This window comes from Hordeum vulgare, chromosome 4H (genome assembly GCF_904849725.1).
Source record: "Hordeum vulgare subsp. vulgare chromosome 4H, MorexV3_pseudomolecules_assembly, whole genome shotgun sequence".
Taxonomy (NCBI): domain Eukaryota; kingdom Viridiplantae; phylum Streptophyta; class Magnoliopsida; order Poales; family Poaceae; genus Hordeum; species Hordeum vulgare.
Genome location: NC_058521.1, coordinates 179,254,007 through 179,326,095, shown reverse-complemented (window position 1 = coordinate 179,326,095; position 72,089 = coordinate 179,254,007).

The window sequence follows — 72,089 nt, the reverse complement described above, 5'->3', positions numbered from 1 at the left end:
ACTCATGACTATGCTGATGACTTCGCTCCAACCTATTGCTTCATGGGAAAAGGTTCAAAGATACCGAATGATGCTTCCTCCTCTGATTCAAGTGACTGTGAACCTGATGATTATAAAAAACCCAGTTATAGTAAACTTGCTATCATTGCCACTAAACAACAAACTGCCCTGGAAAAGCTTCAAAAACTGCTAGATAGAAGTGATGATCTGTTGAATGATGAAATGAATCTTACCCAAATCCTCACTGAAGATGTGAAAAGTCTTCAGTCTAGATTTGATAATCTTCAAGATCGTTATGATACACTCCTCGCTGATCATGAGAAACTTTCCTATGAATTTCTTCAAAGGAAGCTTGATCTAGAGAAGGTGAGGATTTCTCATGATGATCTTCGTATGGAAAATGATTCATTACTAGCTCAACAGATCATCACTGCTCAAGCTGAATTCATTCCTCCATGTCTTAAATGCATTGAACGCGAAACTTCTAATTCTTCACCAGAATCATCAAATGCTTCTATTGCTACAAATTCTTCAACTGCACCTGTAGTGTCTATTTCCTCAATTTAGGAAAACACAAATGTTACTGATGAAAATGCAGGGTTGAAGGAATTGTATGTGACAGGCATATACAAAAGCCTCAAAGGACATCAAACCATTTGTGATGTGCTCAAAAAGAAGATCTTCAACAGGAACCCGAGGAAAGAAGGAATTGCCTATGAGAGGAAATTAAATGCTGATGGATCTTATTGGAAACCTGAGCAGTATCCCAAAACCTCATGGGTTGCTGCTACTGGGCCTCCTTTTGATCCATCCAATCTAACTGGCTTTTCATGTGAATTAACCTATTCCTCAGATGAGTCATTTGACTCCAACTATAAACTGTTCAAAAATCAATCTGGTGAAGTATTTGCTCGATATGTTGGAACTAACTGTAGGAATGGTCATTCCTTGAGGAAAATCTGGGTTCCCAAAAGCTGTCTTGAAAATCTTCAGGTGAATGTCCTCATGACACCATCGATGAAGAATCTGAACCCCACATCATATTCCTCAGGAGGACCAAAGTCTTCAAGAGGATCAAAATCCTCAACTGGTCAAAATTATGCTCGTACCCGTGCTAATGCGTCTAACATGCAGGGAAACTACACGGAATATGAATATGAGCGTTACTCTTCAAGTCATTATGTTCATAAATCCTCAAACCAGTTCTTTGCATATTCATATGAGTACTTTAACCCCCCTACTGTTAAGAGAAGTGCATTAGCTTCAATGCCACCTTTCTCATATGGTGCTCGCAGGATGATGAATGCTTTACCACCCCTTCAGATGTGGGTGGTGAAGAAATCGAACTAATCACTTCTGCAGGTCAGGTCTCCAGATGAAAATCATGATCTGAAGAATTTGCTAGAGACCTGAGGAAATCCTTGATAGGACGCAAGCTAATATTGATGAAATAGAAATATTTCACGCGTCCTTTTAGTTCTGTTATGATGAAATTCTTATCTGATGAAATTGATATAATATTCTTCAAATGTGAAGCATATGAGATGGTAAGTTGTACTAATTCATCTGCAGGATGACAAACCCAAGAATACTGAGTGGGTTCTTCATAGTGGCTGCACACATCACATGACTGGTGATAAAAGCTTGATGATGAATATGACACTAACTCCATCACCTCTGAAGCAAATCACATATGCTGACAAAGGTAAAAGCAAGGTATTGGGACTTGCCAAAGTGGCTATTTCCAAGGATAGGCATATGGACAAAGTGATGCTTGTTGAATCCCTTGGTTTTAACCTCATGTCAGTCTCGATGCTTTGCGATCTTCATATGATTGTTATCTTTGGTAGATATAGATGTGTAGTCATCATGGAATCTGATAGATCCAAAGTCTTCGAAGGTGTAAGAAGAGGGGATTTGTACATTGTTGATTTCTCTACAGGTCCTCAACCAGCCACTTGCTTACCAGCAAAAACCTCAGAAGGATGGTTGTGGCACCGAAGACTAGGTCATGCAGGTATGAGGAATTTGCACACGCTCGCGAAGAAGAAGCATCTCATCGGCATCGAATCAGTCAAATTCATCAAGGATCATCTCTGCGGTGCATGTGAATGTGGGAAAATAACCAGATCCAAGCATCCCTCGAAGACTATCATGACCACTACACGCCCCTTCGAATGGCTTCATATGGATCTATTTGGACCTACTCACTATGCCACACTAACCAATGCAGCATCTTTATATGGCTTCGTCATAGTGGATGATTATTCCAGATATACATGGGTGCATATCATCGTATATAAAACTGAAGTGCAGGAAATCTTCAAACAATTTTCTTCAAGGGCCTCGACGAACTTTGGCATCAAGATCAAACATATCAGGAGTGATAATGGAACAGAGTTCAAAAACACTGGTCTTGATGATTATCTTGATGAACTTGGTATTACTCACGAATTATCTGCTCCTTACACTCCTCAGCAGAACGGTGTCGTCGAAAGGAAGAACAAGACTCTGGTTGAGATGGCAAGAACTATGCTTGAAGAATATCAGAATCCTCGTCGCTTTTGGCCTGAAGCAATCAACACTGCATGCCATATCATCAACACGGTATATCTTCACAAATTCCTCACTGATAAGAAACCCAATGTAAGTTATTTCAAAGTCTTCGGTGCAAAATGTTGGATTAGAGATCCTCACCATAGCTCAAAATTTGCACCTAAGGCACATGAGGGTTTTATGCTCAGTTATGGAAAGGACTCGCACACCTACAGAGTCTTCAACAACTATCACAACAAAGTTGTTGAGACTATAGATGTACGGTTCGATGAAACTAATGGCTCGCAAAGAGAGCAATTGCCTTATGATCCAGATAAGTTGTCTCCTAAGGAAGCAATAAAGCTCAAACCTACTGAAGACATTGTTCCCACTGAGGAAATTGATGAAGAAACCATCCCCATCACTAATGAAAATCAAGAAGAAGCTCCTGGGGAAATTGCTCCAGAACCACTTCCTCAGCCCAGAGGAAATCCTAAACCAGCTCATCCGAGGATTGCAAATGAAGTAGAACTTGACAAAATCCTCAACGACATCAACGCGCCAGGTCCTCTCACTTGCTCAAAAGCTTCACACTTAGTTAACTTTTGTGGGCATTTTTTCCTTTGTATCTATCACAGAACCCTCAAAAGTTGCTGAGGCTATCTTGCAACCGGAGTGGATCCAAGCTATGCAAGACGAACTTCTTCAATTCAAGCTGAATGACGTATGGGAGCTAGTCAAGCGACCAGATTCTCGCAAGCACAACATCATCGGAACCAAGTGGATTTTCCAAAACAAGCAAGATGAGGATGGTCAAGTGGTGAGGAATAAGGCACGACTCGTAGCCCAAGGCTACACCCAGGTTGAAGGAATAGATTTCGATGAAACTTTTGCACCTGTTGCTAGACATGAAGCTATTCGAATACTACTTGCTTATGCTAATCATCATACCATGACCTTATATCAAATGGATGTGAAAAATGCATTCCTCAATGGTAATCTTGAGGAAGAAGTATATGTTGCGCAGCCCCCTGGTTTTGAGGATCCAAAGAATCCAGACAAAGTCTTCAGACTCAAAAAGGCACTCTATGGTCTCAAGCAAGCCCCTCGGGCATGGTATGACACATTGAAGGAATTCCTCATGAAGAAAGGCTTCAAACCTGGTTCACTCGATCCAACTCTTTGCACTAAATCCTATGATAATGAGCTATTTGTGTGCCAAATATATGTCGATGATATCATATTTTGCTGTACTGACAAACGATACAGTGATGAATTTGCTTATATGATGAGTGAAGAATATTAGATGTCTATGATGGGGGAGCTGAAATTCTTCTTAGGTCTTCAAATTCGTCAACAACGCAATGAAATCTTCATATCACAGGAGAAATACCTCAAGGATGTTTTGAGGAAGTTCGACATGCATGAATGCAAAGGTGCCAAGACTCCAATGCCTACCAACGGCCATCTCGGCACTGATGAAGGTGGTAAAGAATTTGATCAGCAGGTATATCGCTCTATGATTGGCTCTTTATTGTATCTATGTGCATCTAGGCGAGATATAATTCTTAGTGTTTGCATGTGTGCACGGTTTCAAGCAAAACCGAAGGTATCACACCATAAGGCTGTGAAGCATATTCTTCGATACTTAGCTCACACACCAACACTAGGATTATGGTATCCCAAGGGCTCAAATCTTTATCTTGTAGGGTATTCTGATTCTGACTATGATGGTGATCGTGTGGATCGCAAGTCAACTTCTGGTACATGTCATTTCCTTGGAAGATCACTAGTTTGCTGGTCCTCAAAGAAGCAGAACTGCGTATCACTCTCCACTGCCGAAGCTGAGTACATTGCTGCTGATTCATGCTGTGCTCAATTACTATGGATGAAGCAAACCCTCAAGGACTACGGCATCAACATGAAGAATGTGCCTCTCTACTTCGACAATGAGAGTGCAATCAAGATTGCATACAACCCAATAAAGCACTCGAAGACTAAGCACATCCAGATTCGTCATCATTTTCTTCGGGACCATGTCCTCAAGGGCAATATCCTCATCGACCATGTGAAGACTGATGATCAACTGGCAGATATCTTCACTAAAAACATGGATGAGAAGAGGTTTTGCAAGTTGCGGTGTGAGCTAAATATCTTAGAATCTTCAAATGTTTTGTAAAAACATGCACACATCCTAACACTTATGCAAAATTGATGACTTAGATGTGCAACACATGATGAATCGATTTTCTTCAACTGATGAAGAATATCACTCTCAATGTGAAGAAATCAAGGAAGAAATTGATTCTCAGGGCCCTACAACAATTGTATGCGACGTCTGTAATCAACATTCTTATATGGTGGGTCACGCCACCGCCCAACGCGAAATTCCTCAAGTTGATTTTCTTCAAAGTTCCATTTCCTCAAAACTTGTTTTTCTTCAAACTAGTTTTTCTTCATTGTGACGATTTATCACAAAATCCTCAAGTTAGTCAAATCTTAAAAAACACTTCATGACTTTTTTTTAACTAGATAGACTGTGATTTCAAGTCCTCAACAACATTCACTTATAGCTATTTCTTCAGGTTGATATTTCATCTAAGTGAATGTGATCGGACCCTACTTTCCCTCTATGCTATTCTCATCCAGTCTATTCAATTCTTCATATGCGTTCTACTTCAAACTTTGTTCAAAATACTCACTGCGTCCTTGTCAGCTGATGATTTTGTAACCAAATCCTCAACTCTTCAAAAATGTTTCTTTAATGCACAGTAACTGAACCCCACTACCCACGTTCAGATAACCACGATCTCCACCGCCTTTCTCGGGAGATACACGTGTCCTGCGGAGACGTTGAGACAGGGGCTGTTTGTTCCAAATTCTTCGCGCCAACTGTAACTGCCTGGCTATAAATACGTCCTTATCCCCCTCGGCAAACACTTCTTCGCTCCATCGTTCTCCTGCTACAGCAAAAGCACCGAACCCTAGCGCCACCACTGGAAGTATCATCGTCGGCGAAGAAGAGATTCACTGCCTCGACTTCTCCGTCGCCGAAATCACGCCGGAGTCGGACCATCTTCCTCCGCCGCCGCCGTAGACGTCCTCTGCTGGTGGGTTAGGGAGCATTGGACACGCACCGAAGAGCTTCTCCTGACAAGTTTCCTCTGTTCTTCGTGCGCGCCATATAGGGTAAATAAAAACCCTATTTTTACAGCAAGTTAGATCTACTATTTTACATCTGTGATGTGAAATCTATTTTCCTCAAGAATCCATATGCACCTGATACCTCAAACACTGTCTATCACCACACCATTGATGAACTTCACTAAGCATCTAAGATTTTCACGAGATTCCTCAATGGTGCGAATTTTTGGATCTGTACAACTCTGGAACCCAAGAACAGTATGCCTAGGAAAATTCCTCGACCACTGGTGAAATTCGTCAACTGTCAAACTTTTTCATTTTCTTCAAATCTGAGAACGCATATGACCTCTCCAAATTCCTCGCAACTATACTCTGTTCACACGTACACACATGTCAGCTGATGAATCTCTCGGTTCTCATCACATTAACTCATTTGCAGCGTTTCTTGAAGAAAATCTTCAAGTCTCATCAGAATCCTCAAGAGTTCAATCTCATCAGCAAAATCCTCAGGATATTTACTTGGACTATTGCACACCTGATGAAAATGAAACAATGGCCAAGTGAAAGATTAGGCTTCAGAAGATAGAACGCAGATGGGCTAAGGAATGGAAGGAATACAGATTTGTCACTGCCAAGTATGCGAAGAAATTCGCTCTGAAGCCTCCTAGCAAACGGGCTCCACTTGAGGCTCATAAAGTAGCACATCCCTCAAGCCTCAAGACCCTTGATGATTATCTTGATGAAAAGGATAAGCACTTGTCTAAGCTTAAGAAGCAGGCAGATGCTGCGGTGAGGAAATTCAACGAATCCTCAGCTGCTGCTTCAACTGCAGCTACTTCCTCTGCCGCTGAGACCTCTGGTTCAGCAATTCCTCTACCAAAGTCTGTTCCGTCAAAACCAAAGGCTCCAAAGCCTCAAGAGAAACTAGCTCAGGCATCAGTTACAAAACCCTCAGCACCAAAATCCTCAGCACCACCACAGGTTTCAAAACCAGAACCGAAGCCAGTCATGAAGCCACTGCCCGCTACCTCCAGCTCCTCACTCCCAGCTGCAACCAGCTCAGAGACAAAGTCATCACCACCTCCTATGAAGACTCAGGTGTCTGCTGAAAGAGGAACACAACCAAGCCCCAGCAAAATCATCACAGTCCCGTCTGCATCAGAGGGTAGTGATGAATATGATGATCAAACCCTACAAGCTATAATCAGAAACAAGCAGGAGAGGTTAGCTCAAGCTTCTGGTAGCACCATTCCTCTGGCCATGGACCCCAAGGTCCTCCTAGACTACATAAACATCTGGTATGAGGACCCCAACACTCCGCTTGATGATTTGAAACTTCCCCCTGGCATCAGCCACATGGTGGCCACATTCATCAACGAGGCCAAGTGGAAGGAGCACCAAGCCAAACATGCCAAAGTTGCTAAGCTCAAGAAGGAGAAACTCCTCAAGCAGAATCTCCTCAACTTGACGCCTGATGCACTGGTGTCAACACAGGCTGAGTTGAAGACTTTGACAGATAAGTACTCCAAGCTATCTGATCGTCAGAGTCTCAAAAGCAGTTTCATCAAATTTGCCACTAAAGGTGTTGACGACAACAACAAGAAGGCCGCCCCTCCAGTACCAACTCCTCAGCCTCTGATTGAAGAGCCAGCCGATGAATCTCCTCAAGCTGATGAAACTCCTCAAGCTGAGGAAATGACCCAAGAAAGCCGTGTGGATGTACCGACTATTGAAGAAATCACCACAGAGAATCCAGCTCATGAATCTGCTACAGCTGGTGAGACTGCCCCTGATCCAGCTGCTGCACCAAAGCAAGCTGATGACTCTGCTCCCGCTGGTTCCTCAAAGCTAGCTGATGAATCTGTCGAGAGAACACCTTCAGCAAAAGCTTCAAAGGTGAAGAAGCTGACTCCGTCTGCATCAGACGTGAAGAAGACCAGGGCTGCTGAGAAGGAAGCCAAAAAGAGAAAGGCCTCCTCAGCATAAGAAAACACTGAGGCCAAGCGCCTCAAAGCGCTTGAAGATAATGCTCCACTCGACCCTGTGCCCCTCAACGTCGCTCCATCTTATGAAAAGGTCACCTTTGAAGACCAGGAGAAAGGGCCAGATGAGGAAATGAAGGATGCTGCATCTGAGGAACCTACTGACGAAGAAATTCGTATTGACGACAGTCCTCAGCCCTCCATTCCTCAGGAAGACACTGCACTAGGATCAGCTGCATCAGCTGATGAAACTGCCTCTGTCACCAAGCAAGCTGAGGAAGAGCAAAGTGAAATTCCTCAAGCTGATGAAATTCGAAGTCCTAAGAAAAATCCTCAAGATGAGGAACAGGCTAACCCAACTCCTCCACCTGCGCAAGATCTTCACACTGAGGCTCAAAATGAACCTATTCCTTCTCCGGAGCAGAACCCTCAACAGGATGCTCCAATTGATGAAATTCCTCAGCCTGATGCCCAGCCAGATCCCATTCCTCAACATGAAGCACAACATGAGCAAGCTCCTCAGCCACATGCCCAAGCTGATGAAATTCCTCACCCTGAGGACAATGCTGAGGAAAATGCACCTGACCAAGATAATGCTTTCGTCGTGCTCAACCCCGAGACTGCAATTAATGTCTCCCCTCGAGTTCCTCAGCAAAATCTTCAGCCAATGCAGCGTCAACCATTCTCCAAGCGTCCAAAGTTTCAAAAGGAGAACTTCTTTGAAGAACGCATATACTTCAGAAAATCCCTATGACAATCCTCAAATCAGACATCTGAAGTTTTGGACGAGGACACATCTGAATTACTATGCCTCTGTGCTATGTGGAAGAAATAAGATATTCCAGCACAAGCATATTCCTCAAGTTGAACTTGAAGCAATTCCATCCCTGGTTCCAGTCCTCAATGTTCTTCATGAAGCTGGACTACTACCAATGTGCTCAGGCATCTCTGATTGGAACAGTGAGCTCATTCTTCAGCTTTATGCCACTCTTCACATATCTGGCGATCCTGAAGACATTAACACCTGGGTGTTTGACTGGATGATGCAAAACACTCACTACAAGGCTCCTGCTACTGAGCTACTGCGTGAATTGCCAGTATCAATTCCCTCAGAGGAGGCTGTGAAGCTTTATGGCGAGCGTGAGCTGCCCAACGAGATGATGGAAGTCCTCATGAAGCCTTTGGCTAAAGGGCAACCACCGAGAAAAACCTTCCTCGTCCACGAGCTCAAGTACGAACCAAGATCTGTTTACAGAATCCTATGCAGTGTCCTTGCACCAATCAAGGGACACGATGATGAAGAAGATGTTGTAGGCCTCATGAAGAATATACTCTTCAACATCATTCATGGTATTCCTATCAACATCCATGATTTCTTATTGAGGACTTTGGCCGACAATGCCATGTGTCCATCTGATCACAACATATATGCCCCATGGATCATGAGATTCATTAGGACAAGGATAGGCATCAACTTCCACGCTGATTTCAACAACCATGTTGGTTATATGCCTCCTATCAGGGTCAACAAGAAGACTTTCGAGCCAGTTGAAGGAAAAGGCAAGTCAGTTATTGATGAAGGTCGTAGGCCCCATGATGGCCAGTTCAGAGAGCTGGAAGCATATTCTTCATGGGATGATACTGAGACTCACCCTCAAAGCCATGTTCCTCCTCGTGTGCTGAATACAAGAGAGCTTCTCCTCAGTCTTCACCAGAAGGTGGATCGCAATCACAAGTGGGTCAAACGTCAGTTCGGCACCATTGTGAAAACCCTCACTAAAACACAGAACTCAGTGAAGCTTAACCATCACTATCTGCATGAGGTTTTTGATCGCACCTGGGCCACACTTGCTCATCTGAAGACTCAGACAGAACTTGAAGAATTGGACTTTCAGCGAGACTTTGACTGGTCGTGGCCTCCCAAAAAGAAGTTCATGCCAATTCCAGTTCCAGACCTTGAAGACAGTTCCTTCTCTTCATTCCGCACTGCTGAATCTGATGAAGAACCGCACGACACTGCCACTGGTCCAAGGAAGAAGACTACTCCCAAGAAGCACCACGCATCTTCATCAACCACCAAGAAGTGAAGTCTTCACGGGCGTTAGTCCTCAGTTTGTCCCTTTTTTGTCACTTGATGACAAAGGGGGAGAAACTTGAGATTTAGTCTTCAAGCGGGATATTTTGGGGCTTATGAACTATATTTAAGTTACAAACTCTTGGCTCTTCTGAAGTTTTTATGTAATGAGTTGTAACTTAAGCCCAATGGTACTCTGACGCTTTTTGAACGTTTTTCTTCGCATGCTGATTCCTCAAGTTTTTAATGCACGCATGCTGGAATTCGTCAGATACCATTTGTCATCATGCATCTTCATTTTCTTCATACTATATGTTACATGTATGCATGATTTACAAGACTCAGGGGGAGATCTCCATGATATAAATCATCAATGTGCATTTCTGTGAAAAGCAAAATTCTCAAGATATGCACATCTTCAGGGGGAGTGTCTCTGAATCTTGATTTCAAATTCCTCAAATAAGTATTTACACTTCATATTTTTATCCCTGTTGAAGACTTAACATAATTGTCATCAACCACCAAAAAGGGGGAGATTGTAAGTGCATCTAGTGCCCCTTAGTGATTTTGGTCGTTTGAAGACTTATAGGTTAAGTATCTAATGTGTTTGTGAGTATACACATGATCTTTAAGTCACTGAGGAGTTTAAAATATTTGATGATTATCGACCCCTAAAAATGTATATCTTCGGTTGAAGAAATTGGTCTGGAGCTTAAGAATTGAACCGCGAAGAACCTGCGATGAAATTGATATTCCTCATGAAGATACTGAAATTGAGCAATTCGGTGTGTCTTGAAGAAAATCATTTTGAAGACTTTGAAGCATGAAGATTTACTCTTTCTGTTTTATTTTCTTCACACTTTAGTAATAGGAACACCGTACTGTTAAAGGGAGTCGAAGTTACACTTTGGAATGAATTTCCTCATGATGCTCAACCCAAGCCTAATCCTACCAAAAGCGTCAAGTGAGGAATACGAGTGTCATGAGGACTCTCACAGTTGAGGGTTCCGACCGTTTCGATAGCCACGCCACATCATTGGTCTTATCCACACCAACGGTCATATTATTTAAGGGCATTAGTGTCAAATCATGTTGGGATGCTCCCAGGCTATAAATAGCCGCCCCACAACCATTAGCTGGTTGGCTGCTCCATTAGTAACTGACACTTGTCATAAGAGCAACCCAATTCATCAGAGTCTTCGAGAGTAATTCCTCAGTGAGGAAATACCCCAAACACCAAACCTCAAACCTAGAACCAAGTGATTGAGCATCACTAAAGAAGTTGTTCCTGTGTGGGACTGAAGCCTTTTACCTTTGAGGACTGTGCATCCTCCAGACGGTTAGGCGTCATGGTCTAGAGCAATCCAGCAGTCAATTGTGGATCGCCGAGTGATCAAATTTGTGAGTGTTTGGAAGTCTGCCCTGAAGACTTACCACGAGTGTTGGGTGAGGACTGTGTGTTCTTAGCCCAAGTAGAATACGGTAGGGACTGTGTGTCCCGGGACTGTGTGTCCTTTGGTTTCAATACCAAGCCGCTCCAAGCCAGATGTAGAACTGTCACAGTAGTTGGAACTGGGTCATCAACTACTGTCTTCGCTGTGAAACGGGTTCTAATTCCTCAACTCCTTACTTTCCTCAGATTATGTGTTGACGACTTTCACTGTTACTATTTGAAGAATTTGCTGAAGACATTCTCTGAAAATCCTCAACCCCAAATTCTACACGCTAGTTAATCCTCATCTGTTTTCTGGATGCCTGCTCACTTGCAATCTGTTTTCACATTCCTCACACTGAAAAGCTGCTGTTGTGAAACTTTGCACTTCTGATCCTTTACTGTTTTCGCTGTAAGTTAGTCGTCAGTGAGGAATTTCCTCAAAAGGAATTTCCTCAGTGGTGAAATTCTAAAAATCTCCTATTCACCCCCTTCTAGTCGATATAACACACTTTCAAGTAATCAAAGAGGCATGTTTACTCAGAAGCTTTAGAGCATTGACATTTTTGTCTACACAAGCACTTAAATGGCTAAGCATACGAGTACTTTGTTCCAAATGTCTGCTAACATAATCATTGAAACTCTGTTGTTTGGCAACAAAGTTGTCAAATTTGTCAAAGCATAGGCTCGCGGTTTTATCAAAAGGAATATCACTCTCAATAAATCTACGCATAGAATTCACTTCTACTACCTGTATCGGGTTATCGAGACCGTGGATCTCTTCGATAGGTGTTACATTTTTGACATCTTCAGATCTAATGCCTTTCTCTTGCATAGATTTCTTGGCTTCTTGCATATCTTCGGGACTGAGGAATATAATACCTCTTTTCTTAGGAGTTGGCTTAGGAGGTGGTTCGGGAATAGTCCAAGCATTATCATTGATCAAGATGTGATTCAGTAGGGTCTCAACTTGTTCTACAGTTTGTTCCCTAAAAACACAACCGGCACAACTATCTAGGTAGTCTCTAGAGGCATCGGTAAGTCCGTTATAGAGGATATCAAGTATCTCGTTCTTCTTAAGAGGGTGATCAGGCAAAGCATTTTGTAGCTGGATGAGCCTCCCCCAAGCTTGTGGAAGACTCTCTTCTTAGAGGTGAGCAAAGTTGTATATTTCCTGCAAGGCAGCTTGCTTCTTATGGGCAGGGAAATATTTCTCACAGAAGTAATAGACCATCTCCTGGGGACTACACACACATCCAGGAGCAAGAGAGGTGAACCAGGCTTTAGCGTCATCCTTTGGAGAGAAAGGAAACAACTTAAGGATATAGTAGTGGCAGATCTTCTCCTCATTAGTGAAAAGGTTGGCTATTTCGGATAGTTTGGCAAGATGGGCTATGACCGTCTCAGACTCATAACTGTGAAAAGGATCAGATTAGACTAGAGAGATTATCTCAGGGTCGACAGAGAATTCTTAATCGTTATAGGTGACAAAGATGGGAGAAGTGGCAAACTTCGGATCATTTTTCATCCTAACTTCCCGAGATTTTTCCTTCCAGTTGATAATTAATTTCTCAGCGTCATAGGCATCCTTACATGCAAGAAAATCCTCAGCTATCTCTCCCTCCATAACATAACCCTCAGGTATATCAGGCAATTCATATCTAGGAGAGCTAGATCTAGCAGGAGCAAAAGCAGGTTCTATCTCAATAGCATCGGCAAAATCAGAAGCATCACGAGCATTGGCAAAAACTCTAGCAATATGAGCATCAAGGAACACTCCTAGTGGAACATCAGGCAAACGAGCATCTCTAGCAGTATCAGGCATATCATCATCAGGCAAAATAGCATCTCTAGCATCATCAGGCAAAGCAGTATCAGGCATAGCATCTCTAGCAGTATCAAGCATAGCATCTCTAGCAGTATCAGGCATAGCATCTCTAGCAGTATCAAGCATAGTATCATCAGGCATAGTATCATGCATAGCATCAACCACAGAATATCTAGGAGTAGTATCACAAGCATCATCAAGCACAGGAGACATATCAAGATTTCTAGCAGGAGGTGAAGTCGCAAACTTACTCATAACTGAAGGTGAATCAAGTGCAGAGCTAGATGGAAATTCCTTACCTCCCCTCGTAGTTGAGGGCAAGACTTTGGTCTTCGGATCCTTCAGATTCTTCATAGTGATCAGCAGATATAAATCCCAAGTGACTCAGAGAATATAACAATACCTTTGCGGCAACGGCACCAGAAAAATGCTGACGTCAGCTGTGGTTCCCTGGCAATCGCTCCAGAAAAGGGCTGATCCTGCAAGCTCTGGCGTTAGCTAGACGAATGCTTATGACAATGAACCTTCTCATGCAACGGCACCAGAAGAATGCTGCTAGAACTCCCCGGCAGTGAAACTAGAAGAATGTTGTTGATGGCCCACCAGCGCGTGGGTTCGCAGCAGTTTTCGAGGGTAGAGTATTCGACCCAAATTTGTAGGTAAGTCAGTCCGGAGGTGAGAGTATACTCTCAAGTATTAGCAGCTGAATTTGTCGTATTCAACCACACCTGAAAGATTAGTTTCTGCAAGCACAGTAGTAACAACAAAGTAGTATGATAACAACGGTGTCAGAAACAATCTATTGACGGCAGACTATTCCTAACAATTGTATCAATGGCGCCTCCGTTGACGCGTCGACGGAAGTTGTCAATTCCCGTCAACGGTGTGGCGAATCAACAGTGTAGCAGGTAGTAGCAGTGTAACGAGCAATAGCAGTGGCAAGGAACACCAGTAGTGATAGCAATAGCAAGTAGCAACAGTAGCAAGTGACAGTAGTAGTAACAGTAGCAGCAGCAGCAGAGCAAAACAACTTACAGCAGTAGCAACAGTAGTAGCAGCAGCAGAGCAAGACAAGTAACAATAGTAGCAACAGTAGTAGCTGCAGCAGAGCAAGACAAGTAACAGAAGTAGCAACAGTAGTAGCAGCAGTAGAGCAAGACAAGTAACAGCAGTAGGACAAACTCGTAGGCAATGGGTCGGTGATTTGTTTGGATGATATTCATCACGCAACAGCTATAACACGGAGATATATGTGGCTAGCTCCCGTTCTTCAATGTGATGTAGGCATGCATTTCGTGTGTCGTCATACGAGCTTAGGGAAAAGAACTTGCATGACATCTATTGTCCATCCCTCCCGTGGCAGCGGGGTCCAAAAGGAAACTACGTGATATTAAGGTTCTCCCTTTAATAAAGAACCAGACCAACGAATTAGCACTTGGTGAACATATGAACTCCTCAAACTATGGTCATCACCGGGAGTGGTTCCGGTTATTGTCACTCCGGGGTTGCCGGATCATAACACATAGTAGATAACTACAACTTGCAAGATCGGATCTAAAACACACATATATTGGTGGCAATATAATAATTTCAGATCTGAAATCATGGCACTCGGGCCCTAGTGACAAGCATTAAGCATGGCAAAGTAGTAGCAACATCATATCGCAGAACATAGTGGATACTAGGGATCAATCCCCATCAAAACTAACTCGATTACATGATAGATCTCATCCTACTCATCACCGCCCAGCGAGCCTACGAATAGATTACTCACGAACGACGAAGAGCTTCATGTAATTGGAGAGGGAAGAAGGTTGATGATAACGATGGCGACGGTTTTCCCTCTCCGGAGCCCAAGACGGACTCCAGATCTGCCCTCCAGATGAAGAACAGGTGGTGGCGGCGCCTCCGTATCGAAAACGCGACAAAAACTTCTCTTTTTATTTTTTTTCTAGGACGAAAGACAACTTATAGAGCTGGAGTTGGGGGCGGCAGGTGCCTGTGGGCCCCACAAGCCTGCCCACCACCACCAGGGGAGTGGTGCCGGAGCAGGGGCTTGTGGCCTACTGGCCCACCCCCTGAGGTGGAACTTGGCGCAGATATTTTTGATATTTTCCAAAATTGCTCCCCGTAAATTTTCAGGACATTTGGAGAACTTTGAATTTTGCACAAAAATAATACCAAGGCAATTCTGCAGAAAACAGAGTTAGTCCAGGTTAGTTCCATTCAAATCATGCAACTTATAGTCCAAAACAAGGGCAAAAGATTTTGGAAAAGTAGATACGTTGGAGATGTATCAGTCCATCATATCATTCTCGTAATAATGTAATCCCGTTATCAAGGACATCCAATGTCCATGATCACGAAACCATGAGCATCTATTGATCAACGAGCTAGCGAACTAGAGGCTCACTAGGAACATGTTGTGGTCTATATATTCACACATGTATTATGGTTTCCGGCTAATACAATTATAGCATGAATAAAAGACAATTATCATGAACTAGGAAATATAATAATAACCACTTTATTATTGCCTCTAGGGCATATTTCCAACAGTCTACCACTTGCACTAGAGTAAATAATGTAGTCACATTGTGATGAATCGAATACCCATAGAGTTCTAGTGTTGATCATGTTTTGCTCGGGGAAAAGGTTTAGTCAACAGATCTTCTACATTTAGATCTGTATGTACTTTACAAATATCTATATCTCGATCCTAGATGTATCCACGAATGGAGTTGAAGAGGCGCTTGATCTGCTTAGTCTTCTTGTGAAACCTGGGTTCCTTGGCAATGGCAATAGCTCCAATGTTATCACAGAAGAGAGTCATCGGGCCCGACGCACTAGTAATCACTACTAGGTAGGTGATGAACTCTTTCATCCAGACTCCTTCCTGTGCTACTTCTGAAGCAGCTATGTACTCCACTTCACATGCAGATGCCACCACGACGCTTTGCTTGCAACTGCACCATCTGACAGCCCCATCATTCAATATACACACGTTTCCGGTTTGTGACCTGGAGTCATCTGGATCTGTGTCCAAGCTAGCATCGATGTAACCCTTTACGACAAGCTCTTCGGCACCTACATAAAGGAGAAACATATCTTTAGTCCTTTTCAGGTAATTAAGAATATTCTTGACCGTTGTCCACTGATCCACTCCTGGATCACTTTGGTACCTCCCTACCAAACTTATGGCAAGGTTCACATCAAGTCTGGTACATAGCATGCCATACATAATAGAGCCTATGGCTGAAGCATAGGGGACGGTACTCATCTTTTCTCTATCTTCTGCCGTGGTCGGGCGTTGAACTATGCTCAACCTCACACCTTGTAATACAGGCAAGAACCCCTTCTTGGCCTTATCCATATTGAACTTCTTCAATATCTTGTCAATGTATGTGCTTTGTGAAAGACCAATGAGGCGTCTTGTTCTATCTCTAAGATCTTGATGCCTAATATTTAGGCAGCTTCTCCAAGGTCCTTCATTGAAAAACACTTATTCACATACGCCTTTATTCTTTCCAAAAGTTCTATATCATTTCCCATCAACAATATGTCATACACATATAACATGAGAAATGCTACAGTGCTCCCACTCACTTTCTTGTAAATACAAGCTTCTCCATAAGTCTGTACAAACCCAAACGCTTTGATCACCTCATCAAAGCAAATATTCCAACTCTGAGATGCTTGCACCAGCCCATAGATGGAGCGCTGGTGCTTTTATACCTTGTAAGCATTATTAGGATCGACGAAACCTTCCGGATATATGATATATAATTCTTCCTTAACAAAGCCGTTTAGGAATGCCGTTTTGACGTCCATTTGCCAGATTTCGTAATCATAAAATGCGGCAACTGCTAACATTATTCGGACGGACGTCAGCATCGCTACGGGTGAGAAAGTCAAATCGTAGTAAATTCCATGAACTTCTCAATAACCCTTAGCGACAAGTCGAGCCTTATAGATGTTCACATTACCATCCGCATCAGTCTTCTTCTTAAAGATTCATTTATTTTCTATGGCTCGCCGATCATTGGTCAAGTCCACCAAAGTCCACACTTTGTTCTCATACATGGATCCTAACTCGGATTTCATGGCTTCAACCATTTGTTGGAATCCGGGCCCGCAATCACTTCTTCATAGTTCGAAGGTTCACTATTGTCCAACAACATGATTTCCATAACAGTATTGTTGTACCACTTTGGTGCGGAACGTGTCCTTGTGGACCTTCGAGGTTCGGTAGCAACTTGATCCGAAGATTCATGATCATCATCATTAACTTTCCCTCTAGTCGGTGCAGGCACCATGGAAACATTTTCTTGCGGTGTGCTATTCTCCGGTTCGAGAGGAGGTATAATTACCTCATCAAGTTCTACTTTCCTCCCACTTACTTCTTTAGAGAGAAACTCTTTCTCTAGAAAGGATCCGTTCTTGGCAACAAAGATTTTTCCATTGGATCTAAGATAGAAGGTATACCCAATAGTTTCCTTAGGGTATCCTATGAAGACCCATTTTTCCGCTTTGGGTTCGAGCTTCTCAGGTTGAAGTTTCTTCACATGAGCATCGCAGCCCCAATCTTTCAGAAACGACAGCTTAGGTTTCTTTCCAAACCATAATTCATACGGTGTCATCTCAATGTATTTAGACGGTACCCTATTTAAAGTGAATGCGGCAGTTTCCAATGGATATCCCCAAAATGATAGCAGTAAATTAGTAAGAGACATCATAGATCGCATAATGTCCAATAAAGTGCGATTACGATGTTCAGACACACCTTTACGCTGTGGTGTGCCAGGCGGCGTGAGTTGTGAAACAATTCCACATTTTCTTAAGTGCGGGCCAAATTCGTGACTCAAATATTCTCCTCCACGGTCAGATCTCAAGAACTTTATTTTCTTATCCTGTTGATTCTCTACCTCACTCTGAAATTCCTTGAACCTTTCAAAGGTTTCAGACTTATGTTTCATTAAGTACACATACCCATTTTTGCTTAAGTTATCAGTGAGGGTGATAACATAATAATAGCCACCACGAGCCTCAATGGTCATTGGACCGCATACATTGGTATGTATTATTACCAACAACTTGGTTGCTCGCTCCATTGTTCCGGAGAACGGAGCCTTGGTCATCTTGCCCATAAGGCACGGTTCGCATGTGTTAAATGATTCAAAATCAAGAGACTCCAAAAGCCCATCTGTATGGAGTTTCTTCATGCGGTTGACACCAATATGACCAAGGCGGCAGTGCCATGAGTATGTGGGACTATCATCATGAACCTTACATCTTTTGGTACTCACACTATGAATATGTGTAACATCACGTTCGAGATTCATTAAGAATAAACCATTAACTAGAGGGGCATGACCATAAAACATATCACTCATATAAATGGAACAACCATTATTCTTAGATTTAAATTAGTATCCATCTCGCATTAAATGAGATCCAGACACAATGTTCATGCTCAAAGCTGGTACTAAATAACAATTATTGAGGTTTAAAACTAATCCCGAAGATAGATGTAGAGGTAGCGTGCCGACGACGATCACATCGACCTTGGAACCATTCCCGACGCGCATCGTCACCTCGTCCTTTGCTAGTCTTCGCTGATTCCGTAGTTCCTGTTTTGAGTTTCAAATATGAGAAACGGCACTAGTATCAAATACTCAGGAGCTACTACGAGCGCTGGTAAGGTACACATCAATAACATGTATATCATATATACCTTTGACGTTGCCGACCTTCTTATCCGCTAAGTACTTGGGGCAACTCCGCTTCCAGTGACCGATTCCCTTGAAGTAATAGCACTCAGTCTCAGGCTTGGGTCCTTTGTTTGGCTTCTTCCCGGCAATTGGATTACCGGGCATGGCAACTGCTTTGCCATCCTTCATGAAGTTCTTTTTACCCTTGCCTTTCTTGAAACTGGTGGTCTTATTCACCATCAACACTTGATGTTCTTTCTTGATTTACACCTCCCCTAATTTCAGCATTGAATACAACTCGGGAATGGTCTTCTCCATCCTTTGCATGTTGTAGTTCATCACAAAGCTCTTACAGCTAGGTGGAAGCGACTGGAGGATTCTGTCAATAACCGCGTCATCCGAAAGATTAACGTCCAGCTGAGTCAGATGGTTGTGCAACCAAGACATTTTGATTATGTGCTCACTGACAAAACTATTTTCCTCCATCTTACAAATGAAGAACTTGTCGGAGACCTCATATCTCTCGACCTGGGCATGAGCTTGGAAAACCAGTTTCAGCTCTTGGAACATCTCATATGCTCCATGTTGCTCAAAATGCTTTTGAAGCCCCGGTTCTAAACTGTAAAGCTTGTCGCACTGAACCAGGGAGTAGTCTTCACTTCGTGACTGCCAGGTGTTCATAACGTCCTAGCGGTGCATCAAGGACATATGCCTTCTTGGAAGCTGTGAGGATAAGCTTTAAATTACGAGACGTGTCCGCATAGTTGCTACCATCGAATTTTAGCTTGGTTTTCTCTAGGAATGCATTGAAATTGAAGTTGTCATGAGCGATGGACATTGGACTACAATACTTGTAAAGACATTTTTAGACTAAGTTGATCATAAGTAAGTTCATCTATTGAAATTTATATAATGAACTCCCACTTAGATTGACATCCCTCCAGTCATCTAAGTGATACACGATCCATGTCGACTAGACCGTGTCCGATCATCACGTGAGACGGACTAGTCGTCAATGGTGAACATCTCCATGTTGATCGTATCTCCATACGAATCATGTTCGATCTTTTGGTCTCTCATGTTCCAATTCCATGTATGTACATGCTAGGCTCATCAAGTCAACCTTAGTGTTTTGCGTGTGTAAATCTGACTTACACCCATTGTATGCGAACGTTACAATCTATCACACCCAATCATCACGTGGTGCTTCGAGACAATGATCCTTCGCAACGGTGCACACTTTGGGGGAACACTTTTCTTGAAATTTTAGTGAAGGGATCATCTTATTTATTACCGTCGTTCTAAGCAAATAAGATATAGAAACATGATAAACATCACATGCAATCATATAGTGACATGATATGGCCATTATCATATTGCGCCTTTGATCTCCATCTTCGGGCGCGGCATGATCATCATTGTCACCGGCATGACACCATGATCTCCATCATTGTGTCTGCATGAATTCGTCTCGCCAACTATTACTTCTACTACTACGGCTAACGGTTAGCAATAAAGTAAAGTAATCACATGGCATTGCATCTCATACAATAAATTAAGACAACTCCTATGGCTCCTGCCTGTTGTCATACTCATTGACATGCAAGTCGTGAATCCTATTACAAGAACATGATCAATCTCATATATCATATATATATCATCACATCCTTTTGGCCATATCACATCACATAGCTTAACCTGCAAAAACAAGTTAGACGTCCTCTAAATGTTGTTGCAAGTTTTACGTGGATGCTATGGGTTTCTCGCAAGAACGTTTCTTACCTATGTCACATCCACAATGTTGATATGACAATGCTATTTACCCTTCATAAGGACCCTTTTCATTGAATCCAATTCAACTAAAGTGGGAGAGACAGACACCCGGTAGCCAACTTATACAACAAGTGCATGTCAGGCGGTGGAACCAGTCTCACGTAAGTGTACGTGTAAAGTTGGTCCTACCGCTTTGTCCCACAATACTGCCGAAGAAATATTGGACTAGTAACGGCAAGCAATTGACAAAATCATCGCCAACAACTTTTGTGTTATACTCGTGCATAGAATCTTCACATAGACCTGGCTCGGATGCCACTGTTGGGTAACGTAGTAGTAATTCAAAAAAATCGTACGTCATACCAAGATATATTTAGGAGAAACCAAAAACGAGAGAGGTTGTAGAGCATCTTAATACCTTTGAAGATCGCGAAGCGGAATCGTTACTATGGACACGGTTGATCGAGTCGTACTCGTAGCGATTCAGATCACGGAAGATTCCAATCTAAGCGATGAACAGCGGCGCCTCCGCGTTCAACACACGTACAGCCCGATGACGTCTCCTTCACCTTGATTCAGCAAGAAGAGAGGAGAAGTTGAGAGAGAGCTCCGGAAGCACGACGGCGTGGTGACGGTGGAGTTATGCAGTTCTCCGGCAGGGCTTCGCCAAGTATCGCGGAGGAGGAGAAGAGGGAGAGGTAGGGTTGCACCTTGGGGACGTGTGAAAGATGTGTGGAGCCTTCCCAAAACCATCTCTATATATAGGAGGGAGGAAAGGGGGCCAGGCCACCATAGGGTTTCCCTAGGTGGTGCGGCGGGCAGCCCTAGAGGAGGAGAGGTGCCGCCCTAGGGGGTGGCTTGCCACCAAAGGCAGCCACCACGCCCTTGGGTTTGCTGCCCTAGGCACCTTGGGCCTTGGTGGGTTGCGCTCCAGCCCATCTAGGGGCTGGTTCCCATCCAGTTTTGGCCCACGTGGCCCTTCGGGGCTGGTGGACCCCCGGAACCCTTCTGGTGGTCCCGGTACAATACAAACGATCCTCCAAACATTTTCGGCGATCAAATCTCCACTTCCTATATATGAATCTTTACCTCCGGACCAATCTAGATCTCCTCGTGATGTCTGGGATCTCATCCGGGACTCCGAACAACCTTCGGTAACCACATGTACTATTCCAATAACAACTCTAGCGTCATCAAACCTTAAGTGTGTAGACCCTACGGGTTCGGGAAACATGTAGACATGACCGAGACATCTCTCCGGCCAATAACCAACAGTGGGGTCTCGACACCCATGTTGGCTCTCACATGTTCCACGATGATCTCATCGTATGAACCACGATGTTGGGAATTCAATCAATCCTGTATGCAATTCCCTTTGTCTACCGGTATGACACTTGCACGAGATCCGATTGTCGGTATCCCTATACCTTGTTCAATCTCGTTACCGGAAAATCTCTTTACTCGTTCCATAACACATCATTCCGTGGCTAACTCCTTAGTCACATTGAGCTCATTATGATGATGCATTACCGAGTGGGCCCAGAGATACCTCTCCATCACACGGAGCGACAAATCCCAGTCTCGATTCATACCAACCCAACACACACTTTCGGAGATACGTGTACTTGTTGGGTAACGTTGCATGGGAAACAAAACTTTTCCTACGCATACGCAATACCTATCCATGGTGATGATCATCTACGAGAGGGGAGAGTGAATCTACGTACCCTTGTATATCGCAAAGCGGAAGCGTATATAACACGGTTGATGTAGTGGAACATCTTCGCGATCTAAATCGCAGCCCGTCCCGCGATCCGTCCCACGATCCCATCACGATCCATCCCGATCTAGTGCCGAATGGACGACACCTCCGCATTTAGCACACGTACAACTCGATGACGATCTCCGCCTTCTTGATCCAGCAAGAGGGGCAAAGAGGTATATGAGTTCTCCAACATGGCGGCATGGTGGTGGTGGTGGTGGATCTATTCCAGCAGGGCTTCGCTTAAGCATCGCTGAAACTAGACTAGAGGAGAAACATATCTAGAGAGAGAGGGAAGCACGTGGGTGTTTTTTTTGTGTCTCAAAAACCCTCAATACCTCTAGTATATATAGGAGGGAGGGAGGGGAGGGTGCAGCCTCAAACCCTCAAGGTTTGCCCGAAATTGGAGGTGGAGGAGTCCTACTCCAATCCTACTAGGAGTAGGATTCCTGCTTTTCAATTGGAAAACCTTTCCACGTTTTCCACCTTTGGGTTTTTTTCCTCCCAAACCTCATGGGCCTTAGTGGGAGCTTATGTAAGCCCACTAGTGGATGGTTTGTATCCTCCCACAGCCCATAAGGCCCCTCGCTGCATGACACCCCTCCCGATTGTCCCTGGTACACTACCGATGAGCCCGAAACTTTTCCGGTGACCAAAACAAGACTTCCTATATATCAATATTTACCTCCGGACCATTCGGGAGATCCTCGTGACGTCTGGGATCTCATCCGGGACTTCGAACAACTTTCGGTTACCAACACCTATAACTCAATTATACCAAAACGTCACCGAACCTTAAGTGTGCAGACCCTACGGGTTCGAGAACTATACAGACATGACCGAGACACCTCTACGGTCAATAACCAATAGCGGGACATGGATGCCCATATTGGCTTCTACATATTCTACGAAGATCATTATCGGTTGAACCTCTATGTCAAGGATTCAGTTAATCTCGTATGTTGTTCCCTTTGTCCTTCGGTATGTTACTTGCCCGAGATTCGATCGTCGGTATCTCTATACCTAGTTCAATCTCCTCATGGGAAAGTCTCTTTACTCATTTCGTAATACAAGATCTCGTGGCTAACTCCTTAGTAACATTGCTTGCAAGGCTTATTGTGATGTTGCATTACCGAGTGGGCCACGAGATACCTCTCCGTCATACGTGGTGACAAATCCCAGTCTCGATTCACGCTAACCCAACACACACCTTTGGAGATACATTTAGAGCACCTTTATAGTCACCCAGTTACATTCCGATGTTTGATAAACCACAAGGTATTCGTCCGGTGTTCGGGAGTTGCATGATCTCATGGTCATGGGAACAGATACATTGACATGCAGAAAACAATAGCAATAAACTGACACGATCATATGCTACGTTCATAGTTTTGGGTCTTGTCCATCACCTCATTCTCCCAATGATGTGATCCCGTTATCAAGTGACAACACTTGTCTTTGGCCAGGAAACCTTGACCATCTTTGATCAATGAGCTAGTCAACAAGAGGCTCACTAGGGATAGTGTGTTGTCTATGTATCCACACATGTATTTGAGTTTCCAATCAATACAATTCTAGCATGGATAATAAGTGATTATCATGAACAAGGAAATATAATGATAACCAATTTATTATTGTCTCTGGGGCATACTTACAACAGTCTCCCACTTGCACTAGAGTCAATAATCTAGTTCAGATCACTATGTGATTGCAATGAACCTAACACCCATGGGGTTTCATCATATCACTACAAGAATACCCTGTATAAAACAACACATATTCTATAACATTTTGGCTATACGTTGTAAAATTCAGAATATATACACATATTAAACGGTGTAGATATGTGTTGCACATTGAAACCTCTTACCTCACCAACACGGAGAGAGGGACGGGCGAGAAACAGTCCTCGATGCCCCTCATCTCTCCCAAATTGCCACCACCAACTGCCTCGTCACTCTCCTCCTCCCACCTCGCCGTCGGCCCTCCCTTCCCCTCCTCCCACCTCCAAGGCAGGGAGGCTACCGGATCTGCCGCATCGGCCACCCTCCCATCCCTCTGACATCCCGTCTCTCTTTCTCTTGACGCAGCTCCTTCTGGCGTCACCTGCGGTGGCTGATTCATGCGTCGTCCATCAAATCACACCATCACGAAGGATAGCTAGAGGGGCCCTCACACCGCAGCGCCTTCTCATCTGGCTTGATCCGGTGCTCGCGGCACCAAATTTTACCCACGACTTCCCCCGATGCCTAGGGTTTGGGGCGTCACCACGCCAGCCCTATGACTTTGTGTTGTCGTCCTCTAGTCCGACGAGTGAATCCCCTCCCTCGCTTTGTCCCCTTTTTCTAGCTCTTCCCCTAACGTACGTTCTTCTCTTCTGCTGTAGACGTCTAGGTATGCAGCCCCGATTATATTGAGCCAATCCCTGTAAAAAAACTTTGACCCTTGTGTAATTCACTGACGAACACTGATAGGCCTGCAGGCTGACTTCTAATTTCTGTTGATTTACATTCATGCACTGATTGCTATTCTATTAAATTAGTAATTATTGGATATCAATGGATCAGAAAAATATTAAAAAAATCTTATACGCTGCTAACTCATCAATCCTTGCTAGATTATTCACTAATCCTTTATTTTTCTTGATGTAGAGAAGCACATCATCAGCAACAACAGAAGCACCAGGTTGCCAATTTGCTCCAACAATATTTTTACCATGTTATTCTTGCTGTGATCGAATTATGTAATGTCGCCAAATTCTTCTTATGCTTCTTCTCTGACTTGTGGATCGTGAGATTGTGCTGGCTATCGCACTGAATCTTGCAGATGTCACAGGCTGCTGGTTGTACAACCTTGGGTGTTTCCTCTGTGTGCTCTAGCATAGGATGGCCGAAACGAGCATTCTGCTGGGCTTGGTGCATGCCGGCAGCTGCAACTGCTGGGTTATCTTGGAGATATAAGCCTACACCTGAAAAAAGGCACCATATTGGAATTTATGGAAAATGTATATACTGCAGACTACTTCATATATGTGGACCCCATATTAAATACTCCATTGCAAGAGATATAATATATAACAAGGGATCCAGTCTTAATATTTCTCTGTATGGCAGTTTTGGTGAGCTACTAATAAATTTTTTTCTGTTGCAATTTCACCCTTTTCATGAGTCTCATGGTCAGGTTATTTAGGTGGAGGGAGTAGCTTGCTAGTGGTAGCTTTTCCGTCCAGCTTAAAAACTAGAGGGCGTAGACTATTGGAGGAAGCAGTTATGCCTTTGTTTTAGTGATCAGGTAAATTAATAATCCACATTATTTCTTCCATGAGGATGTTGCTTTGATGCTGTTGATATGATTCAGAACACAGATAAATTCTTCTCTCCACGCCTGCTAATGTATTGATTGTTGTATGCTCCTACTATTCTACAGTCTTGCTAGCCTCTTCATCTAAAAAACTCACCATGAGATTGTGTACTTTTACTTTATCATTTGGTTATGTGATTGTCCTCTCATAGCATGCAGTTATTATATATGCACTTGGGTCAAGTCAATGTAGAGGATTCATCTATACCAAGTACTTATCTACTAATCTAAAAAAGTACATATCTACTACCGTTCTACATCATAGTGAAAATGGTACTGAATCCCAATACCCCACTTAGATGCGACCTACACCTTAGCTTTATGCGTCTTCATGTGCAAACATTCATATACTAAAGCTTCCAGTAAGCACACACATACATATACATAGGCAGTGGCAAACAAGGACACACTAATGAAAAGGAACGACATCGCCAAAGCACGCGCCCATGCAGCAGCGGCAGCAAGCACGTCAAATGACTTACGCACATCATCAAGAAAGCATCCTGGTAAAACTGCAGTTTTTATATTTCAACATGAGCTCAAGTTAAACAATGTGCACGTGATGAAGTGGGAGATGATGGTTGGATTGCGTTACCTTGTGGTCATTGAGGGATATTACAATTGGAAATAAGTGGAGCTGTGGGTGGGAGGAGGGGAGAAGGAACCATGATCTCGGGGACAAAACAAGAATTGAGGAAGGATATCTGCAGCGTGGTTGTTGCGAGGATTGCGTGATGATTTTATGGGGCTGGACTCGGCCATGTCATGCATGGAGGACGGAGCGAAAGAGGGGAGACGAACGATGACCAGCATACAATCAGCGCCGCAGACTTACCTTTAACTTTAGAGATATCATGTCATTGTTGTTGGGATCTATTGGATTCTTGTGGTTGTTAATTGTTAGGAACCTCTTCTTACTTCGACAGAATAAGTAACCCCTTCTTTCAGATTCAGTTAATCATCATGTTTGTCATTCATTATGTAGATGCTCATTGTTTGCATGTACGCATGTTTTCAAAGAAAGAAATATTTAATGCCATTCACTAGTTTTCAATGTGCCAGTTCTACATTCATAGTACATCACTGAGTTTTACCTTCAACTAAGACTATTTTCGTTGCGGTGATTATTTATTTATTCCTTTATTGCTTAGATTAGCTCTAATCATTTTTCAGCCTTTTTTCTCCACTTATTCAACTATTTATGTACTCCTATCTCCCCAATGTTGTACCCATTGTTGTGTGTAATTTAATGTGAGGCGTTGCACTCATCTATTCTGGCATTGTCCAGATAGAGGCCAACATCATGCACAACTCGAGCTACGAGTAGATTTGTCCAAGATAAGACAGTGTTCATAGTCATGATTCTCGTAACTGTCTACGATCTCCATATCTTAACAGTTTGTGAAGACGGAAATGTGAGTAATGTTCTTCTTAGATGCTCTTCCCCTTTGATTCGTAAATTTCTAAACTGGCCCGTGAGCTCTCGCCACTTTGATTCATAAATTGTTGAATTACCCACATGAACTCTTGCTGTCACGGTTCATAAATTGCTGAATTTCCGATTATGTCGCCTACACTCTTCCAAATGAGCAGTGTCTATTGTTCTTTTAACCTGTCAACTAACTAGGTACTATGTTATTAGTGGCTTGATTTTAGGCCACAACCACATCTATTTTTTTTCTTTGAGTATGTTTATATTCTTTTGGTGATCTGGAGTAGTATATTGAGTTGTAAGGGAATACTTTCAGGTCACAACTTTTCTTTTCTATAGTCGTAATCTAGCTGGGCGACCAATATTTCTAAAGTAATGAACCTTTGTAAGAAGTAACGTTTCTTATTTGCTGGGCAACCTATCATTATTTGCAATCATGTCAATCAATTGTGTATTAACAGTTTATTTTGTTATTTTCTTTGTAGATACAAAATATATATGGACGATTATATGGGTGGGTGGCAATTATACTTCAATGATGATGATGTTGTTCCAGTTAATGATGATGATGATGACCGTTTTTAGTTTTAATTAAGTTGTAGGAATGTTGTTCCTGTTGGATGATATTCGTCGGTTAACTTTAGTTAAGTGGTAGGGATGTTCCTATGTTAAGTTTTAGTTAAGTTGTAGGGATGTTGATGGATGTTTCAGTTTGAATTTTACTATCAAGAAAATATTTAGATTATGCATCACATTTGGATGATATTCCTCTTGTAATATCAACTATTGTAGTCGAACGGTTCTTTCCAATATATGATTTCTTTCTCTCGTGAGTATTTTTTTTGTTGATATACATACTTGTCACCATTGTGTGCAGTATTTATTTAATTGATGTCAATTTATAAAATATCATTCACATTATATATGTAAAACAATTGAAGCGTTGCAATTCTTCGTTGCGAAGAAATAATGTTTGGATTCATGTACATTAACCACCAACATATATGTGTGTCATAAGAGTCGGATTTATGTGTTGTACTCTTGCAACGGTCCCTTTTACTAATGGAAGTATAATAGTTGCATTATGTGATAGCAACACTGGATAAGGCAACGAATCCAAAAACGTTGGTAAAGAACCTAGCAAGGCATATCTGAACTTTTAGATACAGAAAAATGAGTTGCTATAGGTGTGGTTCTGTTGTAGTGTATCTTGCTTGTGAGAGAGGTTTTAGTCAATAGGTCTGAACCTTTTTGATCCGTGTGTTCTTTACAAATCTCAATGTCATCCTATAGATGCTGCTACCAAGCACCATTTGGAACTATTCCAAATGACCGCTCCACTATACGAATCCGGTTTACTACGCATAGTTATTCGGATTACTGTCAAAGCTTGCATTGACGTAACTCTTTACGACGAACTCATTAATCACCTCCATAATCGAGAAAAATTTCTTAGTCCACTAGTTACTAAGGAAAACTTTGGACCGATGTCAAGTAATCCATTCCTGGATCACTTTTGTACCCCTTGACAAATTCATGGCAAGGCACATATAAGGTGCGGTACACAGCATAGCATACTATAGAGCCTACGGCTAATGCATAGGGGATGACCTTCATCCTTTCCCTTTCTTCTGCCATGGTCGAGCTTTGAGTCTTACTCAAATTCACACCTTAAAACACAACCAAGAACTCCTTCTTTTCTGATATATTTTGAACTCCTTCAAAAACTTGTCAGGGCATGCATTTCGTTGAAAGTTCTTATTAAGCGTCTTGATCTATCTCCATAGATCTTGATGCTCAATGTTCAAGTAGCTTAATCCATATTTTCCTTTGAAATACACCTTTCAAACAACCCTTTATGCTTTCGATAAATTCTACATTATTTCCGATCAACAATATGTCAACCACATATACTTATCAAAAATTCTATAGTGCTCCCACTCATTTCTTTGGAAATACAAGTTTTCTCATAAACCTTGTTAAACCCAAAAGCTTTGATCATCTCATCAAAGCGTATATTCTGACTCCGAGATGCTTGCACCAGTCCATAGAAGGATCGCTGGACCTTGCATACTTGTTAGCATCCTTAGTATCAAAAAAACTTTCTGGTTGTATCACATACAACCTTTCCTCAAGGGAACTGTCGAGGAAAACAATGTTTTGACATCCTATGTGCAATATTTCATAAACAATGCAGCAACTGCTAACATAATATCAACAGACTTTTAGCATCGCTACGAGTGAGAAAGTCTCATCATTGTCAACTCTTTGCGATAAGTCGAGCTTTTTAATGGTGACTTTTGACCATCATCGTCTGTCTTCCTTTTAAACATCCATCTATACTTAATAGTCTTACGACCATCAAGTAGTTCTTCCAAAGTCTACACATTGTTTTCATCTATGAATCCTCTCTCACATTTCAAGGCCTCCGGCCATTTGCCGTAATCCGGGCCCACCATTGCTTCTCCATAGCTCGTAGGTTCAATGTTGTCCAACATGACCTCCAAGACAGGGTTACCGTACCACTCTATAGCAGTACGTGACCTTGTCGACCTATGAGGTTTGTATTAACTTGATCCGAAGATTCATAATCACTATCATTAGTTTCCACTTCAATTGTTGTAGGCGTCACAGGAACAACTTCCTGCGCCCTGCTACACACTAGTTGAAGTGACGGTTCAACAACCTCATCAAGTTCCCACCATCCTCCGACTCAATTCCATCGAGAGACACTTTTTCTCGAGAAAGGACCCGTTTCTAGAAACAAACAATTTTCTTTCGGATTTGAGATAGGAGATGTACCCAACTGTTTTGGGTATCCTATGAAGATGCATTTATCCGCTCTAGTTTCGAGCTTATCAGACTAAAACTTTTTCACATAAGCGTCGTAGCCCCAAACTTTTAAGAAACGACAGCTTAGGTTTCTCCAAACCATACTTCATACATTGTCATCACAACGGAATTAAGTGCTGCCCTATTTAAAGTGAATGCGGTTTTCTCTAATGGCTAACCCAAAACGATAGTGGTATTTCGATAAGAGACATCATAGTATGCGCTATATCCAATAGGATGCGGCTGTGACGTTCGGACACACCATCACACTATGGTGCTCCAGGTGGCATGAATTGCGAAATAATTTCCACATTGTCTTAACTCTGTACCAAACTCCCAACTCAGATATTCATCTCTATGGTCACATCATAGACATTTTATCCTCTTGTCACGATGATCTTCACTATGAAATAGCTTTGAACTTTTCAATATTTCAGACTTGTGATTCATCAAGCAAATACTCGTGTATCTACTCAAATCGTAAGTGAAGTAAGAACCTAACGATATCCACTGCGTGCCTTAGCACTCATTGGACTGCACACATCAAAATGTATTACTTCCAACAAGTTACTTTCTTGTTCCATCTCACTGGAAAAACGAGGCCTTTAGTCATCTTGCCCATGTGGTATGACTTGCATGTCTCAAGTGATTCAAAATCAAGTGAGTCCAAACGATCCATCTGCTGGAGTTTCTTCATGTGTTTATACCAATAGGCATGGTTTGCATGTCTCAAACGTTTCAAAAATGAGTGAGTACCAAGATCCATCAGCATGGAGCTTCTTCATGCATTTTATACCAACATGACTCTAGCGGCAGTTCCACGAGTAAGTGGTACTATCATTACTACTTTGTATCTTTTGGCATAAATATTTTGTACATGTGTATCACTACGATCCATATTCAATAAACCACTGGAGGTATTTATTCAAGCGAATAGAATAACAATTATTCTCTTTAAGTGAATAATCATATTGCAATAAACCCGATCTAATCATGTTCATTCTCAACGTAAACACCAAATAACAATTATTTAGTTTTAACACTAATCCCGATGCTAGAGGGAGCATGCGATGTTTGATCACATCAACCTTTGGAAATACTTCCAACACATATCGTGTTGGAAATATGCCCTAGAGGCAATAATAAATTAGTTATTATTATATTTCTTCGTTCATGATAATCGTTTATTACCCATGCTATAATTGTATTGATTGGAAACACAATACTTGTGTGGATACATAGACAAAACACTGTCCCTAGTAAGCCTCTAGTTGACTAGTTCGTTGATCAAAGATGGCCAAGGTTTCCTGGCCATAGGCAAGTGTTGTTACTTGATAACGGGATCACATCATTAGGAGAATCATGTGATGGACTAGACCCAAACTAATAGACGTAGCATGTTGATCGTCTCATTTTGTTGCTACTGTTTTCTGCGTGTCAAGTATTTGTTCCTATGACCATGAGATCATATAACTTACTGACACCAGAGGAATACTTTGTGTGTATCAAACATCACAACGTAACTAGGTGACTATGAAGATGCTCTACAGGTATCTCCGAAGGTGTTTGTTGAGTTAGTATGGATCGAGAGTGGGATTTGTCACTCCGTGTGACGGAGAGGTATCTCGGGGCCCACTCGGTAATACAACATCACACACAAGCCTTGCAAGCAATGTGACTTAGTGTAATTTGCGGGATCTTGTATTACGGAACGAGTAAAGAGATTTGCCGGTAAACGAGATTGAAATAGGTATGCGGATACTGACGATCGAATCTCGGGCAAGTAACATAGCGAAGGACAAAGGGAATGACATACGGGATTATATGAATCCTTGGCGCTCTGGTTCAAACGATAAGATCTTCGTAGAATATGTAGGATCCAATATGGGCATCCAGGTCCCGCTATTGGATATTGACCGAGGAGTCTCTCGGGTCATGTCTACATAGTTCTCGAACCCGCAGGGTCTGCACACTTAAGGTTCAACGTTGTTTTATGCGTATTTGAGTTATGTGGTTGGTTACTGAATGTTGTTCGGAGTCCCGGATGAGATCACGGACGTCACGAGGGTTTCCAGAATGGTCCGGAAACGAATATTGATATATAGGATGACCTCATTTGATTACCGAAAGGTTTTCGGAGTTACCGAGAATGTACCGGGAATGACGAATGGGTTCCGGGTGTTCACCGGGGGGGGCAACCCATCCCGGGGAAGCCCATAGGCCTTGGGGGTGGCGCACCAGCCCTTAGTGGGCTGTTGGGACAGCCCAAGAAGTCCCTATGCGCCATAGGAAGAAAAGCAAAGAGAAAAGGAAAAAAAAGAGGAGGTGGAAAAAGGGGGAAGGACTCCTCCTTCCAAACCTAGTTGGACTCGGTTTGGAAGGGGAGGGTTGCCCCCCTTGGCTCGGCCGACCCCCTTGGGAGTCCTTGGACCCCAAGGCAAGGCTCCCCCTCCTCCCCCCTATATATACGGAGGTTTTAGGGCTGATTTGAGACAACTTTTGCCACGGCAGCCCGACCACATACATCCACGGTTTTACCTCTAGATCGCGTTTCTGCGGAACTCGGGCGGAGCCCTGCTGAGATTAGATCACCACCAACCTCCGGAGCGCCGTCACGCTGCCGGAGAACTCATCTACCTCTCCGTATCTCTTGCTGGATCAAGAAGGCTGAGATCATCGTCGAGCTGTACGTGTGCTAAACGCGGAGGTGCCATCCGTTCGGCACTAGATCGTGGGACTGATCGCGGGACGGTTCACGGGGCGGATCGAGGGACGTGAGGACGTTCCACTACATCAACCGTGTTTCTTAACGCTTCTGCTGTGCGGTCTACAAGAGTACGTATATCGGAAATCCCCTCTCGTAGATGGACATCACCATGATAGGATTTCGTGCGCGTAGGAAAATTTTTGTTTCCCATGCGACGTTCCCCACAGTGGCATCATGAGCTAGGTTCATGGGTAGATGTCTTCTCGAGTAGAACACAAAAGTTTTTGTGGGCGGTGATGTGCGTTTTACTGCCCTCCTTAGTCTTTTCTTGATTCCACAGTATTGTTGGATCGAAGCGGCTCGGACCGAGATTACTCGTATGCTTACGAGAGACTGGTTTCATCGCTACGAGTAACTCCGTTGCTCAAAGATGACTGGCGGGTGTCAGTTTCTCCAACTTTAGTTGAATAGGATTTGAACGAGGAGGTCCTTGGATGAGGTTAAATAGCAACTCCTATATCTCAGTTGTGGTGTTCGCGTAAGTAAGATGCGATCCTACTAGATCCCCATGGTCACCACGTAAAACATGCAACAACAAAATTAGAGGACGTCTAACTTGTTTTTGCAGGGTATGCTTTTGATGTGATATGGCCAACGATGTGATGTGATATATTGGATGTATGAGATGATCATGTTGTAATAGTTAATATCCACTCGCACGTCGATGGTACGGCAACCGGCAGGAGCCATAGGGTTGTCTTTAAACTAACGTTTGTGCTTGCAGATGCGTTTACTATATTGCTAGGACGTAGCTTTAGTAGTAATAGCATGAGTAGCACGACAACCCCGATGGCGACATGTTGACGGAGATCATGGTGTGACGCCGGTGACAAGAAGATCATGCCGGTGCTTTGGTGATGGAGATCAAGAAGCACATGATGATGGCCATGTCATGTCACTTATGAATTGCATGTGATGTTAATCCTTTATGCACCTTATCTTGCTTAGAACGACGGTAGCATTATGAGGTGATCTCTCACTAAAATTTCAAGACGAAATTGTGTTCTCCCCGACTGTGCACCGTCGCGACAGTTCTTCGTTTTGAGACACCACATGATGATCGGGTGTGATAGACTCAACGTTCACATACAACGGGTGCAAAACAGTTGCACACGCGGAACACTCGGGTTAAGCTTGACGAGCCTAGCATGTGCAGACATGGCCTCGGAACACATGAGACCGAAAGGTCGATCATGAATCGTATAGTTGATATGATTAGTATAGAGATGCTTACCACTGAAACTATTCTCGACTCACGTGATGATCGGACTTGAGATAGTGGATTTGGATCATGTACCACTCAAATGACTAGAGAGATGTACTTTTTGAGTGGGAGTTCTTAAGTAATATGATTAATTGAACTAATTGTCATGAACATAGTCTAATGGTCTTTGCGAATTACGATGTAGCTTGCGCTATAGCTCTACTGTTTTTATGTTCCTAGAGAAAATTTAGTTGAAAGTTGATAGTAGCAAACTTTGCAGAGGATTGTCCTCGTTGCTGCGCACAAGGCTTATGTCCTTAATGCACCACTCGGTGTGCTGCACCTCGAGCGTCGTCTGTGGATGCTGCGAACATCCGACATACACGTTTCTGATGACTACACGATAGTTCAGTGCAAAATACTTAATGGCTTAGAAGCAAGGTGCCGAAGACATTTTGAAACGTCGCGGAACATAAGTGATGTTCTAAAGAGATGAAATTGTGATTTCATGTTTGTGCCCTTGTTCAGAGGTACAAGACCTCCGACAAGATTCTTTGTCCACAAAGTAAAGGGGAAAAGCTCAATCGTTGAGCGTGTGCTCAGATTGTCTGAGTACGACAATCGCTTGAATCAAGTGGGAGTTAATCTTCCAGATGAGATAGTGATGGTTCTCCAAAGTCACTGCCACCAAGCTGTGAGAGCTTCGTGATGAACTATAACATATCAATGATAGATACAATGATCCTTGAGTGATTCGCGATGTTTGACACTGCGAAAGTAGAAATCAAGAAGGAGCATCAATAGTTGATGGTTAGTAAAACCACTAAGTTTCAAGAAAGGCAAGGGCTAGAAGGGATACTTCGTGAAACGGCAAAACAGTTGCTGCACTAATGAAGAGACCCAAGATTAAACCCAAACCCGCGATTAAGTGCTTCTGTAATGAGGGGAACAGTCACTAAGGGGAGCAACTCTAGATACTTGGTAGATAAGAAGGCTGGCAAAAGTCGAAAGAAGTATATTTGATATACATGGTATTGGATACCGGTTCGTTTGCTAAGTGATTAGTAACACGAAATGAAAGCTACGACATAAACGGAGACTAGCTAAAGGCGAGGTGACGATACGTGTTGGATGTTTTTGCAAGGTTGATATGATCAAACGTCGCACACTCCCTCTATCATCGGGATTGGTGGTGAAATCCAAATAATTGTTATTTGGTGTTTGCGTTGAGCATGAACATGATTGGATCGTGTTTATTGCAATACAATTATTCATTTCAAGAGAATAATGGTTACTCTATTTGCTTGAATAATCACCTTCAATGGTTTATTGAATCTCGATCGTAGTGTTACACATGTTCACGATATTGGTGCCAAAAGATACGAGGTAATGATGACAGTACCACTTACTTGTGGCACTGCCGCTTGAGTCATGTTGGTATAAATTGCATGAAGAGGCTCCATGCTGATGGATCTTTATACTCACTTGATTTTGAATCACTAGTGACATGCAAATCGTACCACGTGAGCGAGGCCTTGTTTTCATTGAGATGAAACAAGATAGTAACTTATTGGAAGTGATACATTTTGATGTATGTAGTTCAATGGGTACTGAGGCACGCACTGGATATCATAATGTTCTTACTTCAATGACGATTTGAGCTGATACAAGAGTATTTACTTAATGAATCACAAGTCTGAAATATTGAAAAGTTCAATTCTGTTTCGGAGTGAAGTTCGTCATAACAAGAGGATGAACTGTCTACGATATGATCATAGAAATGAATATCTGAGTTACGAGTTTTGGTACGCAGTTAAGACAATGTGGAAATTGTTTCACAGTTCATGCCACCTGGAACATCATAGTGTGATGATGTGTCTGAGCGTCGTAGCCATGCACTATTTGGCATGGTGCATGCTGTGATGTCTCTTATTGAATTACCACTATCGTTTATGAGTTATGCATTAGAGACAACCGCATTCACTTTAAGTAGGGCACCGCGTATTTCCGTTGAGATGACACAGTACAGAGTGAGGTTTAGAGAAATCTAAACTGTCGTTTCTTGAAAGTTCGGGCTTCAACACTTATGTGAAAAAGTTTCAGTCTGATAAGCTCGAACCCAAAGCGGATAAATGCATCTTCATAGGATATCCAAAACAGTTGGGTACATCTCCTATCTCAGATCCGAAAGCAAAGTGTTTGTTTCTAGAAACGGATCCTTTCTCGAGGAAAGGTTTCTCTCGAAAGAATTGAGTGGGAGGGTGGTAGAACTTGATGAGGTTATTGAACCATCACTTCGACCAGTGTGTAGCAGGGCGCAGGAAGTTGTTCCTGTGGCGCCTACACCAATTGAAGTGAAAGCTGATGATGGTGATCATCGAGCATCAGATCAAGCTACTACAAGCCTCGTAGGTTGACAAGGTTGCGTACTACTACAGAGTGGTACGGTAACCCTGTCTTGGAGGTCATGTTGTTGAGCAACAGTGAACCTACGAGTTATGGAGAAAGCAATGGTGGGCCCAGATTTCGACAAATGGCTGGAAGCCATGAAATCCGAGAGAGGATCCATGTATGAAAACAAAGTGTAGACTTTGGAAGAACTACTTGATGGTCATAGGACTATTGAGTAAAGATGGATCTTTAAAAGGAAGACAGACGATGATAGTGATAAGTCACTATTAAGAAAAGCTCGACTTGTCGCAAAGATTTTCCGACAAGATCAAACAGTTGACTATGATGAGACTTTGTCACTCGTAGCGATGCTAAAAGTCTGGTAGAATTATGTTAGTAGTTGCTGCATTATTTATGAAATATTGCATGTAGGATGTCAAAACATTGTTTCCTCGACGGTTTCCTTGAGAAAACATTGTATGAGATACAACCATGAGGTTTTGTCGATCCTAAAGATACTAGCAAGTATGCAAGCTCCAGCGATCCTTAAATGGATTGGTGCAAGCATCTCGGAGTTGGAATATACACTTTGATGAGATGATCAAGGATTTTGGGTTTGTACAAGGTTTATGAGAAACTTGTATTTCCAAAGAAGTGAGTGGGAGCACTATAGAATTTCTGATAAGTATATGTGGTTGACATATTGTGGATCAGAATTAATGTAGAATTTCTGTAAAGCATACAAGGTTGTTTGAAAGGAGTTTTCAAAGGAATACCTGGATTGAGCTACTTGAACGTTGAGCATCAAAGATCAATGGAGATAGATCGAAAGCGCTTAATGGAAGTTTCAACAAGATGCATGCCTTGACAAGTTTTGAAGGAGTTCAAAATAGATCAGCAAAGAAGGAGTTCTTGGTTGCGTTGTAAGGTGTGAATTTGAGTAAGACTCAAAACCCGACCACGGCAGAATAAAGAGAATAGACGAAGGTCGTCTTCTATGCCTTAGTCGTAGACTCTAAAGTATGCCATGCTGAGTACTGCACCTGATGTGTGCCTTGCAGCAAGTCTGTTGAGAGGTAAAGAGAGTGATCCATGATTGATCACTAGCAGCGGTCAAAATTTATCCTTAGTAACTGATGGACTAAGGAATTTTTCTCGATTATGGAGGTGGTTAAAGAGTTCGTCGTAAAGGGTTACGTCGATGTAAGCTTTGACACTAATCCGAATAACTATGAGTAGTGAAGCGGATTCGTATAGTAGAGTAGATATTTGGAGTATTTCCGAATAGCACATAATAGCAGCATCTATAAGATGACATAAATATTTGTAAAGAACACACGGATCTGAAAATTTCAGAAGCGTTGACTAAAACCTCTCTCATGAGAAAGACGTGATCAGACCCCATAACTATATGGGTGTTGGATTCGTTGGAATCACATGGTGATGTGAACTAGATTATTGACTCTAGTGCAAGTGGGAGACTGTTGGAAATATTCCCTAGAGGCAATAATAAATTAGTTAGTATTATATTTCTTTGTTCATGATAATTGTTTATTATCCATGCTATAATTGTATTGATTGGAAACACAATACTTGTGTGGATACATAGACAAAACACTGTCCCTAGTAAGCCTCTAGTTGACTAGCTCGTTGATCAAAGATGGCCAAGGTTTCCTGGCCATAGGCAAGTGTTGTTACTTGATAACGGGATCACATCATTAGGAGAATCATGTGATGGACTAGACCCAAACTAATAGACGTAGCATGTTGATCGTGTCATTTTGTTGCTACTGTTTTCTGCGTGTCAAGTATTTGTTCCTATGACCATGAGATCATATAACTCACTGACACCGGAGGAATACTTTGTGTGTATCAAACATGGCAACGTAACTGGGTGACTATAAAGATGCTCTACAGGTATCTCCGGAGGTGTTCGTTGAGTTAGTATGGATCGAGAGTGGGATTTGTCACTCCGTGTGACGGAGAGGTATCTCGGGGCCCACTCGGTAATACAACATCAGACACAAGCCTTGCAAGCAATGTGACTTAGTGTAAGTTGCGGGATCTTGTATTACGGAACGAGTAAAGAGACTTGCCGGTAAACGAGATTGAAATAGGTATGCGGATTCTGACGATCGAATCTCGGGCAAGTAACATACCGAAGGACAAAGGGAATGACATACGGGATTATATGACTCCTTGGCGCTGAGGTTCAAACGATAAGATCTTCGTAGAATATGTAGGATCCAATATGGGCATCCAGGTCCCGCTATTGGATATTGACCGAGGAGTCTCGCGCGTCATGTCTACATAGTTCTCGAACCCGCAGGGTCTGGACACTAAAGGTTCGACGTTGTTTTATGCGTATTTGAGTTATATGGTTGGTTACCGAATGTTGTTCGGAGTCCGGATGAGATCACGGATGTCACGAGGGTTCCCGGACTGGTCCGGAAATGAAGATTGATATATAGGATGACCTCATTTGATTACCGGAAGGTTTTCGGAGTTACCGGGAATGTACCGGGAATGACGAATGGGTTCCGGGTGTTCACTGGGGGGGGGGCAACCCACCCCGGGGAAGCCCATAGGCCTTGGGGGTGGCGCACCAGCCCTTAGTGGGCTGGTGGGACAGCCCAAGAAGGCCCTATGCACCATAGGAAGAAAATCAAAGAGAAAAGGAAAAAAAAGAGGAGGTGGAAAAGGGGGAAGGACTCCTCCTTCCAAACCTAGTTGGACTCGGTTTGGAAGGGGAGGGTTGCCCGCCTTGGCTCAGCGGACCCCCTTGGGAGTCCTTGGACCCCAAGGCAAGGCTCCCCCTCCTCCCCCTATATATACGGAGGTTTTAGGGTTGATTTGAGACAACTTTTGCCACGGCAGCCCGACCACATACCTCCACTGTTTTACCTCCAGATCGCGTTTCTGCGGAGCTCGGGCGGAGCCCTGCTGAGATTAGATCACCACCAACCTCCGGAACGCCGTCACGCTGCCGGAGAACTCATCTACCTCTCCATCTCTCTTGCTGGATCAAGAAGGCCGAGATCATCGTCGAGCTGTACGTGTGCTGAACGCGGAGGTGCCGTCCGTTCAGCACTAGATCGTGGGACTGATCGCGGGACGGTTCGCGGGGCGGATCGAGGGACGTGAGGACGTTCCACTACATCAACCGCGTTTCTTAACGCTTCTCCTGTGCGGTCTACAAGGGTACGTAGATCGGAAATCCCCTCTCGTAGATGGACATCACCATGATAGGATTTCGTGCGCGTAGGAATTTTTTTGTTTCCCATGCGACGTTCCCCACATATCGTCACCTCACCTTTAGCTAGTCTACATTTATTCCGCAGCTTTCATTTCGAGTTACTAATACTTAGTAACCGAGCCGGTCTCTAATACCCTCGTGCTACTAGGAGTACTAGTAAAGTACACATCAATATCATGTATATCAAACATACTTCTGTCGACTTTGCCAGCCTTCTCATCTATACCAAGTATCTAGAGTAGTTCCACTTCAGTGACCGTTCCCCTCATTACACAAGCACTTAGTCTCGGTTTGGGTTCGACCTTGGGTCTCTTCACCAGAGTAGCAACTGGTTTGCCGTTTCATGAAGTATCCCTTTTCACCCTTGCCCTCCTTGAAACTAGTGGTTTTAGTAACCATCAAGAATTGATGCTCCCTTTTGATTTGTACTTTCGCGGTGTAAAACATCGCGAATAGCTCAAGGATCATCATATTTATCCCTGATATGTTATAGTTCATCACAAAGCTCTAGTAGCTTGGTGGCAGTGACTTTGGAGAACCATCACTATTTCATATGGAAGATTAACTCCCACTCGATTCAAACTATTGTAGCACTCACACAATCTGAGCACATGCTCAACGATTGAGTTTTTCTCCCTTACTTTGTAGACAAAGAATCTTGTCGGAGGTCTCATACCTCTCAACAAGGGAACGAGCATGAAATCCCAATTTCACTTCTTAGAACATCTCATATGTTCCGTGACGTTCAAAACGTCTTCGATGCCTCAATTCTAAGCCATTAAGCATTACACACTAAACTATCACGTAGTCATCCAAAACGTGTATGTCAGATGCTCGCAACATCCACACATGACGCTCGAGGTTCAGCACACCGAGCGGCGCATTAAGGACATAAGACTTCTGCGCAACAATGAGGACAATCCTCACTTTACGGACCGTGTCCGCATAATTGCTACTATCATCTTTCAACTAAATTTTCACTAGGAACATATAAAAATTAGTAGAGCTACAGCGCAAGCTACAACATTATTTGCAAAGACCTTTTGACTATGTTCATGATAATTGAGTTTAGCTAATCAAATTACTAATAACTATAACTAACTCAAGTCCGATCATGACGTGAGTTGACTGTAGTTTCAGTGGTGAACATCTCCATGTTGATCATATCAACTCTATGATTCATGCTCGACCTTTCGGTCTCTTGTGTTCTGAGGCCAGGTCTGTACATGATAGGCTCGTCAAGTTTAACCCAAGTGTTCCGTGTGTGCAGCTGTTTTGCACCCATTATATGTGAACGTTGAGTCTATCACACCCGATCATCACGTGGTGTCTCGAAACGACGAACTGTCGCAACGGTGCACAGTCGGGGAGGACAAAATTTTATCTTGAAATTTTAGTGAGGGATCACCTTATAATGCTACCATCGTTCTAACCAAAATAAGGTGCATAAAAGGATTAACATCACATGCAAATCAGAAGTGACATGATATGGCCATGATCTTGTGCTTATTGATCTCCATCACCAAAGCACCGGCATGATCTTCATCGTCACCGGCGCCACACCATGATCTCCATCATTGTGCCTCCATCAAGGTTGTCATGCTATCTATGCTATTACTAGTAAAGCTACCACCTAGCAATATAGTAAACGCATCTGCAAGAACAAACGTTAGTTTAAATACAACCCTATGGCTCCCGCCGGTTGTCGTAGCATCGACGTGCAAGTCGATATTTAACTACTACAACATGATCATCTCATACATCCAATATATCACATCATGTCTTAGGCCATATCACATCACATGCATACCCTGCAAAAACAAGTTAGACGTCCTCTAATTTGTTGCTGCATGTCTTACGTGGCTACTATGGGTATCTAGTAGGATCGCATCTTACTTACGCAAAGCCACAACATTGATATGAAAATTTCTATTTAACTTTCTCCAAGGACCGCCTCGGTCAAATATGATTCAACTAAAGTTGAAGAAACTGACACCTGCCTGTCATTTTTATGCAACAAGTTGCATGTCAGTCGATGAAATCGGTCTCTTGTAAGCGTACAAGTAAGGTTGCTCCAGGCCGCTTCAATACAACAATACCGCCGAATTGGAAAAAGACTAAGGAAAGTAGAAATTTGAACATCAACGCCCACAAACTCTTTTGTGTTCTACTTGAGATTTGATCTATGCATGAACCTAGCTCATGATGCCACTGTTGGGGAACGTTGCATGGGAAACAAAAAAATTCCTATGCACACGCAATACCTATCAATGGTGATGATTATCTACGAGAGGGCAGAGTGAATCTACATACCCTCGTAGATTTCTAAGCGGAAGCTTATATAACGCGGTTGATGTAGTGGAACATCTTCGCAACCCAAATCGCAGCCCGTCCCGTGATCTCATCACGATCCGTCCCGCGATCCCATCATGATCCATCCCGATCTAATGACGAACGGACGGCAGCTCCGCGGTCAGCACACGTACAGCTCGATGACGATCTCCGCCTTCTTGATCCAGCAAGAGGGGCGAAGAGGTAGATGAGTTCTCCAACACGGCGGCATGTGTGGTAGTGGTGGTGGAGCTATTCCAGCACAGCTTCGCCTAAGCACTATTGAAACTAGACTAGAGGAGAAACAGATCTAGAGAGAGAGGGCAACACGTGGCTGTTTTTCTATGTATCAAAAACCTTCAATACCTCCAGTATATATAGGAGGGAGGGAGGGGAGGAGGCATCCTCAAACCCTCAAGGTTTGGCCGAAATTGGAGGTGGAGGAGTCCTACGCCAATCCTACTAGGAGTAGGATTCCTCCTTTCCACTTGGAAAACCTTTCCACCTATTCCACCTTTGAATTGTTTGCCTGTGAAACCTCATGGGCCTTAGTGGGAGCTTATGTCAGACCACTAGAGCTTTGTATCCTCCCGCAGCCCATAAGGCCCCTCGGGGCGTGACACCCCTCCCGGTGGTCCCCGGTACACTATCGATGAGCTCAAAACTTTTCGGGTGACCAAAACATGACTTCCTATATATCAATCTTTACCTCCGGACCATTCCGAAGCTCCTCGTGACATCCGGGATCTCATCTGGGACTCTGAACAACTTTCTATTACCAACACCTATAAATCAATTATACTGAAACGTCAGTGAACCTTAAGTGTGCCGACCCTGCGGGTTCGAGAGCTATGTAGACATGACCCAGACACCTCTATGGTCAATAACCAATAGCGGGACCTGGATGCCCATATTGGCTCCTACATATTCTACGAAGAACTTTATCGGTTTAACCTTATGTCAAGGATTCAGTTAATCTCGTATGATGTTCCCTTTGTCCTTCGGTATGTTACTTGCCCGATATTCGATCGTCGGTATCTCTATACCTAGTTCAATCTCGTTATGGGCAAGTCTATCTACTCGTTCCGTAATACAAGATCTCGTGGCTAACTCCTTTGTCATATTTCTTGTAAGGCTTATTGTGATGTTGCTTTACCGAGTGGGCCCCGAGATACCTCTCCATCATATGGAGTAACAAATCCCAGTCTTGATTCACGCCAAACCAACAGACACCTTTGGAGATTCCTGTAGAGAACCTTTATAGTCACCCAGTTACGTTGCGACGCTTAATAACCCACAAGGTATTCCTCCGATGTCTGGGAGTTGCATGATCTCATGGTCATAGGAACAGATACATTGTCTTGCAGAAAATAGTAGCAATAAACTGACACGATCATATGCAACATTCATAGATTTGGGTCTTGTCCATCACATCATTCTCCCAATGATGTGATTCGCTTATCAAGTGACAACACTTTTTTATGACCAGGAAACCTTCACCACCTTTGATCAAGGAGCTAGTCAACTAGAGGCTAACAAGGGACAGTGTGTTGGCTATGTATCCACGCATGTATTTGAGTTTCCAATCAATACAATTCTAGCATGGATAATAAACGATTATCATGAACAAGGAAATATAATAATAACCAATTTATTATTGCCTCTACGGCATATTTCCAACAGTAGTGCACCTTTATAAACACCTAGTTACGTTGTGACGTTTGATACACCCAAAGCACTCCTACGGTATCCGGGAGTTGCACAATCTCATGGTCTAAGTAAATGATAGTTGATATTAGAAAAGCTTTAGAAGACGAACAATACGATCTAGTGCTATGCTTAGGATTGGGTCTTGTCCATCAAATCATTCTCCTAATGATGTGATCCTATTATCAATGACATCCAATGTCCATGATCAAGAAACCATGACGATTTATTGATCAACGAGCTAGCCAACTAGAGGCTCACTAGGGACATGTTGTGGTCTGTATATTCACACATGTATTACGGTTTCGGTTTAATACAATTATAGAATGAATAATAGACAATTATCATGAACTAGGAAATATAATAATAACCACTTTATTATTGCTTCTAGGTCATATTTCCAACATTGTCTTGCGATATATTTACATTTTTTTTCCAAATGTAATTCATGCATGTGATTTGTGTTACTATGCTCTAATATTATTGTAAAGTGTAAGAAATAAATTCTTATGTGTTACTCAAATTGGAAGAGAAAAATACCACATCATCTTGGCACCATGTATTTTAGTTTATTTTTCGATTTTCTCAAATTTAAAAATGTAGATTCTCAATGTTAACTTGTGTCCAAACCATGACTGCAGAGATGTGTGAATTTCCTTGCATTTTATTGCATGGGGCATAAACACGAACATAAGGAAACAAATATGATTTCACCTACCAGTTTTAGATTCATTATGAATTTTCGTGTAGATCAAATTAGAATTATGGCCATTATATCGCTACAAACTCATTTAATTTCTTAAAAAGACCTAATGAACCCGGAAAGTTTCAAGTTTTAGCATGGTAGTTGTATTTGTGTGTTGTAATGGTAGAAAAAACAAGGCCAAATGATGCAATGACTGGCGGCTCGTCATCAAACACGCCCCATGTTCCCTCTCAGAACCATGATCCTTCCTGTGATGCTCTGATTTGTGAGAGGTGTGTGCCAAAGCATATCTGAAACAAGCCAAAAAATTACCATGAAATCTTAGTGTCATGTCATGAAACCATGAGAATTTTCATGCACTTGAGAGCATTTTTCAATTTTCTGGAATTTGACATCATAAATTCTCAACGGTTGTTTACAAACCGTGACTCCAAGTGTTGGAAATTCCTACCAATTTGTTGCATGGGGCATAAAGATGCACACAAGGAAATGAATACCAGTTTTAAAACCATTTTTAGCTTCATATTGCTTGTTCATTGTCACACCCTGTGTTTGTACCACTTTGCCACTTCTTGTTTTACAAAATTTGGAACCAATTAATTGTTTTATAGAGATTGAGATGATTGAATTGGTTGCAACTTGCTTGCGTGCTTAATTGTGTTTTAGCTCACCAAAACAACTTTCTATCAAAAGCTTCTACCTTTGACCCCAAACCTTTGCCCAATGATCATGCCATGTGTATTGGACCATAAACTATTGCTATAAAATAATATTTTAATAAAAATCTTTCATTTTTTCAATGCTTCAAAACACCTAAATAGGGATTTGCACTACAAGTCCCTAATTTTGGAGAGATGTTTTGCCCCAAAGATTTTCTTTTTATTCTATTATTGAAATAACTTTCCAAAACCGCAAAATAAATATTTTAAAAGTTATGTTCCTATTTTTATTAAATGCCCTTTTAAAATTTAGGGAAACTGAGAGGACATATATTTTCCATATATGTGAGTTTCAACACATGGTCATGTCCAAAGTAATGGGAGAAACCCCTCAAAACCCTTTGTTCCTATTCAAAGCTTTTGAAATATTTTCAAAGGAAATATTCTCTATAAATCCCAGGAAAATTCTGGCATGTCCCACATTTTATAAGAGATGACTCTGCAAGGTTTCATCCGCATCCAAGTTCATTTGATCCACCAAATAAACCCAAAACTCTTATTGTCGAGAACCAAGTTTGAACAACTCTACATTGCCAAATTTGCCCAATTGCTTCCAAACTTTGCAGGAGTGATCCAACCCCAAATAAGGATGCCACACCAAGATGTGCATTTGCAGGAGGTGGTTTACTCACCTTAGTTCACAGAAACTTGATTCTGCCCATTTCTAGGGGTTTCCATGTCTACATTGCCAACCTTGCTTAAATGACCCCAAACTTGGTGGAGTTTAACCCTGTTAATTCTCACTGCATTTGGTGGAGTTTTACTTACTCAAAACAGCATCAAACACGTTCTCTTGATTTAGTAAATCAACTAGTTTCATCTCTTCCACTCACTTCCTTCACTCCAAACTTTAATCAAAGGTCTGGGGGTTAGCCCATATCTGCAGCCGAAAGCCCCATCTCTAATTCATTATAGAGAAAGACATAATCCCCAATTTCCCTTCACGTTCATCACTGGTAGGGGATGCCCCTCACTTTTTCTTTGACCTCCACGCCTCCCCTCAGCTCCAAAGTACACCAGGAGCATCACTAAAGCACCAAGGCGCTACTAGCAACGTTGCTGACGTGCCATAGTGCAGGCCCGAGCCGCAGGAGGCCTTCCCCGGCCAGGCCTCGCCCACCCGGGCTGTCTTGCTTTTACTGCCTCGATGACCAAATTCAGCGCCACGTCGGGCCCCTCCTTTCTCCCTTTCTCCTGCTCTTGGTGATTCGTGCCCGCGTGCGCCTGAAGCGGTCACGTGGCGCTATCCACCACGACACGCCACAGAGCCAGCCCCGCTCCTCCTCAAACTTCCATCTGGGCGTAGACGTCGCCCACGAAGGCCATAGACTCATTCCCGAGCCATTTCCCCTCCTCTACCCGTTGCCAACACCTCGCAGGCGCACCACCCTTCGGTCGACTGCGCCCCGCCGATATAGAGGCAACCCCGGCCTCTCTCTTCCGCTCTGGAACCCCTCTCCCACCTTCGATCGACGAACCCTTCACTCCGCTCGAGCTCCCACAGCACCAGTTATCGATATTGAACGAGGCGCCGCCGCGTCGGGGCTCCATTAATCTCAGCACACAAGCCTGCTCCAGCCTCAATTCCACTTCCATCGTGACTGTATCAAGCTCTAGTTTCACCACCACCACTTTTCCACTCATTTCCCATCGCTGAGCGTCGGCACCAACCACCTCTTGAAGCCCTCCACCGCAGCATTCTCGTCACCGACAACTCCGGCCACCTCAGCCTCTCCCAAAACGGTGGAAGCACGAGGAGTCCATTCCTGTGCTCATCTCCCCTCGCCATCGACTAAGCTGACGCTGGTGAGATCCTCCACCTTCCGTCGCGAGGTTGAAGACGAACCTCACATGGTGGCCCCACCTAACGGTGTCAGTCTCTCTTGCTCTCTCCCAATAGCAGTCACTAGCCACTTGGCCCCCGCGCGTCACGTTCAAACCTGACGACGCGCGCACCTGGGCTAACTAGCTGGCTGGCTGGGACGGCTCAACTACTGGTCGTGTCTGGCCTAGGGTTTTAGGCCCTTTTCCTTTTTACATTTTTTCGGATTTTGCAAATATTCCATAGGGAGAAACATTCCCCCAAATCTAATTATTATTCCACAATAAATCTTGTTAAAATATGTAAAATTTAGTAAAACTATTTCTGTAATTTTTACAAAAACTTTTATACACAGTTGTACTTTAAAACCTAGTTTTGTGTATATTTATCCTCTATTAAAATATATTTAAAAACCTTTTTCACACAAAGACCAGGATCAAATATTTTTAGATGTAAAGTTAGTAATTTAGAGAATAGGTTAACATTTTAGGAGTGAGTTTTCCGCTCTGTTTTTGTTATGGTTCTTATTATTGTCATTCCTATTGGGACAATAGATCACGTGGTTGACGAAGGAGTTGGCCCAAAGACATCAAAGACCTAGGAGACTTTTCTGACCAAGGCAAGCAGCCCTTTGACCATGCCTAAGAAACTTTTACCTGCATGTCATATGATGCCTTATTTATGCATATATACATGTTGTATCGGAGACCCCTTTTGTTGGGTTGTCCCCTAAGAACACCTCGTTGAAACTTGCATTTGGGCATGACCCTACCATCTATGAGGGTTGTGAATGTGGGGTGTAGATAGTTGTTAGTAGTTGCTACGCAAGAAGGGGACCGGTATATGCATGATAATGATGAAGGGTGTGATACAAAGGCTTTTCAAAAACCCCATTGAGTACCACTAATGCCCGAGGGTGATGGTGTGAGATGGATGACCACTTGAGAAAGAAGTGGTGTACCAGGAAAGATTGTGTGTGCGTGGTTTCGGAAATGGGATTAGATTGAAGATATGTTGTCGATGCTAGCAGAGAGCCTGCATTACTAGTGACGGGAGTGACTTGGTCACTCCCGGGACGGGTTCGTGCCAGGAAGGACAACGATGTTGTTTTTACAGGTTCCGTACACACCATTGGTTCCTGCATGGATGCTACGATCTAGAGTGAGGCTCATAAGATGTACATCATGTTGGCTTTGTACCAAACGAGTGGACTATTTCTGCATTGTCGCCATGGGAAAGGCATTGTTATGGTGCTTACCTCGGGTATGTTATATACCGCGAGTCGTGGATAACATGGAAGTTCCCCGAGTCTTGTTGGTCCAACGCGCAACTTCTGTAGAGTATAAAACTATTCGAATAGCCATGTCCATGGACAAGGACAATTGGGTAATCCTGCTTAAACTACGTCTACTGATATCTGCATAAACCAAGTGTGTGTGTGGGGGGGGGGGGTAAATGAGTAAAAAATGGAGACATGGTAAAGGTGTTGTTGAGCTAAGTCAGGTGACTTGGCATGATGGGTGGACATGGGATGTCCGACCCTCAAACTCCATTCATATCTATAACTTGCTCATCAGGCCATTACTATGGATTCTGGTGCTGGGCCTGGTCAGCCAAGAATTTGATCATGTTGTTGAACTAGGAAAAACCTGCTTTCTGCAAAAAAGCCAGCATGCTAGTATTATGTCATACTTCATTGTTGCCTTGTTCCATATCATGGGTTGCTTGTTGTGGAGACCCCGACTTACGAGTCGAGAATCGCCGTGCTCAGTGATCCCAGAGATCAATGCTCAGCGAACACAGATACCGAATAAAAGAGTCTTACATCCGTACATACCGTTTGATACAATAAATGACCACTTAGGTCGAGTCTTACATATATAGGGCATTAAAGACCTACACTCGAACTGAACCAATAGCGGAATTATTGGTAGAAAGCGTGAACCCATGCCATCAGCCTTAACCTACAGGCATTCTGACTGGGAAGCGTCCTAGCTCGCAAGAACGTCACCGAGTTAATCTTCACCAAATCCTGTTCTGGCATACCTGGTAAATGAAATAACCAGTGGCAAGCCAATGAGTACTTTGAGTGTACTCGAAAACAGCCCATGATATAATCAACGAAAGTGTAGGATAACAATATAATGCATCTCTTGTATAACTCATCTGGGTGGAATGATCATGAATATGCATCAAGTTAAAGAATTACTCTTGAAGAACGGGTTTACAGGTATCATCATATATGTTGAGGGCTGAGCCATCCGGGTTCACCCTATACGCCAAGTCACCAAACTTAGTCATATCCTCAATATATCAGTTGAGGGCTGAACCATCCGGGTTCACCCTATATGCCAAGTCTCCGAACTTGGTCATATGATTACTTTCATAACAACACCTTTTCCAACACCACACACACACACACACACTCACGCACACTTGGTTTATGCGGAAATATCAGGACGTAGTTTAAGCAGGATTACCCAACTGTCCTTGACCGTGGACACGGCTATTCGAATAGTTTACACTCTGCAGAGGTAGTACGCTGGACCCACGAGATCCAGGAAACTTCCGTGTCATCCACGACTCGTGGTATTTCACATACCCGAGGTAAGTACCCGATCAATGCCTTTCACCTGACGATACTAGACAAAGAGGTCCACTCGATTGGTACCCAGCCCACATGTCGTACGTCTTACGAGCACCAACTTTGGACCGTACCGACCATGTGGGGACCAACAGTGTGACTAGAACTCATAAAAATGGCATAGTCGTCCTACCCAGCGCGACCCCATCACGAGAGTGACTACAATCACTCCCGCCAATAGTAATGTGGCTCTTTGCTAGCACCGACCATAGTAATTAACATAGCCCGGTCCCATAAGGGGTGACGTGGTCGTACTGGTAAGGTTGGGACGGTCGACACATCATAAATCTAATCCCATTTCCGAAACCTTACTCACACAAATACCGGGTGCATCACTTCACCAAAAGTGACCACCTAACTCATCATCACCCTCGGGCATTAGTGGAACCCGACGGGGTTTTCATAAACTCTTGCTTTATGACAACAACATGCTCATGATGTTTCCACATCTATCTTTACTTGTCAACATGGTATTAGCATGACCCTAAGGGGTAGAGTGAAGCTCAACGGATGTGCTCCGAAGGAGCCTTCGGTAAAATCACATCAAATGATTACCAGCACTTATGATCGTATGCAACGGGAATACTTGCTATATAACATGCAAAGTAACATATGCTCAGTTATAATCAAAGGGCTGCTTGCCTTGCTCACGTAAGTCATCAGGGTCTTCGAGGTCTTCCGTCTACCATCAACTATCGTCGAAAATAGTCATAGTAAGCCACATAGCAAGTGGAAAATAAAAGTGTTCTATAAATAGAAGTTTTATTTCTCTTGGAACTCTCTGGTCAAGCGAAAAAGTACCTGAATCATTTCATAGGGGATTTGGATGCTCAAGGATTTTTGAATAGGTGAAAAGAGCAATAGGTGATTATTGAAGGAGCTAACATAATTCATTCTGTTAAACATGTGTAGAGGCACCCATTTAACAGAGCATGATTTTAGAAATATTTAGGAAGTGGTTTCACTCGATTTGGAGTTGAAATGAATACTCTTGGGGTTTTCTACTATGGAGTAAATAGCAATAGGAAGCTATTTATTTTAAGGAACAGAATGAAGCTTGATAAAAATGTTGACCAAGGCTCTAAAAATATGGGATGATTTTAGAAGACCCTAGGAATTTGAATCACTCCATTTGGAGTTGATTTGCATCCTATGGGAATTTCCAAAGTGGGGTCAAATATGGACAAATTTGGATTTAAATGAAAAAGCCACAGGAAGTGGGTAGGAAAAAAAATGTGCAAAACACTTATTTGGATAGGCCTCATTTTTACGATCCTGTAGAAATTTGAATCAATGGAATCGGAGTTAGAATGATTTTATAATGGAATTTATAAGTTTAAGAAAAAGAAAAAGAATAAGGGTACTTATCCCTCGAGCTAACCAGCGCCAAGGGCGGCAGATAAGCGAATGGGCCGGCCCGCTCGCTCGGGCTAGTCGGGGAACCGCCACACAGGAGGCATACTTCCCGGAGTACGTCTCCTGCGCAGGGACACGCAAACGAGGGAGGGCGCGACCACTTAAAACTGGGGGGGCCCGGCCGGCGTGTGGCTGATGCGGGGGACCCCGCCTGTCGGGCCCTTCTTCCACCTCACACTCGATCTGGGAGCAGGCAGGGGAGGCAGGGCCGGCCGATGCAGGACCGGCTCCGGCGGCGCTCCAGCCATCCCCAGCAGAGGTGAGCGCACTTGCGGGCTCGGGGACCGCGCCGACTCCTTTCCCCTGCACGGCGCTCGTAGGGAGCTTCGGGGAGAGCTGCCCATGGCCGCGGCAGAGGGTGGCGATGGAGGTCGGGGAGAGGAGCTCTGGCCACCTGCAGGGAAGAGGGAGGAAGGGGACCGGTGCTGCAGTTCAGGAGGTCCTCCTGGAGGCGCTAAGGAGAAGGAGGGAGCTCGAGGAGGCTCCGATTCGAGCATGGACGAAACGGCCATGGTGGCCATGGAAGAAGAGGTGGGGACGAGGGTTTGGGAGAGACGGGGGATGCTCATGAGCTTCACGGGAGAAGGGGAGAGCCGTGTGTGAGCCACAGAGGCTCAGGGAGAGGAGATAAGGGAGGGCGAATGGAGAGAGAACTCGGGAGCTCCCTGGTGCACCCAGGGCATGGCGGCCACGCCTCCCTGAGCCTTCTTGGAGCCTTGCTGGCGTCATGGAGGGGGTCAAGGAGGGATGGGGGATGCTCTGGCGCTCTGGGGCATACTGCAGCTGCGGGACACGAGCTAGGGAACAAGGAAATGGTGCAGAGCACCATTAGTGCAGGCTGACAGCATGGTCACCACGGCCACGCATGTCCAGGGTGTCCATTCAACCTGAAAAAGATGTCTCCCATGCAAGGCATGTTTGCCAGAGGTCACTGGAGGAGTTTGGAGCCAAGTGAAGAAGGTTTGAATGGGTGCTGACTTTGATTTAATTTGCAGCAGCGAACTTAGTGCTAGCAAAACTAGTTTGCACTGGGAGTTAGTTGAGGGGAAACTATGTCCAGCACTCTTGCTAATAGAAGGACTACTAGCCTGCCAAATTTCAGCTCAGGAAAGTGAGCCTAGCTAGTACTTGTTGTCCAATCCTACATTTCGGCCAGAAATCAACTTGAGGAGGTGCTTCTCATTTTCTCCACATGAGTATGCTATATCTTGGTTCCAAATGAAGCTTTTGGCATAGGATAGATGCTCTGGAAAGAGTGGAGGGTGATAGCTTAAGCAGAAGTATGGAAAGAGAGGTAAAACAGTGCTGCCAAGGGTGAAAATGAGAGAAACTTACAAAGGTTCCTTCTCCAATAATTGACCACTGGCCATGGGAAAGTTACTGGAGGTAAAATATGAATATGTGAGGCTGTGGTAGAAAGTTGAGCTCAAGGGTAAAAGTGGAAGGGGAAAAAGAAGCCAACTTAGTTAGTGCACACAAGATGTTTGATCTATGGTTAGGATACCAGCTGAATTCCAATGGCTATGAAACTTGACATGGTCAAATAATAGACGAAAATAGGCTTGCACACCAAATTTGGGATTTGCTGGAGAAGTTTTGCAATGTAGACTTGAAAAACCCTAGAAATGGGCAGAAATGGGTTTCTTCTTAGAACCCTATTCAAATAAATTCCCACAAATCCAATATTTGGTGTAGCGGCATTATTTGAGCATTAAGGAATGCACAAAAAGTTTGAGGTCAATTGGAGAAAATTTATAATGTAAAGTTTACCAAAGTCAGAAATCAACAAAGAGGGTTTGGAGGGTCTTAGGACAAGTTCTTCTACTCTCCTTGGTGTACCACTTGGTGTCGATGCCTTATTGGAGTATTAGAACATGTCCACCAAAATTGTGCACAATTGGAGATACTTCACAATGTAGAGTTGCTCAAATTTGATTCTGGACAGATAGGGGAGCCAAATCAACTTGGATTGAAATGAAACTTAGCAAGATCATCAATAATATCATAGATGACATGCTAGAATTTTACTGGAATTTATTGAGAATATTTCTAATAGAAATATTTCAAAAGCTTGAAATAGGCAGGAATGGTTTTGGAGGGGTTTGCCAATAATTTGAACATGACCATGTGTTGAAACTCATATATATGGAATAAATCTATCCCATTAGTTTCCCTAAATTTTCTTAAATAATTTGAAAGCAATAAAAATAACTTTCCTTCATAGGAGACCATTTATGGCCTCACAGAAGCGCTTTTAAATAAAATAACTTTTAAAATAATAATATGGTGGTTTTTGGAAGACATTTTGATAATAGGTTTTAAATAAAATAATTGGTGCAAAAGAAATTCCCTAATTTGAGGACTTGTAGTACAAACCTCATCTCAGGGGTTTGAAGTTTTAACTCAAAGAAATTCTTTTTGGTGAAAATAGATATTTATCCTAAACACATGGCTTGATCATTAGGCAGGATATCATGGAATGAGGAGATGAGTTGGAGGATAGAGAAAACTATTGGGGAGCAACCACATGCACTCAAGAAAACAAGCAAACAATAGTCACTCCAAGCATCACAACCATTGACAAAAAAATTTAATTGGTCCTGATTTTTGAAATAAGTGAATTATTCAGGAAGGCCAAAAACTGGGTGTTACACTTGCAAGTACATTCAAAGTATTCACTGGCTTGCCACTGGTTATTTAATTGTCCAGGCATGGAGGAACCAGAGTTTGGAGAAGAGTTCATCGGGGATGGAGAAGCGATCTAGGAAGCTTCCCAGTCAAAATGCTTGTACGTTAAGGCAGATGGCATGGGTTCACTTTATCCTCCAAATTATCCACATTCAGTAGTATATTGGGGTGTCGGCCTTCGAGGCCGTATTTATGAAATGACTTGGCCTTAATGGCCCTATTTGTATTCAGACGTTGTTTTATGGATGTAAGAATCTTGTTATTTAGTATTTGTGTGTTCAGTGAGCATTGATCCCTGGGATCACTGTACACGTTCATTCGGCAATCTCAACCTACAAGTCGGATTCCCCACATGCATGTAGTTCAAATTGGAATTATGGTCATTGAATGACTCAAAGCTCACTTAATGTCTTAAAATGGCCAAATGCACCTTAAAAAATTGCAAATTTTTGCATGACGATTGTATTCATGCATTGTAATGGTAGAAAAAAATCAAGGCTAGTTTGGACAGCGACTTGTAGTTCGTCATCAAATATGTCCCTCATTCCCTCTTAGTACCACTAATGCCCGAGGGTGATGCTCTAGTTTGTGAGAGGTATGCGCCAAAGCTTATCTCAAAGAAGCCTATTTCTTACCATGAGATGTTGGTGACATGTGATGAAATCATGCTAATTTTTATGTATTTCATAGCATTTTTCTATTTTTTGGAATTTATACACCTAGAATCTCAATGTTCGTGTCCAAATCATGACTCTAAAATGTTTGAAATTCTCGTCAAGTTTTTTCTGCATGGGGGATAAATACACACGCAAGGATACAAATATGATTTTTCCAACCAGTTTTGGTTTCATATTGTATGTTAATTTAGTTGGAATTTTAATTATGACCATTAAATTACTAGAAACTAATTTAATGTCTTAAAAAGGCCAAATGAACCCTGAAATTTTTCAAAATTTAGCATGAAGGTTGTATTCGTGCAATGTATTGGTAGAAAAAAACCATGGCCAAATGGGGCAATAACTTGCTGCTCGTCATAAAACAATCCACACCTTCCCTCTTGGATCCATGATCCTTCCCGTGATGCTTCGATTTGTGAGAGGTGTGTGTCAAAGCTTATCCCAATCAAGCCAATTTTGTAAGCATGACATATTGGTGCCATGTCAAAACATCATACACATTTTCATGTATTTGAGAGTATTTTCAGATTTTCTTGAATTTGAAAAGCTAGATTATCGATGTTTGTGTCCAAATCATGACCCATAGATGTTTGAAATTCCTACCAATTTATTCCATGGGGCATAAATATGCACACAAGGACATAAATATGATTTTGACAACTAGTTTTTGCTTCATCTTGCTTGTTGATACTTGTGATCTATGTCGGGTTCTTCCACAAAGAGGAGGGGATGATGCAACATAGTTGAGGTAAGTATTTCCCTCATTCATAACGAAGATTATCAAACCAATAGGAGAAACATGCAATTTCCCGTATTCAACGCCAACACATAAAAGACCACACACTTGCACCCAACACGACAAAGAGGGTTGTCAATCCCCTTGAACTTGTTATATGCAAGCAATAAGTACGTAGATGGATAGTTTGATAAGTATAAATAGAAAATAAATAAAAATTATATAAATACAACAATTATTTTGAGTTTTTGTAATTATATTTGTGAATAGAACTAGGGGACATAGTGTTCGCTAGAGGCTTCTCTCTCGAAGAAAACCGGTGGGTAAAGAAATTACTGTTGGACAATTGATAGAAAAGTCCATATTTATGCAATATTTATTCATGGAAATTGTCATTACATATAGGTATCACGTCCGTAAGTAAGTAGACCGACTCCTCCCTGCATCTCCTACTATTACTCCACTCATTGCGTCATATCTAGCATGCATCTAGAGTATTAAGTAAAAACAAAGTAATGCTTGGAGGATGATCACATGATGTAGACAAAGTAAATCCAATTAACATTAATGAACCCCACCATTTTACCCTTAGTGGCAGTACTACAATATGTATCGTTTCCCTTTCTATCATTGGGATTGAGAACTGCATGATTGGACACACTACAATGCACCTCTACGGCTGGAGATAAATAAGTCTAGCTGTCCAAGCTAAATCAGTAGACCGGAGAGAATTATGCATATGTATGAAAGACCAGCAACGAACTCAACATAATCTTAAGAATAATCTAGACATAAACCCACAATTCATAGGATCCCAACAAATGTGCCACACAAGAGGGATTACATAAGATAGATCACTGCGGGAATTGTGGTGATCATGGAAACAAAGAACTTAGAGAGAGAGATAACCATTTAGGTACTAACTACGGACCCGTAGGTCTTTGATGAAGTACTCACACATCACCATGGAAGCAGCAAGGTTAATGTAGACGCCCTCCTTGATTGATCCCCCTCCAGCATGGCACGGGAACAGGGCTCCAGATGGGAACATGGCAAAAAAGAGACTTGGGGTGTGCAAAAATTGTTTTTGGAGACTCTCTAGGGTTTTTGTGAGATTAGAGAATTTTGAAGCCAGTGAATGAGTGCTGGAGGGCTAGGATGTGGCCCCAAGCTATCAGGGCATAGCCACCACCCCTAGGCGCCCTGTTGGCATGGGGACGCCTCGTGTGCGCTCCGGTCTTCCTCCGATGCTCCCACCTCCTAATGTTTTCTAGAAAAAAACATGAATTTTTTTGGGGTATCTGGACTTTGTTTGGTACATTATTCCTGAAAAGCCAAAAACATGCAAAATAGAACAAGTGGCACTTGGCACTTGGTTAATAGGTCGGTGCTCAAAAATAATATAAATCATAAATGAAATGGTTAAAAAGTATCATAGAATGATAACATAATAGCATGGAAAAACGTTGGTGACGTATCACTAGTCCATGTAGTTCAAATTTCAATTATGGCCACTAAATGGCTTGAAAATTCTTAATGTCTTAAGAAGGACAAATGAAACCTGAAAATTGAAATTATAGCATGAACTTTGTGTTTGTGCATTGTAATGGTAGGAGTTGTATTCGTATAACTGAAACACAATCCATTGCTACTGTATCATAAACTAGTTTAACAAATCAATACAAAAATTGAACTGCATCACACAAGGTTCTTACATGAACCATTTGCATGAAAATGGATGGATCTATTAATGGCTCACGCCAGAAGAATCGTCAGCTTCATCTAGGTGAAGTGCCATTCACACTTGATCCCTATTCTCCAACAAACCATTTTTTGAAAGAATGGTGCTATGGAGATGCTTCGTGAGGGCGCATACGACCATGGCCTCTGCCCCAAGTGCTTCAACCTCCGCTGAGAGCGTGACCGCTTCCGCCAATTGGGCATCTCTAGTAGCAAACATGATAGTTGTAGTGGTGGCTACAAAAGCCAGGAGCGCTCGAGCAACATTCCATGTCTCAAAGGTCGCCCTGGCTTTGGGTGCGCACAACCAATCTCAAATCAAGGATGCCCATGCCACGATACTCCATACCTCCTTGCAATCTATCCTTCACCCCACTTTCAAAGAGGGGTTGCAGGTGACGGTCGAGATGCTTGTCGATGATACCGCGATGCAAGCCATGGAGCCCGTTTCCAAGAGATCCTCGAGCAAGGTCTCGAGATGTGGGATCTGATGTAGATCGACAAGTGCCGGGGGGAGGAGTTGTGTGTGTGTCAGCAGGAGGGAAGCGTCTATCCGTCGAGGAATTGACGGTGGAGTGCCTACGCGAGGTCTAGCACTGCCACAACTACATGAATTACAATGAAAAGGGCGATGTTGTGGTCAAATTCAGCCTCGGGGACATGGAGTCCACTAATACGTCCCTAACATATTGTGGTGACCCCGACTCGTGAGTCGTGATCACCGAATGCACATGTATAGTGATCCCAGAGATCAATGCTCACTAAACACACGTGAGCTAAATAACAAGAGTCTTACATCCATACATATCGTCTCACACAAATAAAGTCCATTCCGATCAAGTCTTACATAGATAGGGCCACGAAGGCCAACACACCAAACATAGATACCAACGGATATCATGAACGAAACATGAACCCATGCCATGTGCCTTAACCTTACATGCATTCTGACTGGGAAGCATCCTAGTGCACGCTTTACCCACAAGCCTCTGGAAAAATCTTGTGTGAAGCCACGACTCGTAGTATTGCTAATACCCGAAGTAAGTACCCGAACAATGCTTTCCCCCGATGACAATAACAAAGAGTCCAGTCGTTGGCACGTAGCCCGCATGATGTACATCTAAAGTATCATCCATGAAGGGACCAACTGTGTGCCTGGTGTCTGTAAAAACAGCCCATGGTCTTCCTTTCCGACATGACTCAGTATCGAGAGTGACCACGTCACTGCCTCCACTAGTAATGCGGGTTCTCTACTAGTATCAACCAAAGTAGTGAAAAAGCCCCGCCCCATAACCGATATTGTGGTTGTACATGTAAGGTTGGGCGATCGGCTAATCTTAATTCTCTATGTTTTAGAAAACACCTACAGAACTTGTCTTGGTACACCACTTCTTTCTCAAGTGGTCACCTAACTCAACACCTTCTCCCTCGGGCATTAATAGCACCCCACGGGGTTTTCAAAAAGTCTTTGAAATAATTCCTCTTCTGACACCATGTATTTTCCCATCCCATCCGCGTAGTATCTACATATATTCTTAACTACTTCCCACCGGCATGACCCTCATAGGAAGGTAGGGTCATGCTCAGTGCCAGTATCAACGAGGAGTTATTGGGGACAACCCACCAAGGTGGTCTCCGATTCAACATGATTCAAATGCAACAAAGTAAAGTGCTATAAGACATGCATAAAAATGGTTCGAGTCATGGTCAAGGGCTTCTTGCCTAGATCAACAAAATCTCCGAGATTTTCGTATTCTTTTGGTCCAACTCCTTCGTAAACAACACAATCTATCGTCGTGATAATAACTAGAAAAAGTAAGACCACAGCAAAAATAGGGGGAAAATATATCACTCAGGAAAATGTCAACCCACTTTTGTAAAATACTAGGGTGAATATTAGTTTTGCAAAAACTATTAGGTTTTGGTTATGAAGTGTTCAAAGTAACAAAAGGCATTTTAATAGAGGCTATAAATGCTTAAAACAGTATTTAAATAAATAGTGTATAGAACTTTTTCCAACAATTGCACTAGTGGCACCATTAAATACGTTGCAATGTTACACATTTTTAGAAATTAGAATTACTGGTTTTGGACTAATATTTTAGCCAGAATGAGTTTTTGAAATAATTCCACAAAAGAAAAAGACAAAATGGAACTGTGCCAACCGGGCCAATTCGGCTGGCCAAGACGGCCCAGTCGGCTGAACTGGCCGAGAGGAGCAAGCGCCGCCCGCACGCACCAGGTTTTAAACCTGACGGGCGGGGCCCGAACTCATTGAGAGAGGGGAGGCGGGAGAGAGGTGGGGTGTATGACAGTAGTGTTCTGCCTGTCATCACTAACCCAGGACATGGAGGGCGGCGAGGCTTACCAGAGATGTTACCGGCCACATCGAGGGTAGATAGGGGCGGGAATGGAGTTAGGATGTCGCCACCGTTCGGGAGAGGGTGGAGATTATTGCCAGAGTGTGGGGAGTCGTCAGCGATGGGGTCCCACAACGGAGAAGCTTCAGAGTAGGTCGCCAATGTTTGTTCCACCTGCAAATCCCAGGAAGGAGATGGGGAAAAGGATCGCGGAGGTGTTGTGGATTCAGATTGAGGGAAGACGGTAGCTGGAAGCGGTTATACTAAGCAAATCGATGGCGAGCCCAATCGGCTGAGCTCAAGCTTGATATCGAACTCCAGCGGTGTTGAGGTGGAGAAGGTGGTGCGGGGGCACGATTAGGAGTGGAGGAGTGCGACCATAGTGGATAGGAAGGCCCGAGGGTGGCTTAAATAGCCGAGGATAGATCCACTGCGCGCCCGTGCACCGGCGACGGCGTAGCCATCGGAGAGGGCACAAGGACTCGCAGGGGCATCTCTGGGTGTGGTCTATGACCAGAGTAGGGGAGATAACGAGCTAGGAAGCGCGCGCATGTGAGGATGCGTGTTGGCCGTACCGGGCATCCATGGCGCACGTGCGAAGAGGCTTCGGGATGAAGCAAAAGAATGGGGAAAGGGGCGTTGTGTGCCCCCGACGTCGAGGTAAGTCAGTAGGCAAGAGGGGGGAGCTCCAGGTTGTCGAGAACATCAAGATTGGGGCGGCTATAGTGCAGGAGCGCACTGTAGCGCACTCTACAACATGCAAATGACCAGCTTGATCATGTGCCCGCGAGATCTAGGGTATCCCGCCTTGTCTACTAGCTCTTGGGGATGCAGAGATACCCTTGGATGCTCTAGAGCTAAGGAGAGCGGAGCGGTAAAAGAAAAATGGGAGAGTAGCTCCTGCCAAGGTGAAAACCTAGGGGTAAATGGGGTTATACCCCCACAATCATTAAGATGAGGCCATGCAAATTTTACTGGAGGTAGAAGAGATACATGAGGTGATGTTGTAGCAGGTTGGGGTGAAGGAGAAGAATAGAATGGTCAAAACATGGGCCTTACCATTTCACCAGAAGGTTTTTCAGATTTGACCAACATAGTTTTACCCACTTGCCGTGATAATTAACAGGATTAAATGGTGGGTAAAAATGAGATGGATCACAAGGTTTGAGCTCATTTGAGCAAAGTTGGCAATGTAAACATAGAAAACCCTAGAAATTGATAGAATTAGGTTTTTATAGATCTAACCATGCAAAATCATTCACCCAAATGCACAACTTGGTGTGGAGGCATTATTTGGTGATTAGAGCATGCCCAAAAAGTTTGGGATCAACTGGGAAAACTTAACAATGTAGAGATGCTCAAGTTTGGTTCTGGACACGAAGGGTTTGGGATATATTTTGGTGAACCAAATCATTTTGGATTGAGATGAGCTTGGCGAGATCATGACATGTATCATGTGTGACTTGGTGGAATTTTTGTGTAATTATTTGACATTATTTCTCTCAGAAATATTTCAAATAGGAAGAAATAGGAAGAAAGGGTTTTGGAGGGTTTTGTCCAATATTTTGAACATGACCATGTGTTCAAACTCTTATATATGAAAATATATATCCACTGAGTTTCCCTAGAAAATTCCAAATATTTTGAAAGCATAAAATAGTTTTTCACTATAAAAGACCATTTATGGCCTCAGAAGAAAGTATTTAATTATAATAGGAAGTCTATTTTATAATAGGATCCAAATAAAATCTTTGGGGAAAACAATCTACCATATTTTGATTACTCGTAGTACAAACCTCAATTCAGGGGTTTTCTGCAAACTAAAGTTAAGGAAAAGATTTTTCGTCAAAATAATATGTAACAAAAATAGTTTTAGGTCCTATACACATGGTATGGTCATCGGGGAAATATTTGAACCAAGAAGATGAGTTTTGAGAGAAGGAAAAAAATTTCTGAGTACAAACCCAAATAGGCAAACAAGTATATAGCAATCAATTCCATTATCACAAGCACACAAAAAGTTTAAATGGTTCTAAATTTTTATAAAATCATAATGTGGCAAAGTGGTATAAACACAGGGTGTGATAGACCTACCCCCCCTTACAAGAATCTCGTCTCCAAGATTCCTAGGCTAAGCGCTAAAGAGATAAGGGAACTCATATCTAAGGTAGTCTTCATGCTCCAATGTTGCTTTTGCTTTAGTGTGGTTGCTCCATTCGACATTGAAGTAGTTTATGTTGCGGCTTCGGGTGCAATGCTCAGCTTCAACCAAGATGCGAACCGGTCTATCATGATAAGTGTGGACTGGCTGAAGGTCGATGGCTCCATGATCGATGTAGTTATAGAGATCGGGGCAGTTTGGAACTTGGAGGCACTTCCGAAGGTGTGACACGTGGAAAACGGCGTGCACATCCAAAATCTCCGAAGGTGGCTCTAGCTGGTAGGCAACTTCTCCTCATATTAGGTGATCTTCAAGGGACAATGTATCTTGGGCGAGCTTTCCCTTGACGTGGAAGCGCTTGTTTCCCTTGAGAGGTGTGACCCGCAGATAAACATGGTCTCCAATGCTGAAATTCACTTCTCGGTGGTGTGAATCTGTGTAGCTCTTATGTCTTGACTTGGCGGTCTCCAGATGCTCTCTGACTAGTTGATCTTGCTCTTCGAGTTCACACACAATTTTGGTCGGAGACTAGTCCTTCTCCGATTTTTACAAATTGAGGGGTGTGCGTCACTTGCATCCATATAACACTTCAAATGGTGCCATCTGAAGGCAGGACATGTAGCTGTTGTTGTAGGAGAACTCGGCAAAGGGTAATCAATCTTCCTATTTGGCTCCATATGCAATAACACAAGCACGAGGCAAGTCTTCGAGTATCTGATTTACTCGTTTAGTCTGTCTGCCTGTATGAGGGTGAAAAGCAGTGGTGGAGGATAGCTTCGTTCCCATGGCTTGTTGAAACTTCTTCCAGAACCTCGAGGTGAACTAAGTACCTGGATATTACATGATCTCCTTAGGAACTCCGTGGAGGCTCACAACGTGGTTGATGTAGAGATTGGCTAACTGGCTTCCATCATAGGTGGTATTGATGAGAATGAAGTGGGTACCTTGGTGAGGTGGTTGACGATGACCCAAATGGAATCATGTCCTTTGCTCGACCTGGGGAATCCGGTGATGAAGTCCATCCCAACCTTGTCCCACTTCCATTCAGGCACTTTGAGAGATTGTAATAGTCTAGCAGGTCACTAATGCTCAGCTTTGACTCTATGGAATATATCACACTTAGCGACATAAGAGGCCATCTCTATCTTCATGCCATGCCACCAGAATCTTGCTTTGAGGTCTTTTTACATCTTGGTACCTCGAAGATGGATGGAATATGGAGTGTCATGGGCTTATTGCAAGATCAGGTTCTTGAGCTCAACCTTGTTGGGTATGCAGATGCGATTCCCAATCTTCTCAGCACAACACTCCTCTCCACAGCCGACCATTGGCTAGATAACCCCTCCTCCGTTCTGCATCGTCCGATCACGATCGCATGGTCAGAATTGGCTCCAATACACCTCAAACCCTAACCCCGCCTATTTAAGGATGCTCTTTCCTTTCCAAATATGGGTCTCCCTCTCTCCTCCTCAAATAATGTTCAGCCGAGTCCCTCCATCACCAATTGGCGAACAACCAGCTGCCAGCACCATCGCAAGCCAGCGTTCTCAGCCAACCGGGCTGCACCACATAACCCTGCTCCTTCGCTCGCCACTGCTAGGCCCATTCTGGCCCAGATCCGACCGCTCCTTGCTGGAGAACTTTCAGCCAGCCACTGGAGGACCGTCGGAGCACGCGCCCCCATCGGAGTCGCATTTCCTAGCAACCGCGCTGATAGCAGCTACCTCACACCTCGCTTGGTGGTGCCCCATGCTGCCCCCGCCTCAAGCCACCTCCACCCGACCTACACTATCGTGACCTTAGAGGCTCGCCGCCGCACGCCTCCGTCCATGGATCTGGCGGGATCCGGCCTCCCGGTGGTGTATCCAGCTTCCCCGCCACCGGATCCGCCACATGCCTCGGCGTCCTGCTGCCATTGCGACGCTCGAGATCCCCTGCCTGGATCGCTCTAGTGAGAGATATGATCGCGTGGGCCACGACCTTGCCCATGTGGGCCGGCGTGCTTCTCAAGGCCCAGCACCGCACCTTAGGATTACATCACGCCAAACCTCGCCTCCCCTCTCTATCTGCTGCGCCAACTAGGGCGAAGCCCATGGTGAGCACCTCGCTATCCCTCGCCCTATGAACCTAATTGCTATCCACTGCATTTATGCTATTTAATTACATTGTGCCCAACTCACCTATTGACCATATCTAGATTCGGCCCATATATCTTTTTTAGTACGATTTTAACAATTATCCATGATTTCGCAATTACATAAAATTGCCGTATTTTGGATTGCTCATAATTAAATAACCTTGCATTGTATTAAAATGTTTTATATATGTAAAATGTGTAGAATTTTGTGTCGGTTATTAATACCCCACTTTCATGCATGATAAAAAAGTTTAACTTGTTGTTTTCACATAATTTTCATAGATGCCATAATCTTGCATAATATTTCCGTCATTTTTTTCAAATTAATAACTACAAGTTGTATATGATGTTGGGGAAGAAATATCCATAGAATCCATTTGTGCTATTAGTTTTGTCATTTGAGCAAGTTTGTGTGCATGATATTTTGTTGTGATGCCCTTTTGAAGTTTTATGTGATTTAATCCTTGCATCGAAGTTAAACAAACTTAATATTAAAAATGTTATTAATTTCGTGTAGATTCACAATATCCAACTTTCATGCATGTGTAAAATATTTAAATGTTTGTTTTCATTTATTTGCGTAAATCTCATGCAAAAATTATTTATTTCATAACTAAATAACCATAGCTCCGATTTAAGAAAATTTTATACGAAAAATGTTGGGCTTTATGTGCTATACATGATTTTGACATTTTCATGCATAATAGGTTGCACCTACATGCTGAAATCTCTATTGCAAGTGTTCGTGAATACGTCTAAACTGTTATTTTTTCAATATTGCGTGGATGATTGCATCTAGTCCGTAGGTCTTTTGCGTATGCTTCCTTGGTGAGAATTGATCTATGTGATATATAATTTGATGCCCTTCCTCTAGTCGCCTTGTAAATATTCTCTATTATGTTTATATGTTGCTCTATAAGTGCTTTCATGACAAAAATGCTAATCTGTTTTCATAAAGTTCCATTTTGTGGAGCTCGACTTAAGCAAACAATGCCTATTTTCCATGTGTGAAATGGAGTGATTTGTAGTATGCTATGACTAGTTGTTGTTAGTAGTTTTCCCATTCCATGTATGTCATCTTTACTGAAGTTTTCATCAAGTGTACGTGCCATGAAGATGTTGTTGTTTGTGGTGTTGAAATAATTCAAAGTCCGCGAATCTGATTATTTTAGAATGCCATGTTGTGTTGATGCTAGCTATGATTGTATGCATAATTAGACCTTGCTAATATGGAACGAAATGAAGTGCATCAGGCCTACTACCATGTGGTAACTACTCATGCCATTATATGTCCTATAGCATATGTTTTCTTGCTGCCAATATGCCTTCATGATAAGAACTGCACTTTAAAAACTGATAATTTCACCAAGTTTGAAAATGTGTTCATGTAGCCATTTTGTGAGCTCATTTTCTAGTGCTCCATGCTCCTATTTAATTTGCCGTTAGGGGATCATTGTTGTGCATGTTCTCAACTACTGCCCCGTATCTTATTTGTGCATTTTAGAATCCTCTAGGTGACTATTTTGGGGTGTATAAAGTGACATGTTGTTGTTTTGGGAAGATTATCACTATATCTTGTATTGGTTGTGTTTGTGGAACCGTTGCTCTATTTTGAACATGCCATATTGGAAACTTGCTTAGAATCTCATGTAGTTTCGTAATATTTTGTTGAATCCATGATTTAACATGCTTGTGGTTACAATTTGCATACATTTCGAATTCATGTCATATTATCCTGTGCTGGTCATATATTGTAGACCGTAACTCCATTTTAGATTATCTATATATGTAAATAGACTAGAATGATGTGTAGAATCACAAGGTGCAAATCATTTTCCTGTTTAATAAATGTAAAATATGTTTAGTTCATATCTGTACCAATTTCGAATTTAACATATCGGGTCGTTTCGAAAATGCTATATGTTGTTTCCGACATCATTTAAAATGCGTTGATAGTGTAGTTTATTTATGCCTCACCTATTGCTATGTTAATAACATTTAATATTATTCTGTACCTAAACATGAGTGAACTCAATAATTCAAATGTGGAGTTTGGTCAATATGCAAGTCGATGCATATTTAACTTCACTTAATGTGCAGTATTTATTGTTGCGCTTGTGATGCCTTGCATAATCGTATGGTCATGCATCATAATTGTCTGCACATCATGTGAAGAATATGTTGTGGTGTTGAACGTGTGTTGATTTTTTGTTTCCGGATTGTTTCATCTCGATAGAGTTCCGAACAACTTCGGAGTGTGAGTATTCGTTTGTCTATGTTGATTTGTCTACTTCACGGATTCGTTCTTCTACCAAGTGGGATCTCAGGGAAGATGACCATTTCCCTAGATACCACTACTATCATTTCTATCCTAATTATCTCGCTTCTATTGTAATGCCTCGTTACCTACAACCAGAATCTCAAGCCTCCAAACATAGCCCTGAAATGCCCCTCACCCCCTCCATATCCTAGCAAACCTTTGTTTGGCTATGTTAGTGCTTGCTCATCCCTTCTTATAGCATTGCTAGTTGCAGGTTCAGTTTCTATTATGTGACAACATGATTTCCATGTTATATTACAATATTATTGCTATTTAATTTAATGCACATATATACTTGGTAAAAGGTAGAAGGCTTGGTCTTTTGGCTTGGCGTTTTGTTCCACATTTGTGTCCTAGTTACTTGTGTACGGGTGTTATGTTCCATATTGAGCTCTCATAACATGCTTGGGGTTGTTGTGGGGATCCCCTTGATTTTTGTTTTTGGATAAAACTCTTTTGGCAAGGCCCATCATTGGTACTATTTTCTTATTAACAACTAATAAAATCTGCATATGGCATTGATCACCCCGTGGATAATTAATCAACCCCCGGGCCAGTGCTCAACATGAGTGTATGTCCAAACTAGAGCACTGTGCGGGGCCAACCCGGGGCAACTCGGGTGATTTCTATCAGTCCACTGTATGCTTAGCTTATCTGACATGTCCTAAGAACGATATAGACAGATATTATCAGGGTCATCGCCATGTTGGGTGGTCTTGTTGGATTTGTTTTACCCTTCTCGAACGTCTTGTGCACGGGATTCCGTGGATACTTTGGGCTATCTCGAGGTTGAGGTTTTCCATCAGAATTTCCGAGGAGACTACGAGTCTTTCGTGGTTAAGATTATTCCATGTAGCTTATAGTAGTTTGTGATGGACTATTTGGAGCACCCTTGTAGCCTTCAATCTTACAAAAATCCATGCCCGCGGTTATGTGGCAACTTAGAATCTTTGTTTAACACCTAGTCATAGAAAACCTGAAGTAAACTCAATTAAAATATGCCAACTATCTGTGTAACCGTGACTGTCTTTTCTCGTAAATTCTTATTCGAGAGAGGACATGGTGAGGTTATGTTTGACTCGAAAGTAGGTTTCACGATCATTTCTTTATCATTATTAGTTCGCGATCGTTTATGCGTAGATCACCCCACCTCTTATTCTTGTACTCATAAGTTAGCCACTCAAATAAATCCTTAATGCTTACTGCAGTCTCACCACTTAACAATACCTCTCAAACTAATCTTTGCTACTCTTGATACCTTTGTAAATGAGATTGTCGAGTCCCTATGGCTCACAGATTACTACAACAACAGTTGCAGGTACAGGTTAAGCGATACTTCGATGTGAGCATGATGATTGTTCTATTTCAAATTTCTTCTTCTTCTTCATCACTGATCATAGGATTGGTTCCTAGCCGGCAACCTAGAATAGCAAGAATGGACGTCATTTTTTTGTTCGATTTTCTCTGTAGTCGGACCCTACTCTTCTAAATGGTTCTTGAATGTATGTTTGTACTGAGATCATCATGATTAGCTTGCGACGAATGTAAGTCAATTCCATATACCCATCTCTTCTTACATGTACTTGTAACAATATCTATTCTTTTGAAACGATGAGATGCGCTTTTATCCCTGTCGAGGCCCTCGTGCCAAAATAAGGATAGGATTACATCTTGGGCATTACAAGTTGGTATCAGATCAGTACCGACCAAGGAGCCCCCTTCATTGATCCAACTTGGTCGAGTAGGGTTTAGTGAAAAACTACTTTGAATCTAGTTATTTATCGGAGAGTAGGATTCTTTTTACTCTTCTTCTATGCCATGGTGAGGAATCTTGACGTAGGAATTTTAATTCTACCCTTTTCTCACCCAAAATTCTTTAGGATCACGCAGGTATTTTGGAGCCTCTATCATGTCAATGTGATGGATTTCTATAGTTGATGCCTCCTGTTTCCGGGGAGTAGAGCTCCAAGGGGTTTTCGACACATCACTATCGTTCAGTTTCCTTACTATCTCAGGATGAGGATATCGAAAAGCTTCAATACTTTGCTTGGCGAAAAATAGTGTCATGACTTTTCTCTAGTACTGTTGGAGATAGCTCGGATGATCTACTTGTTCTGGTATCATTGCTGTTTTGAAGGTCTCAGGTAGATGAGTTTGCAGAACTTCTCGGATATATGTTGACAGTTGCGGTAAAGGTCATGCAACTGATTACATTGAGTAGACTCCTGGACCCGCAACTTGATAGCATAACCGAGAAATATTTCAGAAGTTCTCATGTGGGAATTCAAGTAGTTACCTAGCATTATCCTTCCAACAAATCCATAATGGGTTATGAATTTCTTTCTGGCTTAATTTGCAAGCCTCATCCTTTGGTTTGTTGCAGTATGGTTGACCGAGTTGCTTGGATGTCAAGTGGTGATTTCATATCTTCGTTAAACAGTGTTCTCATATTCCTTTGTGATCAACTAGAGTTGTCATACAATTCTATTTCTATCTAGAGGGCTTCTCTTCAAGTTAATTCATTCCTTTTCAACATTTGGAAGATGTTTCTCATATTTCTTCCGGAGTACGTCTCATATGTCCCAAATTGTCTTCGTCTGTCCCCACCCTCCTGGCTTTGCTTCAATGATTTAATTATCATCCATGTGCCTTTCTTTCAACGCGGCTTCCATTATCTTTTTATTTTGTATCGTATCCAGTGATTCATTGTGAAGATGCTCACGTGTTAAGTTCATCATTCTTCATTCTTATTTTCTTCTCCGGCGGATTTTATTCAACCTCTCGGTGTTCATCATATCCTTTTCAATCGTTCTATGTTTCCCCGTGTTGGAAATTGTTATCCAAGCCTCTCTCTATTCTATCCGGAGTTTTGAAGATATCTTAGAAGATTCTTTTTTTCAACCCATTCAATTATTTCAAGGTTCTCAGCTCATCAAGTTTTCATTTGTGCTGGGGCAATCTCCATTTTCTAACCAATCCTTTCAAGGGTGTTCTTTTTTAGTGGGCCCATAACATACAGTTTCTTCTTCAGGATCATACCTGGCTCTTCTAATCTTTTCGAGAGATCTCTAAAACTTTTCAATTGTGACATAAGTATGGATTTCATCAGTCATATTCCTTCTCCGGATCGTTTTCAAATTATTTTCATCATTGGATCAACTTTTTCCTTATTCATAATTTCGGAGTGCCTCAGCAATTCTTGATGGTACTTCTTGCCATCATTCTTTGCATTGAAGATTGAAGGAGATTTTCTCTTAATTCTTTTTCCATTCTTGTGAATATTCATGTTTTCATCTTGATGCTCCTCAAATTGTTTTCGATCATGAGTAATTACTCCCATACCTATCCGGAGTATTTTAGTGTCGTGTTCATTTCTCGATCCTCCAAAGGCCATCATTTCAGAAGATTTGTTCTTTCTCAACTTTCAGCTTTTGTTCTGACATTCTTCTCAATTGTTGTTCCTTCGTTCGTATCTCGATTATTCCGGTGCCTTGTTGAAGTTTTCTGCTAGACGGATCAGGATCTCTTCGTTCTCATGTATTCCATTCATTCGAAAATATCCCCATTTTTTCATAATTCTTATCGGTGTTGCGTTTAATCCTTCTTCTAGTTCAGCGTATTCTCTCCCCAACCTTTTCAAGAAGAATAAGTAGTATGCCAAATTCGTTGCTTGTCATCAATTTAAAGTTCCCTTGAGGTGTTTTCAATCCTTCTTTACGAGAGTTGTTCATGATATCAAATTCTCAATTCCAATTGTTATCATCATTTATTTTCGGGAGTTCCAAGTCTTCTCAAGTATGTCGCCGTGAAGCTTCGTCTCAATCTTGCAAGGTCATAATCTTATTCTTTTCAACCTTCATTTCTTTTGATCATTCTTTTATTCCGGAGTTTGCCATCTCTGTTATCAAGATCATATTATTTTCTTGCTTATCCCATTTAACCGGAGTGTTGTGTCCTTGTTTTAGATATTCCGTCTTATGAAATTATGCCACTATTTCCTACCGAAGTGCTGCCCAAATTTCTTTTGAATTCTTGCTTGTTCCTCGTATCATTCTTCATCTCTTTGCAACCTCCAAGTTTTGTTGGTTTCACTCATTTGTCAAATAAGTAACTAAGTTTTAACTCTTCCTCTTTGTTCTTCCTCTTCCCCTTTGATTCTAAGATCTCGGGTCGAGATCTCTTGTTAGTGGACGAGAGTTGTAACAGCCCGGAACTGACACTCAAGAGGATTACCTTTTTATTACATTGTTGTCGTGCCATTCATTTGTTGGTCATATTCATCAATGCATCATGAGCATCATCTGCCTTGCGTCGAAACTCTGTTGCCATCATTTTTGTAAAATTTGCATCCGTAATATGTTGCCGGTTCTCTCCATTTCTGTCGACGACCGTTTTGATACCAACCACACACGCGCGTGCCAACGTCACCGCTAAAATTGTTGTTTTCAAAAGTGTGTATAGAACATTCTCGGAATGGGTAAAAAGTTGGCATGTAGTCTTATTTAAATCTAGGAAAAGCGCTTGCCAAATTTCGTCACGTTCGGAGGTACTTTGATACCCGAACCGTTAAATATATAGTGGCACTAGCCTGTTTATTCGTTGGATATTTCAGTGTTTAAAAAATCATGTCACGGGCCACAATCTCCCTCTCTTCTCCGCCGAACACTCCTCTCCATAGCCCACCATAGCGTTAATAACTGCTCCTCAGTTTTGCACCGCCCGATCGTGATTGCACGGTCGAAATAGTCCTCAAACCACCCCAAATCCTAATCGTTCCTATTTAAGGAAGCTCCTTCCTTTCCAAATATGTCTCTCCCTCTCTCCTCCTAAAATTCCGTGCAGCCTAGTTGCGCTGTTGCCACTCGGCGACCAGCCAGCCGCCAACACTGCTCGTAGCCGGTGTCCTCAAACAACCGTGTTGCTCCACGTCGCCCGTGCGCCTCCACCCGCCGCCGTCGGGCTGATCCGGGCCTAGATCTAGCCCACCCCCGGGCCGACCGGACCAAGTCGCCGACGCCCGCAGCAACCAAATCCATGCGTCGCCTGGGAGCCGCTCCTCCTGAGCCCCCGTAACGCCCTGCCAGGCCGCACCGGACCACTGTCGGCCGGTCATGGGAGGACCACCGGAGGACCATCGTCCAGCCATCGCACCCGTAGCAGTTGTCGCTTCCCTGATCCACTGATGCCCCGTGATCGTCGCCGCCTCAAGCCGCCTCAGCCTGACCTACGCTGCAGTGACCTTTAAGGCTCGCCCTCGCCCACCTCCTGCCATGGATCTAGTGGGATCCGGCCTCCCCACGGTAGATCCAGCTTCCCTGCCATCGGATCCGCTCCGCGCCTCGTCATACCACCGTAGTGGCGCCGCACGAGCTCCTCTCCCTCGAGCGCTCTAGAGAGGGATCCGATCGCGTAGCCAAAACCTTGCCCATGTGGGCCAGACCACAGCTCAAGGCCCAGCACCGCATCACAGGGAAACCTCGCGGCAAGCCCATCCTTGCCTCTCCAACTGCTGCGCTGACTGGGCCGAAGCCCATGGTGAGCAGCTTGCAATCCATCACCGTGTGCACCAGATTGCTATCCACTGCTTGTGCACTCTATAATTATATTGCACCCAGTTGACCTATTGGACCAGATACAGATTCGTCCCATATATCGTTTTTTTGCAGTACTATGTTAACAATTATCCACGATTATGCAATTACAGAAAATGCCCGGATTTTGCATTGCTCATAATTAAATAACTATACATCGGATTAAAATGTTTTATATATGTAAAATGTGTAGAATTTTGTGTAGATTATCAGTACTCCACTTTCATGCATGATAAAAATGTTTAACTTGCGATTGTCATGTAATTTCCGTACATGTCATAATCTTGCATAATTGTTGTGTAATTTTTTCAAAGTAATACCCTCATGTTATATATTGTGGTAAAAAATCCATAGAATCCATTTGTGCAATGAATTTTCTCATTTGAGAAAGTTTCTGTGCATGATATTTTGTTCTGATGCCCTTGCATGCATGTGTAAATTTTTAAACTTGATATTTGCATTGTTTTGCGTAAATGCCATGTTAAAAAGATTTATTTTATAACTAAATAACCGTGGCCCGAATTTAATAAACTTTATATGAAAAATGTTGTGCTTGATGTGCTCTACATGATTGTGGCATTTGCATGCGTAATAGGATGCATATACTTGCTCAAATCACTATTGCAAGTGCTTCATGAATATGTCTAAACTGTTATTTTGTTCAATATTGTGTGGATGATTGCATCTAGTCCGTAGGTATTTTGCATATGGTTCCTTCGTGATAATTGCTCTATATGGTGTCTACTTTGATGCCATGCCTCTGGTTGCCATGTAAATATTCTATATTAAGTTCAGGCACTAGATGTGCTATCATGATAAAACTGCTAATCTGTTTTCGTAAAGTTCCACTT